Source organism: Bos taurus, chromosome 14 (genome assembly GCF_002263795.3).
Source record: "Bos taurus isolate L1 Dominette 01449 registration number 42190680 breed Hereford chromosome 14, ARS-UCD2.0, whole genome shotgun sequence".
NCBI lineage: Eukaryota > Metazoa > Chordata > Mammalia > Artiodactyla > Bovidae > Bos > Bos taurus.
Genome location: NC_037341.1, coordinates 44,623,830 through 44,695,918, shown reverse-complemented (window position 1 = coordinate 44,695,918; position 72,089 = coordinate 44,623,830). Strand labels below are relative to the sequence as shown.

The window sequence follows — 72,089 nt, the reverse complement described above, 5'->3', positions numbered from 1 at the left end:
TCAGAGTCTTTTCCAACGAGTTGATTCTTTGCATCAGGTGATCAAGGATTGGAGTTTCAGCTTCAGCATCAGTCCTTCCAATGAATATTCAGGACTGATTTCCTTTAGGCTTGACTGGTTTGATCTCTTTGCTGTCCAAGAGATTCTCAAGAGTCTTATCTAGCACCACAGTTCAAAAGCATCAATTCTTTGGTGCTCAGCCTTCTTTATGATCCAACTCTTATATCCGTACATGACTACTGAAAAAACTAAGGCTCTGACTACAGGGCCATTTGTTGGTAAAGTAATGTCTCTGCTTTTTAATATGCTGTCTAGGTTTGTCACAGAGTTTCTTCCAAGGAGTAAGCATCTTTTAATTTCATGACTTCAGTGATTTTGGAGCCCAAGAAAATAAACTCTGTCACTGTTTCTGTTGTTTCCCCATCTATTTGCCATGAAGTGATGGAACTGGATGCCATGATCTTAGCTTTTTGAATGTTGAGTTTTAAGCCAGATTTTTCATTCTCCTCTCTCACCCTCATCAAGAGATGATGAGGTTTAGTTCCTCTTTACTTTCTGCCATAACGGTGGTATCATCTGTTTATCTGAGGCTGTTGATATTTCTACTGGCAATCTTGATTCCAGCTTGTGCTTCATCCAGCCCAGCATTTTTCATGATGCATATAAGTTAAATAAGCAGGGTGACAATGTACAGCCTTGACACACTCCTTTCCTAATTTTAGACCAGTCCAGATAAGGGATCAGTGCTCAAAATTTGCAAACAGCTTATGATGCTTAATAGCATCAAAACAAACAACCCACTCAAAAAATGGGTAGAACGCCTAAATAGATAGACGTTTCTCCAAAGAAAATATACAGATGGCCAATAGGCACATGAAAAGATGTTCAACATCACTAATTATTACAGGAATGAAAACCAAAACTACAATGAGCTATTATCTCACACCAGCCAGAATGGCTATCATCAAAAAATCCACAAGCAATAAATGACGGAGACAATGTGGAGAGAAGGGAACTCTCCTAAACTGTTGGTGGGAATCTAAATTAGTACAACCACTATGGAGAACAGTGTGGAGGGTGGAGGTTTCTTAAAAAAACTAAAAATAGAGTACCATATGACCCTGCATCCCACTCCTGGGCATATATTTGGAGAAGAAAATGATCCGAAAAGATACATGCACCCAAATGTTCGCTGCAGCACTGTTTACAATAGCCAAAACATGGAAGCAACCTAAATATCCGTCTACAAAGGAATGGATAAATAAGATGTGGTAGATATATATGATGGAATATTACTCACCCCTTGAAAAGAAGAAAATAATGCCATTTGCAGCACCATGGATGAACCTAGAGAGTGTCATACTGAGTGAAGTAAGTCAGACAGAGAAGGAGAAATATCATATTCATCCTCATATTCACCCTTTATATGTGGAATCTCAAAAGACATGATACAAATGAACTTACTTACAAAATGGAAACAGACTCAGAGACTTCGAGAATGAACTTAGGGTTGCCAGGAGGAAGAATGGATGGAAGGGGTAGTTAGGGAGTTTGGGACGGACATGTACACACTACTCTATTTAAAATGGATAACCAGCAAAGACCCACTGTACAGCACCTGGCACTCTGCTCAATGTCACGTGGCAGCCTGGATGGGAGAGGAGTTTGGGGGAGAATGGATACGTATATACAGGTATGGCTGAGTCCCTTCACTCTCCACCTGAAACTGTCACAACATTGTTTGTGAACCAACTATACCCAATACAAAATTAAAAGTTTTTTAAAAAGAAATCCTTGACAAAAAATTAATTTTTCAAAGTAATTCATGATTCTTCACGTACGTACTAATGATTAAAACATTTAGAAATAATCAAGGAGTTAATTTTATTTGTGTTAGATGAAACTGCTGCTACATGGAGTTTTTATTTACCAGTATCTGACCCTAGAGGCAGTTTTTAACAGAGTAGCTCAAAGAAGATTTCCAGCATTTATACTCATTAATATGCCTTTGAAGGATGACTGATGCTTTTATGGAGGCAAAACAATTATTCTTGGTAGAATCCTTGTTGTGTGAGATACTAATGATCAGGAGGCAGCTTCCTGGTGTATGCAAGGGAAGGTAATGAAGGGCATAGGGTCCCAAAAGTGCATCCTTGAGCGTGGGGATCAAATTTTAGGAAACACAATCCGTAGTTTCCTGAATTTTAAGTTAGATTTTATGTTAGATTTTTTCTATTTCCATGTTAAAGGAACTCTGTTTTGATGCGCCTTTGATTATTATACATTTATTGCAGATTTACACTTAATTTGATGAGGCTACCTAGTTCCTTGACTGATAAACCCACTTGCACAACAGTCTTTAATCTGTGTAGGGCAATCTTTCATATTTATACATGAAAGGGAATAAGCATTTCAGGAGGATTAGAATCACAGTAAGTCTTTTTATCCTAGAAAATTATGATATTACAAACTTGCTTCCTATACTTACTAACAGATTACCTCCATTGGGAACTATAAAAGCTAATGCTCAACCCCACAAAAGGTACAAAAGAAATAAGCATACTTCATGAAGTCTTGATTGGCCTTAAGAGAATAGTTATGGCCAAAGTACAGCCATTGTGATTTTCCTGTTTCATTATTTGGAAAGCAGTTGAAAAGACACAATTAAAGGATGGGCACTCCACATCTCTCTGACTGGAACTTGAAAAGGTCCCACCATCTCCCCTAAACCTTCTCAAGAGATGTTGCTTCAATGTCTTACACTTTTTTTTTTTAAGCAGAAGACTGTTTGTACATAATATTACTTATTTCTTCATCCATTTCATTTGCATTTCCTAAGTCAGGCCCTCGATGATCATGGCAGATAGCCTCATATTCAAGTTTCTGTTGTCAACGCGTCTTGTACCCATGTTGGCTATTTCAAATGATAAGTTCCATTGAAAGCAAGCCCCATTTTTTGCCAGTTTCATTGAGAAGAATTAGGTAATATCATTCACTATTGGTGGAAGTTGAAAGGGCATAACCTTTTTGGGGGGCAATTCTATAGTATGTATCAATATTTAAAATGTGTGTAAACACTGACCCTTCAAATCTGTCTCTAGGCATTTATTCTATGGAAATAGTAACACAACTAGACAAAGATGCATAGGTACAACAATGTTTGCTAAAGTTTTTTAACAATGAAAAGTGGAAGTATTTGCTAAGATATGGTGCATATGTAAATGGAATACTTGGAAGCAATTTTTTTAAATGAGGTATAGTTACATTCCTTGGCATGAAGAGATGACTATGATATATTACTAAGTGAAGATGAAAGCTATGGGAGACCAAGTGTATATGAAGCCTTAACATATCATCCAATGTCTTTATAAAAATTCATACTCAGATTCCATGTGTTTGTACATGGCTAGACTGAAAGAATACTCATCGAATCACTAAAAGGAATGATCTAGAGAGTAGAACAATTCCTTTCTCCTCTATATCTATATTGCTTGAATTTTTACATCAAGCCTATGTTATTTTTTTAAAAAATATTAAGCTATTTCCATTTGGGGAGGAAAATTTACCCCCGTGAGAGGAAAGAAGGATTAACATGGTATCATGATAATGGCATCACGTTCTTGAGGAAAAAAACTTTCTTGTTCTGAACCATGGATATCAAGAAAACTCTTTTTGAATGTCATTATTCCTATGGTCTCATGACTGGACTTTCACTCTTGAATCATTGTTTGGAGAAAGCTCAATGTTTTGAGAGTTCTAAACCAAAGATGATTGAAAGTAAGACTATTTTGCATTAGAGAACATTTTCTAATTCTTCTCAGTCCGGGACTCATATCCCAAGAATGTGGTTTATCTTCTGGTGATTTATTATTGTTATCATCATTACTACTCCTGTCAGTACTAACTGTCATATGTCGTTAGGTGTATGTGAGGCAACAAGTATAAGTATATGCTGGGAAACATACAAAGTATCTGACATTTAAGATTGCTAATTTAAACACCACCGTAATATAGTTTCTCAGTTTTACAGATGAGAAAGCTGAGTGTCCTAGAAATTAACTAGCTTGCAAAAGGTCACAAGCTAGTGAATAGTAGAAACAGAATTTCAACATGTCTCCAGAGCTCATGATTCCTTCTTTTATATAACACTGCCTATAAGGCAACCAGAAAAATATCACAAATATATTAGTGTTCATTGAATAAAAAATTCAGCATAATGACAAAATTTTAATGAATGGCTGTATCCTTACAACATAAAAATCATTATCAAGAATCTGGTGGAAGGGGTAATAATACCCAGATTTGGAGAATCTTGGCAAACCACTGAATAATACAGGAATGCACATTTCACCCAGTGAGAGAGGATTTTCGTCAAGAGGGAAGTTAACACCCACGCGGCAAACATAGTTTGCAGATGCCTGACATTTGTGCTTTCTTTCTCGATCAGAGTTCACTGGAGGGAAGTCATGGCCACAGCAAAAGGGCCCCACAGAAAGAATACTCAGTGTTTCCTCGTAATCAAAATCGTCCTTGGATGGGCTGCTCCTGTTTTGTCTCTCTATCAGCATCTAGTCATAGTCGATACCTGTTGTGGCATCTGCTGTCTGATATTTTCATTCTAGTATGTGATCCTCATTTTGTCTGCAACCTCAGGGTACCCACGTGTTCATCCCAAGCATGCTCTCTCACTATCCCTTCCTCTCCTCTCCTTTTCTTCATTTTTTTCTTCTTTTTCTATTCCTCCTCCCTGACCTCTTTTTCCTTCTTCTCTCTCTTAAACTATTTTGTTTCCCAAGTGCCTATTATGAACCCAAAACTATGTCAACCATCAGCCAGAAACACTCTGGATGCCTATCCCTTCACAGTCCTCACCTGCCTTCCCTGCTTGTTTTATTCATTCTTGTGCCACAGTATCAAACACAAAGACTGGTACTTATTAAACGTTTAATGAATACATAGCTGAATATCTTCTTCACCTTTAGCTTTATATATCTAATTTAAAACTATATGTGTACAATTTTAAAGCCTATAGAATGTAACTGGGGTGAGAGATGGTGAAAAGCAAGGATATGAATAGAAGTTTGGAAAAGATAGGGTGTGTTCATTATTTGTGGATTGAGAAGAGTTCTTACAAGCACAAGTAACAGTTAGCATGCTACTAAACTTCAGGGCACCAAGCTAGTTCTTTTGTATGGTTTATCCCCAACATATATACCTTAATATGATGAAAGCCCATCTGATTGATTTCCTCTTAATTCAACAATGAACTCTACAGCAGGGATTCCCAACCCTCTTGTCAGGAACTGGGCCATATAGCAGGAGGCGAGTGGCAGATGAGAGCAAGCGAAGCTTCATCTGTATTTACAGCCACTCCCCACCGCTCGCATTACCGCATTCCTGCTCAAGCTCCACCTCCTGTCAGATCAGCGGTGGCACTAGATTGTCATAGGAGCTCGAACCCTACTGTGAACCGCGCATGCAAGGGATCTAGGTTGCATGCTCCTTAGTTTCAGGAAAACAAACACAAGCTCCCACTGATTCTGCATTATGGTGGGTTGTATATTATTATATATGTAAATATTATATTATTCATTATACATATCACAGTGTAATTATAATAGAAATAAAGTGCACAGTAAATGTTATGCATTTGAATCATCCTGAAACCATTTCCCCAACCCTGCCTCCAGTCCATGATTGTCTTCCATGAGACTGGTCTCTGGTGCCAAAAATTTTGGAGACTGGTGATCTACAGAACTACCAAGTCATACAGAGTAAAATCCCTAGCCCTAAAGAGCTCATAGCTAGAAGAGAAAAATCTTGACAGTGTGCATGTGTGTTTCTGTCTTTCTGGACATTTTCTTGGTGATGTCTTCTGGTTCATTTGCACATTTCTTTCTGGTTTTTCTAGTTAATATTTTCACTTTTGCCTACGGTCAGTTCTCCATAATGGTGCTTGCTTTATGACACAAAGAAAATGCAGGACGCACTCTATGTTCAGAAAGTGCTTTGCCAGCTCTTTAGTTGATTCCTACCTGGGCCTACTACACTATGGATAAAGAATCCCTTTTATGAATAAGAGGCCAAGTGAAGAAGTTATGCAACATGCTTGAAGCCACAACACAAGTCTGTAATTAGCCACTACCTTTTTAACTGACTCATAATCTACTGGCTTACTCACTCTTTTCAAAATCATCACCATTCTGAAGTCAGAGTCAACAGTCAGTCACTGGGAACATACGTTCAGTGAATGGTACACAAACTAATACAGGTTACCTTTATGTTGCTTCTTAATTCTAAAATACGTAAAACAATTCTCATATGAAATGATCCAAGTAGTGTGGGGGGAGAGGAAATCAAGTGAAATATGACTAATTTTTTTGCAAAATTTCATCTTAAGACTCTGACAAACTCTAAAACATTGGTAATGATATTGCATTAACACAGCAACTTTGCTTCAATAAAAGGAGAGCCTTGGCATGAACTCTTCTTTAACCTACCACCCACATGCTGTGAAAACACTCCCTCTCATCATGGCTTTGTTTCTGCTCCTTATTATCCAGTGATTAGGTATGTTTCCTTGTCAACTTAAAAATTGTCAGAAAAAAAAAAAAAAATACCCTGATTTCCTCCAAAAGAAATAAGCAGAGACAAAGGTCAGAGGGATACATTCCATGGAAGCTGTCCATCGTAGAGCAAAGTGCAAAGCAGCTGGCCTGAATTAAAAAGTGCCTGTCCCCCCAGCACATACACACAGCCCACCAACAGCTCTGAGAGTCTGGGACCACATCTCCCATCTCCACATTTCCAAAGCAGAGTGAGACTCTGGTTGTTGAATACCCCTTTTCACAATTCTGAGGGAAGAGGCTGGCTTTACATGTGTGTATCAATGCTGTATTTGAATATCTATGAACAAAACCATAGTTTCCCCTTGTGGGAATTCCTTTTCTAAACAAAGTCAAATTTTCTCCCATGTGCCTTGTCTATGGGAACCAGGCTCCTTCAGAAGGAAGGAGCTTCCTGTACCATTTCTCAGCTTGTGCTGTGCTTAGTCATTCAGTTGTGTTGACTCTTTGCGACCCCATGGACTATTGTCCCCCAGACACCTCTGTCCATGGGGATTCTCCAGGCAAGAACACTGGAGTGGGTTGTCATACCTTTCTCCAGGGGATCTTCCCAACCCAGGAATCAAACCCAGGTCTCCCACATTGCAGGCAGGTTCTTTACTGTCTGAGCCACCAGGGAAGCTGGTGGCTCGATTTATCCCACTGCTTACCCACCATCTTGTTGCCATTCTTTTGCTCAGTCTCTCACCATCTCTTAACTCTTGCTTTGTAAATGAATTTATATCTGCTTACTCTCCCCTTTAAAATCTACCCTTCCCAGTGCCATTGTATCTTTGTAAAACACAGATTTGAGCCCATGGCTTTGTTGGTTTAAAACCCATAACAAGCATTAAGGATGATTATGTACCCTAAATCCACACCTCATTTCTTGTGTTAATCAATGTATTAATCCAGAAAATATTTAGTGAAAGAGGTATTAAGAAGTTAAAGTCATGGATAGGATATGGTTTAGGATGGAGAAGGGAGGTAAGGTACAAGGGGAAACCGGGTTTGGAATGAAGATATTGCTTATCTTTTATACTGTATATGCTAATGAAAGATGCTAAAAGCATTTTTAAAACTTTAGGAGATCAGCAAGAGCTTCTTGTGCAAAAAAAATTCATATTAAGATGATTGACAAAGCAAAACATCTAAAAACACTTTATATTGTTTTATTTTGCTCCCAGGCTGATAATGAGAATGGGAAGTTGAATCATTAAGGAGAGGCAAAAGTCACGTGTTATTTATTGTTACACTTCCTCACTACATCTAGGCTAATGTCTTGGACACAGTAGGTTTGAAAAAAAGATTTTGTGCAAACTATTTGCTAGTTTGAGCTTCATACATTGAAACTAGGTTTGAAAATGTAAATAGTATAATTTCTACTAGTTTTCATGGAAGGCTGATCACTAAAATTTAGTTAAATCTGAATTTTTTCATTAATACAAAAGGAAAATATTTTTTTCTTTCCTTCATTCTTTTAAAAAATTTTTAAATTTAATTTGGAGTATGGTTTATTTACAATGTTGTTCTAGTTTCAGGTGTAAAACAAGGTGATTCAGTTATACATATACCTATGTATACAATACACACATGTGTATATGTATATACATATATCTATTCTTTTTCATGTTTTTTCCCATAAATGTTATTATAGAATATTGTGTAGAGTTCTTTGTGCTATACAATAGGTCCTTGTTAGAGAATATTCTTTAAAAAGTGTTGAGTGTAAGGTTGCATGGCATTAACTCTTTTTTTAGTGTGATTCTCCTTATCATAAACCACTTTACTCACATAGCAGTCCATTGGATGCTGTGGTAAAAGATAATTATTTGGTGAGGGAATATTCTATTTTATTTATGTATTTATGTAGCAAGAGTTCATCTTAGGAACTGAGATGAAGATAAATTATGGAGGAACTAGGCAGTTACTTGTATTCCCTGCTGCCCTGTAGAGCAGATACATAAAACAGGAGGTATGAGCCTCTGGTTTAAATTTCTGGACTGCTTACTGCAAGGCAGAAAGAATCTTCTATCTTACCTGATACATAACTTAAAGGACTTGTGCATAGAAAGTATATTAGCATCCCATAGAATGGCCCGTGTGTTTGGAACATAAATAGAGCTGCTTTTATTTATTTCTTTTTAAATTTAAATTTATTTATTTTAATTGGAGGCTAATTACTTTACAATATTGTATTGGTTTTGCCATACATCAACATGAATCCGCCATGGGTGTACACGTGTTCCCCATCCTGAACCCCCCTCCCACCTTCCTCCCCGTACCATCCCTCTGGGTCATCCCAGTGCACCAGCCTCAAGCATCCTGTATCCTGCATTGAACCTGGACTGGTGATTCATTTCTTATATGATATTATACATGTTTCAATGCCATTCTCCCAAATCATCCCCCCTACCTCTCCCACAGAGTCCAAAAGACTGTTCTATACATCTGTGTCTCGCATACAAGAGACAGCAAAATATAAATTACACTAAAAAATACATAAATCACACTAAAAAAATTATCATTACCATCTTTCTAAATTCCATATATATGCATTAGTATGCTGTATCGGAGAAGGCAATGGCACCCCACTCCAGTACTCTTGCCTGGAAAATCCCATGGATGGAGGAGCCTGGTGGGCTGCAGTCCATGGGGTCACTAAGAGTCGGACACGAGGCGACTTTACTTTCACTTTCACGCATTGGAGAAGGAAATGGCAACCCACTCCAGTGTTCTTGCCTGGAGAATCCCAGAGACAGGGGATCCTGGTGGGCTGCCGTCTCTGGGGTCGCACAGAGTCAGACACGACTGAAGCGACTTAGCAGCAGCAGCAGCAGCATGCTGTATTGGTGTTTTTCTTTCTGGATTACTTCACTCTGTATAATAGGCTCCAGTTTCATCCACCTCATTAGAACTGATTCAAATGTATTCTTTTTAATGGCTGAGTAATACTCCATTGTGTATATGTACCACAGCTTTCTTATCCATTCATCTACTGATGGACATCTAGGTTGCTTCCATGTCCTGGCTATTATAAACACTGCTGCGATGAACACTGGGGTACATGTGTCTCTTTCAATTCTGATTTCCTCGGTGTGTATGCCCAGCAGTGGGATTGCTGGGTCATAAGGCAGTTCTATTTCCAGTTTTTTAAGGAACTGAGCTGCTTTTAAAGACATCTCTTCAAGTAAGTAATTCTGTCAAGTAAGTAATTCTGATTTATCTCTTTGCATATTATCTTCTCCAGTACTAGAATATAAGCTCCATGAGAGAAATCAAGTGCCTGGTGTAGCTTGTGCAGTATTGAATCCCCAGTGGCTAGTAAATGGCATATGAGACATGCTGAATATATGAATGAAACTTGGTGTCATGGTACTCTAAAACAGCACTGCTCAATAGAAATGTTATGTGAGCCACATACATAACCTAAATTTTTCTTGCAGCCACACTAAAAAGTAAAAATAAACAGTAAAAATAAAAGTAAAAAATAAATAATAATAATTTAGTGTTTGTTTAAAAAACATTTTTTTTAATTTAGGGCTTTATTGGGTTATATTTTATCTAACCCAATACATCTAAAACGTTGTCATTTTGACATATCATCAATGTAAACATTTTTAATGAGATATTGTACTTTTTTCCATATTGTCCTCAAAACACAGTATGCATTTTATACTAACAGTACACCTCCACTCAGACTCTGAAGTTTATTTTGAAATGGTTGATAGACATTTACATTGCATAAAATTTATGGTTGAAAGTGTAGATTCACATATTCAGGTTCTTTCAGTTCAGTCGCTCAGTCTTATCTGACTCTTTGTGACCCCACGGACTGCAGCACCCTAGGCCTCCCTGTCCATCATGAATTCCCAGAGTTTACCCAAACTCATCTCCATCTGGCATCGATGATGCCATCCAACCATCTCATCCTCTGTCATCCCCTTCTCCTCCTGCCTTCAATCTTTCCCAGCATCAGGAGCTTTTCAAATGAGTCAGCTCTTCACATCAGGTGGCCAAAGTATTGGAGTTTCAGCTTCAGCATCAGTCCTTCCAATGAACACTTAGGACTGATCTCCTTTAGGATGGACTGGTTAGATCTCCTTGCAGTCCAAGGAACTCTCAAGAGTCTTCTCCAACACCACAGTTCAAAAGCATCAATTCTTCAGCACTCAGCTTTCTGCACAGTCCAACTCTCACATCCATACATGACTACTGGAAAAACTATAGCTTTGACTAGACAGACCTTTGTTGGCAAAATAATGAATCTGCTTTTTAAAATATGCTGTCTAGGTTGGTCATAGCTTTTCATATGTTTAAAAGTTTTATAACACGTGAATCAAGACCATTTTTAAAATTTTAATTAAAATTAAGTAAAATAAAAATGTAGTTTCTCGTTCATACTAGCACATTTCAAGTATTCAAGAGCCACATGTGATTACTGTATTAGTCCATCTCTAAAAAAATGTTTAAAATGTAGTGTCACATACACATGATATATGCTCAAATGTGATACTCATTTGAAAATCTATTTGAGACAGTTTGTTACTAGAATAAAATGTCAACATATATTTTGAAAAGTAAACCATTATTTATAGACTGGGAGAAAATATTTGCAAAAACACATTTGATAGACAACTGCTACCCAAATGTACAAAGAACTCTTTAAATAATAAGAAACAAAGAACACAATTTAAAAAATGGGCAAAGACTTTAACAGACACCATACCAAAGAAGATACATGGATGGCAAATATGCATATGAAAGAATGTTCCACATCATACATCATCAGGAAAATGCAAACTATAACAATGATACCCCTGCACCCTATTAAAACAGCCAAATCAAAACACTGACAGTACCAAATGCTGCTGAGAACGTGGAGCAACAGAACTCTCATTCATTGCTGGTGGGAATGCAAAATGGGTGCATTCGCTTTGGAACTCAATGTGGCAGTTTCTTACAGAACTAAACATAGGATTACCCCATCATTTACTCAAAGAGGTTGAAAACTATGTCCACACAAAAACCTGTATATGGATGCTTACAGCAGCTTTATTCATAGTTGCCAAATCTTGGAAACAACCAAGATGTCCTTCAGAAGGTGAATGTATGAATGGACTGTAGTACATCCAGACAACGGAATATTTTTCAGTGCTAAAAAGAAATGAGCTATTAAGCCATGAAAAAATATGGAGGAAACTTAAGTGCACATTACTAAGCGAAAGAAGCCAATCTGACAAGGCACATATTATATTATTCCCGTTATATGACATTGAGGAAAAGCCAGAGCTATGGAGACAGTAAAAATGACAGTGGTTGGCAGGGTTGTGGGACAGTGGTGGGAGCATGGAAGGGAGATGAATAGGCAAAGCACAGAGGGTTTTTAGGGCAGTGAAATACTCTGTATGATGTTATGAGGATGAATATATGTCATTACGGGCTTCCATGGTGGCTCAGTTGCAAAGAATTCCCTTGCCAATGCAGGAGACACAGGTTCAATCCCTGGGTCAGGAAGATCCCCTGGAGGAAAAATGGCAACCCACTCCAGTATTCTTCCCTGGACTATGACATGGACAGAGGAGCCTGGCAGCCTATGGTCCATGGGGCTGCAAAGAGTCAGATATGACATAGTAACAGGTCATGGTGGAGAGGTCTGACAGAATGTGGTCCACTGGAGAAGAGAATGGCAAACCACTTCAGTATTCTTGCCTTGAGAACCCCATGAACAGTATGAAAAGGCAAAATGATAGGATACTGAAAGAGGAACTACCCAGGTCAGTAGGTGCCCAATATTCTACTGGAGATCAGTGGAGAAATAACTCCAGAAAGAATGAAGGGATGGAGCCAAAGCAAAAACAATACCCAGTTGTGGGTGTGACGTGATAGAAGCAAGGTCCGATGCTATAAAGAGCAGTATTGCATAGGAACCTGGAATTCAGGTCCATGAATCAAGGCAAATTGGAAGTGGTCCAACAGGAGATGGCAAGAGTGAAATCGACATTCTAGGAATCAGCGAACTCAAATGGACTGGAATGCATGAATTTAACTCAGATGACCATTATATCTACTACTGCAGGCAGGAATCCCTCAGAAGAAATGGAGTAGCCATCACGGTCAACAAAAGAGTCCGAAATGCAGTACTTGGATGCAATCTCAAAAACGACAGAATGATCTCTGTTCGTTTCCAAGGCAAACCATTCAATATCACAGTAATCCAAGTCTATGCACCAACCAATAACGCTGAAGAAGCTGAAGTTGAACGGTTCTAGGAAGACCTACAAGACCTTTTAGAACTAACACTCAAAAAAGATGTCCTTTTCATTATAGGGGACTGGAATGCAAAAGTAGGAAGTCAAGAAACACCTGGAGTAACAGGCAAATTTGGCCTTGGAATACGGAATGAAGCAGGGCAAAGGCTAATAGAGTTTTGCCAAGAGAATGCACTGGTCATAGCAAACACCCTCTTCGAACAACACAAGAGGTGACTCTACACATGGACATCACCAGATGGTCAACACCGAAGTTAGATTGATTATATTCTTTGCAGCCAAAAATGGAGAAGCTCTATACAGTCAGCAAAAACAAGACTGGGAGCTGACTGTGGCTCAGATCATGAGTTCCTTATTGCCAAATTCAGACTTAAATTGAAGAAAGCAGGGAAAACCACTAGACCATTCAGGCATGACCTAAATCAAAACAACAACAACATGTCATTATATTAATACTTTGTCCAAACACATGGAACATATAATACCAAAAGTGAACCCTAAGGTAATATATGGACTTTGAGTGATTATAATATACCAATATAGGTTCATTCTTAGTAAAAATTACCATTCTGGTGAATGATATTGATAATGGGGGAGGCTATCCATATGCGGGAACAGGGAGTACATGAGAAATCTCTGTACTTTCCTCTCAATTTTGTTATAAACCTGAAACTTCTCTAAAAAATTATCATAAAAGCAAAACAAACTAAAAACAAAAGCCATTTATTAGTTTAGAACATGAAGTTATCCCTGTATGAAACTTGATCATTTTTATTTTCTTGTTCGATGAATTCATAATAGTAAGCCTACCCTGAATGGTACATCACCCACAGTCTATAATATGTCTATGCAACAGTTCAGACTGAATGATCATTATCACTGTGCCGTTAACATATGCAACCATTAAAAGTTACTATTGTAACACAACTTTACCCGTTTTTCTTAGCAAATTTCATGCCTACAGAAAATCTGTCCTTTACGGAATCCTCTTACTCAACCATTTCTGGGAAGCCCTTAGGATTCCTACAAATCAATGATATGCTCAGCAGATACAGTTCAGTGTTATACGCAGTGCAGTGATACGGAACACACCCCATGATGTTTTAATTTTTTTTTTTCTTTCCTAAAATCTAGGTGTGTTCACGGGAGTTTGTTGCCCATATGACCGTCTTCCATCATTCTGGTGGGGCTGCGGGGGGACCGATAAACATGGTTACTTTAGAAAAGCATTCTCATGACGTATTTGCTATGTAAAAGAAGGGAATTAGACCTCAGAAGCTTGTGACTACCCCACTCCAGATTGCATTTAAGTAAAGCAGCACCATTTAGATCTGGATAAATTTAGAGCTTATAATATAGGTCAGGAACAGGACGAATTTTCTCAGTAAGGGGAGTATATTTTGGATCGGTGCCTTTTTTTTAGGAAGTCTGTGGAAATCCACACTATGCTCTTATTTAGGGAATGGAAAGAATGAGGTTAAATGATCATTTGTCAGTTAAAACTGCTGTCTAGATTCCTGGTGGAGAATTAAACTTACTTTTTCTTTTTCATTCATATAAAACATTTGAAATGAGGAAGCTGGGATACTTTAAAATGCCATTACTTATTTTGTTTTAATTTCCAGGTAATTCCTGAGACAGTACTGCCCCCAATAGCCTTTGCAATTACTTAAGAATATCCAAGGTAATTCTTACATTCCTCAATTCAAACGAACCACATAATTACAATTTTAATAGGAACTCTAGAAAAGGGAGTCAGAATTTATCCCAAGATAATTACACTGGGTCCACTCTACACTGGAATAAATATGTATAAAAAAAAATAGGAAATTCAATGCACTGAATTTTAAGCTGTCAAAACAAGATTATTGAAATATTCTGTTAAAGGTTAAAAATAAGTTGTACTCTGAGTCCAGTGACCATTTGCCAAGGAGAGCCAAAGTTGAGAAATTTCTATTAAAAACATGACTCAGAGGGAAAACTGCAGAGGCTGGCAATGAAGGAAATGATCGGATATCATTCCCAATTGGTTATGCCCAAGATCACATGATCTGGGCACCTTTAAAAGGAAGATATCTGGACTCAGAGGGTAATAGCATCTTGCTGAAAGCTGCACTTCTTTCTCACCTTGAAGAATTCTAGAAAGCTCACAAAATGTGTGATGCATTTGTAGGTACCTGGAAACTTGTCTCCAGTGAAAACTTTGATGATTACATGAAAGAAGTGGGTAAGGAAATGCATTGTTGAATGGCTGGGCTTATAACTTTTTCTCTAGGAAAGAGAGGCCTATGGTTCTTTTTCACTCTGGAAGCATTGGTCTGACATGAAATGCTGCTTTCTATACAGAGGTGATAAAAATAACAAGTGAGAATCATTTGTTTCCAGAAACATTCTAGATGGAAGTCACAACTAATACTTCCTAAAGGTGAACTGATATGAAAAAGAGTATAAGTGGCATTGTATAGAAATGACAAGATTTTATTTGATTGCTAAACTTGAGTATCTTTGGTTTACTTGGCTTTCTGCCTCTTTTTCATTCATTCCTTTTGCATATAAAATAAGCAATAACTTGGAAATAAGCCTATATTTATTCCCTAGCATGTGATAATTTCCATTTGAAACTGAAAGCACTGTATTTATCATCTTAACATAATTTTTTGAGTAATGTATGTTAACCAATTATTTTATTGTTTTAAAGTCAATCTGTTAAAATGTGTGGTTGTATTATGGAAGGAAAAAATCTAATTTCTGAAAATGTTTCCTTAAAAGTCTTAGATATTTGTTTGACTTAATATTACAAGGCATGACACAGAATTATTGAGAATAGAGGCTTTCAAGTTTTTGGATTCTGCTAAGACTGCCTGTATGTTCCCCAGATAATTACAAAGGTAAAGCAAAGGAGCAGAGAGGCGGGAATTCAGTCAGACAGCCCTACCCATGCATGATGAAGATGTATCCATGGGTTGCAAATTAAGGAGGGATTTTTTTCACAATATCTTTATTAGAGGTTATAATTTAATCCCTAAATCTCAAGACTTAACCTTCTTCTAAATCTTATAGTTATTTCTTGCTTGTTTATAACTACTGTTTTCCATGTTTATAGACAAGAAGGAAATCAGGAACATCAATATGAGTGAGAACTAGTTTTCCAGACTTCTGACTAGTTGTAACTCAATAAACTAATCAGTATGCACTGATATTGATATTATAGGACTTGAGTCTATTTACCTATTTATTTTTAGAAGCATTTTACACTTTTAGTATTTTATTTAAATTCTTATACCATTGCGTTTGGGCTTCCTATATGGTGCTAGTGGTAAAGAACCCACCTGCCAATTCAGGAGATTTAAGAGACAGAGGGTTCGATTCCTGGGTCAGGAAGATTCCCCTAGAGGAGGGCATGGCAACCTACTTCAGTATTCTTGCCTGGAGAATCCCATGAACAGAGGAGCCTGGTGCACTATGGTTCATAGGGTTGCAAAGAGTCAGACATGACTGAAGAGACTTAGCACACATGCAGGCACCACAGTCTTTTAAAATGATTAAGTATTGATGATAATGAAAGACAATAAGATACATTCTGAAATTAGCTGCTCTATTTGATTACCTTCAGTCAGCAGGTATCATTTTCATCAGTCAAATGAAAACAGAATCAAGCAAGAGGAGAGTGTGATGTTCCTAAGCTTGGAGAATCTGGACCACACCCGATGTCTCATGCACTCACTGTGCTGACTCACTCCATGAATTTGAGGTTACATTTTGTAACAGAGACAAGACTTGATGAAGCAGCATATTATCTTCCCACCTGTCACCACTTTCAGACAGGGGGCTAAATCAGAGCCTTAGCATTGCTTGTTTTGTATGATATATCGCCTCCCCACTATTCTTAAATTTTGGTATCTATACATAGTCAAAGAAGTAGATTTGTACATGTGCATTTAAAAAGTCCAACACACCTATGACTGTCATAAATCTCTATAAAACATGCAGTGATGGTAAGGTACTGTTTTCTATGTTAAGTTGTAAATAATTCAACCCAAAGCTGTAACATCCCCCAAAACACATTCATATTTTTTCTTTTTTTAAAAAAGAGGAGTTTGCCACTTAAGTGATTGGGAAGCAAAGTATTAATTTCTGAACTTACTAAAATAACGATTTCTTAAACTTTGAAATTTTCATTTGATGCCTAAGCCCTCTTTAAATTTTTCTATAATTTATTGGGAATACCATCACCATTCTAAAATGGTATGAATGCAAGAAAAGTTTTGCCTTTCAGAAAAAGTAATCAAGATCTTCATTTCAGAGTAATTATGAAAAGCCAAGAAAACCAGGTGTGGCAGCGAATCCCATTAAATGTGGTTTTTGTACACCCAAATTAAATTTTAACTGAGTGACTCTCTATTGGTCCCCTGAATCCTATTAAAAGTTCTACTTTTGACTATGGATTAGATCATTTTTGTTATTCAAGAAGCAATGGTTGAGATTCCCAAGTATTTCATGAACTGAGTCAAATGAAGCTGGCTGCTCTCATGGTTAAGATGGACAGTTATTTTGGGAGTGCAGTGATTTTTACGATATGTATGTCCCAGAAAATTTAACCTTTTACATATGCTTATAGAAAATTAACAATGGGTCTCCTGAAGAGTCTCATCTGAAACCCAGAGGGGGAAATTTAAAGAACAGACTTAATATCTAATTGTGCCTTGGGTGTTCTTTAAGTATTAGCTGATTTTACTTATTTTCAGGAGATGTTTAAATAAAGACTTTAATAATAAACTCACTGGAGTATTTCTCCTTTAATATACACACTGGACTGTAGATAGGTATATGGGCACACATGCGTCTGTCTAAATACACACACACACACCTGCTCTTTCTTAGATAAATATATGAGAGAAAAACTGTATACTTGACATTTTTCTTTTCCCAACTATAGGCGTGGGCTTTGCTACCAGGAAAGTGGCTGGCATGGCCAAACCCACTTTGATCATCAGTTTGAATGGGGGTGTGGTCACCATTAAATCAGAAAGCACCTTTAAAAATACTGAGATTTCCTTCAAATTGGGCCAGGAATTTGATGAAATCACTCCAGATGACAGGAAAGTCAAGGTGAGAAATAAAGAACTGGAGCAGAGTAAAAAACCTGATTTATAAATGACTGCTGCCTATAGCAAACCATTTTGTAGAAGGAGGAAAGCCATTCCATTATAAGCCAAAAATCTCAGATTGCTAGATCTGAACCATGTTACCTTTGATATTTAGCTGGTGAATTTTCTCCCATTTAATAAAATTGTCCTTATTACTTTAAAAATGTTTAACATAATAATTTACTTGTCATACCATATATATGTGTGTATTTATATATATATATATATATTATTTGAAGTAAATTGAAGTAACATAACAATGTTAGAGAACTTTTAAAAGAGTCGGGGGAAAGGAAAAAAAAAACCCCTATGATGCTATTCCACATAAATTTATTATCTATATTCTTTCACAGTATTTTTTTTTCAAATGCATGTTTGTATAATATTCTGATCATAATATACATGTAATTTTGTATGTTGTTTTTGGCATTCATTGTTTTATTTTGCAACATTTTCTTGTAATTTAGAATTGCTAAGAACCTCAAAATAAGCAAATAAAAGCACTCTATTTTTTTTCCCTCCATCATTGTAATCACTTTTAATTATCCCCACAGAGCATCGTAAACTTAGATGAAGGTGCTCTGGTACAAGTACAAAACTGGGATGGAAAATCAACCACCATAAAGAGAAAACTCGTGGATGATAAGATGGTGCTGGTGAGTATCTTCTCACTACTTAATTCTAGATTTTAGTGCTAGGTCATCCCATAATTGTTATCCTACCTAGAGAAATAGACAATCGCCCTTGTAGAATGAAAAGTTAGTCTATTGGGATTATGGTTTCACTCTGACAATTATCCTTCTAAGCTCCGTCTAGGTATACTGTGCCCCCAGCAGTATTTTCTTATCCCTCTCAATGTGAACCGTATTGTATTGTGCATTTCTAATTATGTTTTTCACTCACCACATAGATGGTAAGATTCCTTGAGGCCAAGTCTTGTATCTTCTTGATCTTTGTGTCTCCCTAGTTTATTACAATATCAGGTATATAAGAAGAGCCAAGAGGGAATATCTTTTGATGAACATTTTTTCCTGCTCAACATTGAAGGAGACAATAAATAAATAAAACATAAGTTGTTTAGTCCTGAGGATTTTACCAATATTTTGCTTTTGTGCCTAGGAATGTGTCATGAATGGTGTCACTGCCACCAGAGTTTATGAGAGAGCATAAGCCAAGGGATATTGAAATGGATGACGTTTGCATCGAACTCCATGACTTTCTGCTGGATACGTTGTCCAAACATATATTGTTATTTTCCACTAATAAGCAAGAAACTGATTTTCTTCCAGACTGATTTTGATATGGTTATGTTGGTTAAATAAAACTTTTTAGATTTATAAGGCTATGTAATCATTTATTCATTATGTTTAACAATTTCTTACTCATAATTTAGTGATGGAAATATAAAATTGTATTATTGCTTTGTTTCCAGTATAATATGATTTGTAAAATAATAATCCAAGGTGAAAAAAATATGAATTTCCCATAGTCTTAGGTAGAAAATGATAAATATATACTATTACTGAATATGAAGTCCTTCTTTACCATAGCTACAGTCAAACAACACCCTCTCAGGGACCTAAGATAGATTTAAGTGTAGTGAAATTGTCCACAGTCGGCTGGCCCGTGTTGTCATTTCACAAAAATCTGTCCTAGAGCATCAAGACATAGAGGTGGAGTAGCAACAAAGAGTGTAGAAAAAGATTTCTGGGCTATAAATTTTAACCTGAAAAATTATTAGTAAACCAAGGTATCCCTGGAATCTGTCTAGAATTAAGTCCAAATCATCACATGTTACATTTATTCCAGAAAAGACATGACAGGCTTGTAATGAGTTATGATGTAAATGTTCTTGTAGTCATTTCCAAATTTTTCTTTTTTTCTTACCAGTGGATTTTTTTTAAAAAAAATAGATATTGAATATGTCCTGGAATTTTTTATGCAAATAAAATTTCCCTGGAATTTCAATATATAAAACAAACAAAAATGATAATAAAGCCCGTAAGGGTGTGTTTTCATTTGTGTGTGAGAGAAAGAGAGAGAAAATTTGTTTCTTCTGCACTCTGTGGAAATTTGAGGCATCTCTATAGATCCTTGGAGTTCCATGTACATAGACTGAAATTTCCCTATCACATACTTAGCTCTTATGGGAAGCCAAAATCTTTTAAAGTGTGTCCTGCAATTGATACATTCTGTTTGTGATGCTTCCTTTAAAAATAAGTTTATTAGAGACTTCCTGGTGGCTCAGATGGTAAAAGAATCCACCTGCAGTGCAGGAGACCCCAGTTTGATCCCTGGGTTGGGAAGATCCCCTGGAGGAGGGCATGGCAACCCACTCCAGTATTCTTGCCTGGAGAATCCTGTGGACAGAGGAGCCTTCTGGGCTACAGTCCGTGGGGTTGCAAAGAGTTAAACACAAGAGAGTGAGTGATTAAGATTCCATGCTTCCACTGCTGGAGGAGTAGTTCAATCTCTGGTCAAGTAACTAAGTTTCCACATTCCACACAGCATGGAAAAAAAGAAAACATTTATTGTTTTCTGAATATAGTCCATAGGGTGGCAAAGAGTTCGAAACAACTGAAGCAGCTTAGCATGCACACATGCACCATATGCATAGGTGGCGTTAGCGATGAAAAACCCCCCTGCCAATGTGGGAGACATAAGAGATGCAGGTTTGATCCCTGGGTCAGGAAGATCCCCTGGAGGAGGGCATGGCAACTCACTCCAGTATCCTTGCCTGGAGAATCCCATGGACAGAGGAGCCTGGTGGCCTATAGTCCATAGGATCACAAAGAGTCAGACACAACTGAAGCGACTTAGCACACACAGACACACACAGACACACACACACACACACTATATGCATAACACCAAGATACAGAGAAGCCAGAAGAGGTAAATTAAGTTTCTGATCATAATAATTTACTTTACAAAAGCAGAGAGTTAAACCCTCACTTTGAAATTACTTAAGAATGGAGAATTCAAAGAGAGGTTTGTAGGAATTGTTTAGAAAAATTCTTGGTAAATCAATATGTATTAAACACTTACCATGGTCCATGCAGAGACATTACTTTACCAACAAAGGTCTGTCTAGTCAAGGCTATGGTTTTTCCTGTGGTCATGTATGGATATGAGAGTTGGACTGTGAAGAAGGCTGAGGGCCAAAGAATTGATGCTTGTGAACTGTGGTGTTGGAGAAGACTCTTGAGAGTCCCTTGGACTGCAAAGAGATCCAACCAGTCCATTCTGAAGGAGATCAGCCCTGGGATTTCTTTGGAGGGAATGATGCTGAAGCTGAAGCTCCAGTACTTTGGCCACCTCATGCAAAGAGTTGACTCATTGGAAAAGACTTTGATGATGGGAGGGATTGGGGGCAGAAGGAGAAGGGGATGACAGAGGATGAGATGGCTGGATGGCATCACTGACTCAATGGACGTGAGCCTAAGTGAACTCCAGGAGTTTGTGATGGACAGGGAGGCCTGGCGCACTGCGATTCATGGGGTCCCAAAGAGTCGGACATGACTGAGCAACTGAATTGAACTGATGGTCCATGCGCTTCATATGCTCTAACTTATTATCAAAATAATCCTATGATGAGGATTTGGTATTCCTGTTTAAAGATGAGAAAACTGAAGTTCAAAGTTTAAGTCTGTAAAAGTAAGTAGGGAATAGACATAGGAATTTGATATTCAAGAGAGCAATCCTAGCTGGGACACAGATCCAGAAACCATCAGTATTCAGTGGGCTTCCCTGGTGGCAAAGTAATAAAGAGTCCACCTGCCAATTCAGGAGATGTAAGAGAAGTGTGTTTGATCCCTGGGCTAGGAAATGACAACCCACCCTAGTATTCTTGTCTGGAAAATTCCATGGACTGAGGAGCCCGGTGGGCTACAATCCATGAAGTTGCAAAGAGCTGGGCACAACTGAGCACGCACCATCAGTGTTCAAGTGGTAGCTTAATTCATAAATGGTGCTGTGATCATTCAAGGATTTTTTTCAAAATCTACTCTTCAAGTTCAATTCTTATTTTTTAGTTGATGTGGAAGCATAGAATAAGAAGATTCAGTTCAATGTAAATTTGCTAGATAAGTCAGTTTCTTGTTTTCTACGTTTTCACCATAAAATTAAAGCTGTAGAAACAAGATATGTCTTCAATGTCAGTTCTCTGATTTATCCTCCCTGGGACCTCTTTGAACCTCACATAATTTTTCATTAACATTGCTTCTATCAACACACACACAGAAATATAGAGACAATTCTACTTTTAAGGAAGAGAGACAGGATCAAATGGATACTTCTCGGACAGAGATGTGTGGATATAGAGCCCATCTATATCTTAAAACAGGTATGAAAAAAAAGCCACTCACTCCCTCCTTGGAAATATTAAGAATTGAGTGAATTACTGGGCCAACTTATACCTTCTTTTATGCAATTCCCATCGCTACTAGCACTGAGCTCCAATTTCTGTGAATTATTGACTTGGAATAGGTAAGCCTCCAAGATGGCCTTTGGGTAGCAATGTTTTTGGTATTTGAGATCTAGCTTCTGAGCAATGTGGTTATAGCACTTCTAACCAGAGTCTATGAGTACCAAGAATTTCTGGATTAGGGAATGAGACATGGCACTTGGATCACTTATCAATGGACATCCCTGTGCTCAGTTATGTGGAAAACACAATTTTAATGTTATATCCGATTATGGATCTATCCATCCATTTGTGCAACCACCCCATCTCAATTTACAAAATGTTAAAATAGTTTATGTGTAGCCAAACAGCCAGAAAATGCTAGGCAACAGGAAAAACTCAGTTACTGAGAGCATCTCAAAGGCAAGGATTGTGTCCTATTTGTAGTCATGTCCCCAGACCCTTGCACAATAAACAGCAGATTTGGAGTTTAGTAAACAGTTTTTGAGTGAGTGAGTGAACACTCTTCCCTGTGCTAGGTGTGGTTTGTAACACAGAAACAGTTCATGATCATGCCCTCAGTGTGGCAGAGAAATAACATGAACGTCATCACACCCCCTGGGAAAAAGTCCTCCTCTTCCCTCACCCTCCATATCTAAGAAGAGTTAAATTCTTCCTCCCATGACCACAGGAAAAATACGTGTTCTTACTATAACATGATATTACCACATTTTAATTTCTCATCTTTTCCATCACTAGGCTGACACAGCCTCAGGACACTTATGTATATATGTAGCATCTAGTACAATGCCTGAAGTATGGTAATCACTCAATAAATTTTAGTGGAATGAAGACAAAATATAGAGGAGGACATGAATTACATGATGAATTGTGTGGTATATTTTATGGATTGGAAGGAAGCGAAAGGCAAGCAGAGTACTCAGTGTGTGCTGGAGGAAGGTTTTCAGCATAGAAGATGTAGTTGAGCTAGGCCATGAAAGATAACTATAAAATTAATTAACTGCTTATTAATTAATTGTACAGTGGAATGATGTAGCAAAAACCATCTTAGTGTTAGTCGCTCGGTCGTGTCAGGCTCTTTGAGACCCTATGTACTGTAGCCCGTCAGGCTCCTCTGTTCTCCAAGCAAAATTACCTGGATTCTCCAGGAAAGAATACTGGAGCGGGTTGCCATTCCGTACTCCAGGAGGTCTTTCCAACCCAGGGATCAAAACCACCTCTCCTGCAGCTCCTGCTTTGCAGGTAGATTCTTTACCACTGAGCTACCTAGGAAGCCTAATGAAGACCCTATCCTCCAAATACCTGGGATATGGGTTCTAATCACTGATTGCTGCTTCTGATCATGGAAGTGCAAAGAAGGAGGTGGTGGCCACTATTGTTGCATTTCCTCCCATTGTTGCAAATACCACCCTCCTCCCGCTCCTCAAGTGATTGTCAGGAAATTTAAAGGGCCAGCACCTTTTCCTTCCCTTCATTTCTTACTTTTTCCTCTTTAAGGAGCCATAATTAAAGACTAGGACATTCAAAAGCAATTTCATATACAGAGGATATTAGAATGTCACTGTGCATTCCAAGGAAAAGGCACAGGGTCAGAAAGGACATGAGAAGACCTTAAGTTTATTCCTTAGGCTGGTCCTTGGCACAGAGCCAGATCCCAGCAATCAGAAAACAAAAACAAAAAGCAGCAAACCCTAGAGAAGGAGGAGAATCTAATTTCCAGACTTAGCACATTATTAAATTCAAATTTTCAGTTTTCAACAGTAAAATCACAGTACATAGAAAGAAATAGGAGAGTTTGGCCCATTCAAAGAAAAAGTTAAACCAACAGAAACTGTCCCTGAGAAAGACCTGAAGTCGGATTCACTAGTCAAAAATCAGTTACATATCTATACATTAACAATGAACAATTCGAAAAGTAAATTAAGAAAACAATTCCATTTACAATAGCACCAAGAAGAATAAAATACTTAAGAATTAACCAAGGAAGTGGAAGTTTTATACTATGAAAACTATAAAAGATGTAAATAAATGGAAAGCTATCCCATAGTCATAGATTGGAAGTTGTCAATACTATACCGTTTGAAGTGATTTACCAATTTAATGGAATCACTGTCTAAAGTCCAATGATGTTTCTTCCAGAAATAGAAACGCCCATTCTAATATCAAGGGACCTGAGAAGCCAAAAAAAAAAAAAAATCCTAAAAATGAACAACAAAAGTTGGAGAATTGATACTTCCTGATTTCAAATTTTATTACAAAGCTACTATAATCAAAGCAGTGTGATACTGGCCTAAAGACTGACATATGGGCTAATGGAATAGAATAGAGAGCTCCAAAATGAACTCTTGCATATTCCCAAGACCATTCAGTGGACAAAATACAATCTTCTCAACAAATGGTGCTTGGAAAACTGGATGCATGCATGCTCTGTCACTTCAGTCATGTCCAACTCTTTGTGACCCTATGGGCTGTAACCTGCCAGGCTCCTCTGTCCGTGGGATTCTCCAGACAAGAATACTGGAGTGGGTTACTGGGCTCTCCTCCAGAGGATCTTCCCTGACCTGAGATTGAACCTGGATCTCCTGCATTTTCTGCATCACAGGTGGATTCTTTACTTCTGAGCCACTGGGAAAGCCCTCAAAAACCTGATATCCACATGCAAAAGAGTGAAACTGATGTCTTTTTTTAACACCACATGCAAAAGTTAACTCAAATGTAAGACCTAAAACTTGAAACTTTTAGAAAAACTTCACAACATTGGACTTGGCAGTGATATCTTGAATATAATACCAAAGGCACAGGCAACAAAAGAGAAAATAGACAAATTTGACTCCAGGAAAATAAAAAATCCTGTGCCTTAGAAGACATCAGCAGCAGAATAAAAATGTTGGTCACAGGACTTCCCTGGTGGTACAGTGGTTAAGAATCCCCCTGCCAATGCAGGGAACATGGGTTTGATCCCTGGCTCAGGAAGATTCTTCATGCCACAGAGCAACTAATCCTGTGGGCCACAGTACTGAGCTCCAGTGCCGCAGTTATTGAAACCCACCTACCTAGAGCCCATGCTCTGCAACAAGAGAAGCCACAGTAATTAGAAGCCCAAGCACTGCAACAAAGAGTTGCCCCTGCTCATCACTAGAGAAACCCCATATCCAGGAACAAAGACCCAGCACAGCCAAAAATAAATACATACATACATACGTAAAAATTTAAGAAGTGACCCACAGAATGGGAGAAAATATTTGCAAGTGATATTTATGATATGGAACTAATATCCAGAATATATAGAGAGCTCCTAAAAACAATAACAAAAAAACTATTTGATTCAAAAATGGGCAAATGTCTCGTATCAAAGAAGATATATAAATGGTCAATAAACACATAAAAGGATGTTCAGTGTTGCTAATTATTAGTGATAATGCAAATCAAGATCATAATGGGATGCATCTCACACACATTAAGATGGAGGCTATAAAAAATAACTTGCTAGTGAGGATGTGGAGAAATTGGACACCTTGTACAATATTGGTGGGAAGGTAAAGCAGTACAATTGCTGTGGAAAACAGCAGGACAATTCCTCAAAAAATTAAAAATAGAATTAACCAGGTGGCATCAGTGGTAAAGAACCTGCCTCCCAATGCAGGAAACTCAAGGGATGTGGATTCGATCTCTAGTTCGGGAAGATCCCCTGGAGTAGGAACTGGCAACCCACTCCAGTGTCCTTGCTGGAGAATCCCACGGACAGAGAAGTCTGTTGGGCTGTAGTCCCTAGGGTTGCAAAGAGTTGGACACATCTGAAGCGACTGAGCATGCACACACCAGCAATTCTACTTCTGGTTATATACCCAAAATAATTGACAGCAGGGTCTCAAAGAGATACATGTATAACCGTGTTGGAAGGACTGATGCTGAAGCTGAAGCTCCAATCCTTTGGGCACCTGATGTAGAGTCAACTCAATGGAAAAGACCCTGATGCTGGCAAAGACTGAAGGCAAAGGGAGAAGAGGGTGGCAAATGATAAGATAAAGTTAGATAGCATCACCGATTCAATGGACATGAATGTGAGCAAACTCCGTGAGACAGTGAAGGACAGAGAAGCCGGGTGAGATACAGTTCTTGGGATCGCAAAGCGTTGGACATGACTTAACAGCTAAAGAACAACAACAAAAGTTCATAACAACATTTTTCATCTATTGCTAAAATGTAGAGGCAATCCAAATGTCCATCAAAGGATGAATGTATAAGCAAAATATAAACAACACATTTTGCTTTATCCAACAGAATCCCATTGTGTTAGAAAGGAAGAAAATTCTGAGATTTCCTACAACATGGGTAAACCTTGAGGACATTGTGCTAAGCGAACTAAGCTGGGCACATACACACAAAAACAAACACTCATGATTCTACTTATACAAGGTACTTATAGAAGTCAAAGTCATGGAGGCAGAAAGTAGAATGGTGGTTACCAGGAGGCAGGGGTGTGGAGAGTGGAGAATTACCATTTAACGGGTAGAGTTTCAGCTTTGCAAGATAACATTTCTAGAGATGGATGATGGTGATGGTTGCACAACAATGTGAATACCACTGAAGCATGTGCTTAGAAATGGTTAAAGATAGTTAATTCTGTGTAATGTCTATTCTACAGCAATAAAAAAATTAGAAAAAAAATCTAGTGTAGCTCCAGCTATTTTATGTACAGCAGTAAAGTAGCAGATGTATTTCTGAATCATTTTGTAGCTTTTAGTACATATTTAACTTTATCAGCATCCCTCACCAATGGAGAATGTAACATCTCAAAATTAAAATTTATTTTAAAAGTGTTTAATAGCTAAATAGTCTCAAGAAAGAAAGCTAATGTAGAAAATGAGATACTGGAAAAGCATAGAAAAATGAGATCATGGAGAAATAAGTACTTAAACTGTCATGAATATAAAATGTGTAACTGTTCTATAACAGAATATTGTATTCTAGCTCCTTTGTTGGGATTAACAATTAAGAACATTTTAATTAAAAAGTTTTTTTACTGGAGGGAATGATAATTTTAAAAACCATTTGTTTATTTACGGCTGCACTGGGTCTGTGTTGCTGTGCTCCACCTTTCTCTAGTTGCAGCTATTGGAGTCTCCTCTTTGCTTGGTGTGTGGGCTTCTCGTCACAGTGGCTTCTCTTGTGGAGCATGGGCTCTAGACCCCAGGCTTCAGTAGTTCAGCAAACAGGCTTAGTTGCTTCATGGCATGTGGAATTTTCCCGGACCAAGGATCAAACCTATGTCCCCTGCATGGGCAGGCAAAATTCTTATCCACTGTACCACCATGGAAATCCGAAATGGTGTATTTTTTTTTTTTTTTAAATAATCAAACAAAGATGCCAAAGCTAGTAGTGATAGCGGCAGGACTAGAAGAGAACTTTCTTGGTTGAGAAGGTAGATGTGTATGATAATAATGAAACACTGAGCAAAGATGAAAGGAGTCTGAGACTCCCTCTACCGTTTGATGACCATAATGAAAGGCGTGTCATATGAGCAGGTCAGGAGAGAGCAATGTATTAAAAGTGAAGTCGCTCAGCCGTGTCTGACTCTTTGCGACCCCGTGGACTGTAGCCCGCCAGGCTCCTCTGTCAGTGGGATTCTCCAGGCAAGAATACTGGAGTGGGTTGCCATTTCCTTCCCCGGGGTATTTTCCTGACCCAGGGATCGAACCCATTGCGGGCAGATGCTTTAACCTCTGAGCCAAAACTCTGTCTTAAATACAATTTGATTCCACTAATATGGGGTACCTAGAATAGTCAAGTTGGTAGAGCTGGAGATTACATTGGTAGATGCCAGGGACCCAGCGGGTGGGGGAGGTGGGGATGGGGGTGGGGAGTTATTGTTTAATGAGGACAGAGTTTCAGTTTAGGAAAGTGAGGAAAATTTCAGAAGATGGATAATGGTGAGAACTGCACAGCAATGTGAATGTACCTAATGCCGCTGAACTGTACAGTTAAATATGATTAAAATAGTATGTCTTATGTGACTTTCACCACAATAAATATTTTTTTTAATTTAAAAAATCTTTGTCTTTACTTGTTAGAGAGATTAATATCAGTGATGAGGGAAACTGTCAGTTAAAACAAAATACACATTTTATTCCTCTTGTCATTCATTCATAAAACATTTATAGAGTACCTACAATATACCGGGCACTATTCCTCAAGGATTCAGAAGTGAATCAGAAATATTTTCTTTACTTGATGTACTCATGAAAGAGATCAGGGGTCAGCTGGAGGAGGACTCGATGCAATACTGTGAGAAAAGTTCCAGAATATACTTCTATTAAGGTATAATCGTATCACATAAACAGGGATCAGCCAGCTTGGAACAAGTTTCACAAAGGACATGATTCTGAGTTGGATCTGGAGACTTGGGAGATACTGTGCATGAAGCCAATATCACATGATACATAGGATTTTCTTTTAATACTTTTTTTTTTTTTTTTTGCCACACCAAATGGCATATGGAATCTAATTCCCTGTTCAGGGATCAAACTTGCACCCCCCACACTGGAAACACAGAAACTTAACCACTGGACAACCAGGGAAGTCCTGGAATTGGTTTTCAAAGTCCAAATTTAGGTGGAGCTATTTACAGAGGTATACCAATTATGAAGGTTTAAACTGCAAGGAACAAAAACTCAGACACACCATTTTTTAAATAATAATGGAATTCATCAATTCTCCTTATAAAGATTCCAGCAACAAAGTGGTCTTGAGTTCTTCCTCCTTTTCCTCTCTCCCATTCTCAGTTTTGGCCTCATTTTTGAGTTGGTAACAGAATGGATGCAGCAGTTCTAAATATCGTGTGTGTGTGTGTGTGTATGTGGTAAGTCGCTTGAGTTATGTCCAGCTCTTTGTGACCCTATGGACTGCAACCTGCCAGGCTCCTCTGTTCATGGGATTCTCCAGGCCAGATTACTGGAGTGGGTTGCCATGCCTTTCTTCGAGGTATCTTCCTGACCCAGGGATCAAACCTGTGTCTCTTGCATCTCCTGAATTGGCAGGCAGGTTCTTTACCACTAACGTCACCTGTGAAGCCCCTAAATATCATACAAGAGAGCAAAAGTTGCCAAGGAGGGGACCGTCCCTCTGGTTCTCTCTTAAGGGTGAGGGAATTTTATAAAAGGCAGAAGTTTGACCTTCTGTTCTGCCTCATGGGCCACAGGATTGATTTCTGAATCAATCAATGGTAGAATACTTGGAACAAAACTGGTTAGACTAAGGGGAGACCTTGGTTATGCTACCCCACCCCGGCAAACATGCATAGTCTTGTTTGCCTGTCATGTTTCAGGCTGAGCACATACAAATCCAGAACCAGGAAAGCAAGATCAAGTCTTTTGCTCTTTACTTGAGCATCACCTCTGAGTGTGCTTTCAACTGCTAAGGCACTTATATTCAGTCCAGTCTCAGTTCCCTAAAACTGACTCTAAGGTTTTTTCTTTCCTTGTTTTGCCCTCCAGATATTTTAACTATTTCCCCCATATTGTATTATAAACAACTTTTTTATATGTTTCCATCAAAATAAATTCTTTATACCACTTAAGATTTAACTTTGTGGTGCCAAAGCATCTGCTTTTGTGTGTGTGTGTATAATTTCCCCACAAGTAGATGGTCTGAATGAAGATTTCTTTGACCTGAAGGAATATTTTGACCTAGGCAGATAATAGTATAAATACTATTCTTCACTCTAATTTTCCAGCCTTCTTTAAAACAACTGGAGTTCAAAGCTGTCATGTAAATCTACAACCTCAGAATCCAGTCCTTCCCGGTAAAGGCCTTACCTGCCTAAAGTTCACTTCCATTACTTGGGTTACAGAAAATGATTTTAGAAGTAATGGCACAGATGTTTAAACTACTTCCTGCCTTCATCTTTCTTTTAGAATGAAGATATCAAAATACCATCAGATCAGATCAGATCAGTCGCTCAGTCATGTCCGACTCTTTGCGACCCCATGAATCGCAGCACGCCAGGCCTCTGTGTCCAACACCAACTCCCAGAGTTCACTGAGACTCACGTCCATCGAGTCAGTGATGCCATCCAGCCATCTCATCCTCTGTCGTCCCCTTCTCCTCCTGCCCTCAATCCCTCCCAGCATCAGAGTCTTTTTCAATGAGTCAACTCTTCGCATGAGGTGGCCAAAGTACTGGAGTTTCAGCTTCAGCATCATTCCCTCCAAAGAAATCCCAGGGCTGATCTCCTTCAGAATGGACTGGTTGGATCTCCTTGCAGTCCAAGGGACTCAAAATACCATATTTCTACCTAAAACTTCCATTCACAACTTCAATATCAATATTTCTTGATATTAATTATCAAGATTAAAGTTTTAATTAATCTTATTTTCACATCAAGATATTCTGATATTTATTATCAATATTAATATTTTAATTACTCTTCTTTTAATATCAAGATTTCTTTGTTATCCTAAAAGATGAATTTTAGTGTTAGCTTCCCCTCATTTTTAGAACTTAAATTATAAAACACCATCAATGATAATTGCTAGTTTTCTTCCCACTCTGCAATTACTCTTAATTAACAGCAATGATACCTTACTCCTCACTCCAATCAACTGTAGACATTTCAGTTACATTAAGTAGTATCAATTCATCAGCCCTGCAAGGAAGGGAGGGGTGCATATTCTTATAATGAAGAGAGTACTCTGGCACTGTGACTTGTCCAAATAAAAAGCAGCTGAGGTACAGCAAGCAAGGATGTCCCTGTATCAAGTAGGAAAACATCTCAGTCAGGTGTTCATTAGACATTTGTTGGGTTATTCCTTCAGAGTTAACTCAGCATTCATAGTTCAAAATGCTTATCTCTACTGAAAATTGTCTCCATTTCACGATATTTATCAGATGACTCTCAGGTTACCAATCTGTTTATTAGAAGCTATAATCATTGACTTAAATGCAATTTAGCATGTTAATTTTCTGTGTCTTTATTTGAAAGTAAATAAAATGAGTCAACACTGGTGCCTAGAATCTTTGGTCTTGCTGCTCCCCGTTGGCCATTTCAGAAGAGTCACGTGATGAAGAAGTCTTTTAAATTAAGATTCTTTTAGCAGTGTGTTGCTTAAGTGTCTTTGGATTTTGGTTGTGAGCACCTCTTCTCTGCAAGCTTTCCATCATGGTTGAGCCCTTCTTGGGAACCTGGAAACTGGTCTCCAGAGAAAACTTTGATGAATATATGAAAGAACTGGGTGAGAAATAGCTTTCCAAGATTTGGAAACTGGCAATGCTTTTTGTGATGTGGTTGGGTTTGCACTTTACAATGAATTTTCCTACAATTATCTTGTTCATTTGGGATCTTAGGGTATATTCATGGGGTTAACAAAGTTTATGTATCTACATTTACTCTTTTATTACTAGTAATAATTATCTCTTTCTGCAATACTAGGCTCACAGATACTTCCTTCTAATTTATTATCTATATTTTTAGACCATATATCCTTTTTGAAAATACTTCATCCTACCCTCATGATAGAGTTTCTTTTTATCTTGGTAATTTCATTAAATAGCTTTTCCCAGCTCCGCATTATAGATAGCAATACCTATCTATAATTAAATTTATTAACTAAATTCATTTCAAGGTTTACTTTAAGTTATAACTCCAAAAGAGTAATAACAACAAGCAAAATTTCTAGTGGGTTAATTTTTAGAGTTCTGATACACATGGGAGATTTTTAAAACCTTATTTTGAAGAGTTTCAAATGTTTTGTTGAAATAGAACACATAGAAATAGAATATTTTTACTCATGAAATTTCCCACTATTGGACATCTCTCAGAATTGTAAGTTCTGCCTACTTTAGCTCTTATTCAAGTTGAAATGAATATCATTTACAATAGCTCAGATAACTAATAATAACTAAACTATTCTTTACTAATGCTAGAAGAATAGTAATTTTTTAACATTTAATTAAGCAATTTTAACATATAAGAGAGACCTCCCTTTTAATAAAAAACTATATATAAAAGTTTTTTGCTTTTATGTAGTCAGAGGCTTCCCATCTGCCCATAATATGAATGTGAAATCGATTTCTATATCAATATTAAGAGATGGGAGTCAGCCCTTCTGCTCAACTATTGCAGGAGACAAGTTCAACAATGGACAATTCCCAACGTGAATAGCAGGGCCAGGCTCTCAGCCAAATTGTCTAATTTGCCTCATTTCAGTTCAGTTCATTTCAGTTGCTCAGTCATGTCCGACTCTTTGCGACCCCATGAATCACAGCAAGCCAGGCCTCCCTGTCCATCACCAACTCCCGGAGTTCACTCAGACTCACGTCCATCGAGTCAGTGATGCCATCCAGCCATCTCATACTCTGTTGTCCCCTTCTCCTCCTGCCCCCAATCCCTCCCAGCATCACAGTCTTTTCCAATGAGTCAGCTCTTCGCATGAGGTGGCCAAAGTACTGGAGTTTCAGCTTTAGTATCATTCCTTCCAAAGAAATCCCAGGGCTGATCTCCTTCAGAATGGACTGGTTGGATCTCCTTGCAATCCAAGGGACTCTCAAGAGTCTTCTCCAACACCACAGTTCAAAAGCATCAATTCTTCGGCGCTCAGCTTTCTTCACAGTCCAACTCTCACATCCATACATGACCACTGGAAAAACCATAGGCTTGACTAGACAGACCTTTGCTGACAAAGTAATGTCTCTGCTTTTCAATATGCTATCTAGGTTGGTCATAACTTTCCTTCCAAGGAGTAAGCATCTTTTAATTTCATGGTATTCAGCCAGATCTGAATTGTACCTACAAATAAGAGAAGCCTGCACTTTATAAGTCATATTCTTTTAGAGTAGATTAGATACTTTGAATTTTTTTTTTAAGGAAAAAAAAGCATGCTAAAGTTTATGGACAATTAGAAAACTTGTGTTTAAATTTCAGTTCTGTTAATTACCAAGCAAATCATCTAGAATAAGCCTTTCTACCTCTCTGGGAGTCAGTATACTCATCTCTAAAATGAGGGTAGTAATACCCCGTGCTACTGAAATACTGTTGTTGAAACACTTCATGAGGTAATGCCCAAGTATACGATTGAAAGTCACCACACAAATATAGATTTTAGATGAAGTACAAGAGTCCCAGCGATTTTAGATGAAGCACAATAGTCTCAGAAAGTGAACTTAGCTTTCAAAGTGTCAAGCATAATTACTAGACATGTCTTCTGATTGGGAGGCTTGGCTCAACCAGCTGATACAGAGAGCACTAAAGAAAACATGGCATACTATCCAAAATGTCAATGGGGAGAGGATGCGTTCTTTTTGAATTGCTTTCCAAAATGATTGCTAGCACTTCCTAAACTTCTTAAGGAGGCATGTTGTTTCCTCTACTCATTGAGTTTTCTTCTCACTCATTCCCACAGGAGTGAGTGTTGCAGTCCAGAACCTTGCAGGATCAGCAAAGCCAAGAATCATTATTAGTGCCGACGGGGATAAGATTAGCATCAAAACTCAAAGTGCTTTCAAGAACTCTGAGATCTCCTTCAAGCTAGGGGAAGAATTTGATGAAACCACCATAGATAACCGGAAAGTGAAGGTAAGAACTAAATCTTCCTGCTTCATAATCAGGAAAAATCTAGAAGGCAGTTAGGCATAGTTTGTTCTAATTCACCCAGTCAGTTTGAGTTTATTTTGTTAATTAATAGAACACATCTCTAAAGTCAATTCTTCGGCAAATGATTTAGGGCCCAAAAACTCAACATGTTTTCACTGCTTCTCTGATCTCTCTTTGTCAGTTTTTGTTTGTTTCTAATGTTATTTATTTATTTATTGGCTGTGCTGGGTCTTTGTTGCTACACGGGCTTTTCTCTGGTTGCAGTGAGTGAGGGCTACTCACTAGTTGTAGTGAACAGGCTTCTTGTTGCAATGGCTTCTCTTGCTGTGGAGCCCAGGCTCTAGGGCTCTAGGGCTTGGGCTTCAATAGTGGTGGCTCCCCGGTCTAGAGCACGGGTTCAATGGTTGTGGTGCACAGGTTTAGCTGCTCAGCGCCATGTCAGATCTTCCCAGATCAGGGGTTGAACCCTTGTCTCCTGCATTGGCAGGTGGATTCTTAACCACTGAACCATCAGAGAAGCCCTTTCTTTGTCATTTTATAAAACAGAATATGGAACAATCATTCACAAATAGTTTAGGTATTGCTTACCTGGGGGAAAAGAGCATCACTTGAATAATCTTTTGAGACTTCCCTAGTTTGAGGGTATTAAATTAGAACAAGAACTGATGTAAGAATTTTGGAGAAAAGAATTTCAAAATGGAAATTAAAAAATAAATATCTAGTCTTGTGTCATTAGGATGTCATGAATTGCTATTTCTGACTGATTCCTTTCTACATTTATAGAGCATCATAACACTAGATGGTGGCTCAATGATTCATGTTCAAAAATGGCTTGGTAAAGAGACAACGATCAAAAGAAAAATTGTAGATGGAAAAATGTTAGTGGTGAGTTTTCTCTAAATTTAAAAATTTTTGATGCTACTATTTGACGCATACCTTTCGAATCATTCAATTGTCTTATGGCCTGAGTAGGCAGCCTGGGGAAAGAGGGACAGAGCAAATTTAACCTATCATGTACCAACTCTAATAGATGCCTCTTTGCTTTTAGGAATATATCATGAATAATGTTGTCAGCACTGGTGTCTGTGAAAAGCTGTGAAGACATTGTATGCATCAGTGAAAACTTGTTCACTAACAGGAAGCTGGGACTTGAAGAAGATGTGCTTCAGGGCCAGTAATTTTTAAAAAATTTCTCAACATAAAATTGCTCAATAAAACCAAACTAAGTGCAGTTACGGAGCTGTTTCATCTTGAGAGTTAGAGATAAACTAAATGGGTGATACAAGAAACTACCTGTCTCTGGCGTGATTGTAAGATCACTAAGTGCCTTTTATTCTTTGCACACTTGACTTCTGCGATCCTTGCTTTTCCTTCAGTGGACCCATTCCAGTTAGGTTAAGGCTTTCTGCCAAAGGGTGGGTGCTCTGTTGAAATTCATGTGACTTCAAAGAGGGATCATAACCACTGGAATCTGCCTGCAAAGCAGGAGGACCGGGTTCGATCCCTGGGTTGGGAAGATCTCCTGGAGAAGGGAATGGCAACCCACTCCAGTATTCTTCCTGGAGAATCACAGAGACAGAGGAGCTTGGTGGGCTATAGTCTATGGGGTTACAAAGAGTCAGACATGACTGAGCAACTAACATCCCCTTTACACAACATAAGTGTTGAAAACCAATGTTGCTTTCTATTTTTGCAGAAGGTTGGCCCTACTTAAAGTCTTGTAGATAGGATAGATAGATGATAGACAGATAGATGATAGATAGATAGATAATGAATAATAGATAGATAGATGAGAGAGACAGGGAGAAGGGAAGAGAGACAGACACAGAGACAAAAAGGCTACAAAATATAGCCTGAACATTCTACCCTGTGCTTGAATTATTATAGAACATTTAAAACAATCATTATCCTACTTCTCCATAAATGTGTTTAACATAATCAGGCTAGTACATCTGTCACCATCACTTACAACTTCGTCTTTGCAGAATGATATTTTATTAAATGCCAGTGCTGGACTTCTAAACACCTAGTGGGAATGTAATTGTTAGAGCTTCATTAAGTCGCTTAATAGTTTCACTGATTACTGTTGCTAGGAAGTACTCTCCGGAGAAGGCAATGGCACCCAACTCCAGTACTCTTGCCTGGAAAATCCCATGGACGGAGGAGCCTGGCGGGCTGCAGTCCATGGGGTCACGAAGAGTCAGACATGACTGAGCGACTTCACTTTCACTTTTCACTTTCATGCATTGGAGAAGGAAATGGCAACCCAATCCAGTGTTCTTGCCTGGAGAATCCCAGGGATGGGGGAGCCTGGTGGGCTGCCGTCTCTGGGGTCGCACAGAGTCGGACATGACTGAAATGACTTAGCAGCCGCAGCAGCAGGAAGTACTCTCAGGGCTTAGAGTGAAACAGAGTAATTACAGATAAGATTTTAAAATTGAGTGTGTTTGTGGCAGTGGGAAGAGGAAAAGGAAAAAGAGGAAGAATTCTGTATATCTCATGCTTCAAATTAAACTTAAACCAGACAGTACTTAGTCAAAAATAACCCCTGAGGATGGTGTTTAAGTTGTGCTAGTTTGTCATCTAAACTGAGTGAGCAGTAAAGAGTGGAAAGAGAGAGGCACTGTCAGTAATCACACCTGGGCCAAAAGCAGAAACTGGGACTGTCCTAGGCAAACTAAGAAGTATGGTTACCTTAATAAGGATGAAATTAAAGAGTAATGAAAAGGACTTAGCACAGGATTGGGACAGTAACTGAATTCTTGTCCAAGGAAAGGAGCTAGGACTGTCATATTAAACCTGAAGACCTCAGCATAAAACTGTGCACTTGAAGTAGCCACACTACTGCCAGACGTGGGCAGTGACAGTCCTTCCCCCATGCTTGTCTCTGTCCTTCCTAAAGGACTCAAGCATGTACAAAATGTACCTTACTCATTCTCCAGAAGTCCAAGAGGGTTTCAAGCCCCAAGGTAGCATCCTGTGCACAAATGGGAGCAGAGGCTGGCGTGGCCTTCATCAGAGTATGGTCTCTGTGATGGGAGCGCAGATGACAGCACTTTAGCAACAACTCAGATCACTGGTTGAAGTGTTTTCTACAAGGATTCAGTTCAGTTCAGTCGCTCAGTCGTGTGCGACTCTTTGCGACCCCATGGATTGCAGCACGCCAGGCCTCCCTGTCCATCACCAACTCCTGGAGTTCACCCAAGCTCACGTCCATCGAGTCGGTGATGCCATCCAGCCATCTCATCCTCTGTCGTCCCCTTCTCCTCCTGCCCCCAATCCCTCCCAGCATCAGAGTCTTTTCCAGTGAGTCAACTCTTTGCATGAGGTGGCCAAAGTACTGGAGTTTCAGCTATAGCATTAGTCTTTCCAAAGAACACCCAAGACTGATCTCCTTTAGAATGGACTGGCTGGATCTCCTTGCAGTCCAAGGGACTCTCAAGAGTCTTCTCCAACACCATAGTTCAAAAGCATCAATTCTTCAAGCTCAGCTTTCTTCACAGTCCAACTCTCACATCCATACATGACCACTGGAAAAACCATAGCCTTGACTAGATGGACCTTTGTTGGCAAAGTAATGTCTCTGCTTTTGAATATGCTATCTAGGTTGGTCATAACTTTCCTTCCAAGGAGTAAGCGTCTTTTAATTTCATGGCTGCAGTCACCATCTGAAGTGATTTTGGAGCCCCCAAAAATAAAGTCAGCCACTGTTTGCACTGTTTCCCCATCTATTTCCCATGAAGTGATGGGACCAGATGCCATGATCTTCGTTTTCTAAATATTGAGCTTTAAGCCAACTTTTTCACTCTCCACTTTCACTTTCATCAAGAGGCTTTTTAGTTCCTTTTCACTTTCTGCCATAAGGATGGTGTCGTCTGCATATCTGAGGTTATTGATATTTCTCCCGGCAATCTTGATTCCAGCTTGTGCTTCTTCCAGCCCAACGTTTCTCATGATGTACTCTGCATATAAGTTAAATAAGCAGGGTGACAATATGCAGCCTTGACGTACTCCTTTTCCTATTTGGAACAAGTCAAGGATTAGGGTATTCTAAAAAGCACTAGGCACTTACTCATTTAAACCTTTGACTTTACAGAGGCAAAATTTTAAAAAGAATAACTTAGTTTTGAATTTTCAAGACTTCTTTCCCTTCTCATAATGTCACAGCTCAAGTTATAGAGAGCCTAAATGAGATAAAAAAAATCTGGTGTGGAGTCTTTAGAAGGTAGAATCAAGCATGCTACTCCTGAGAAAGTCGTTCATTCTGCAAGTTCTTACTCAGTGACGACCATCTGTTCAATGCTCTATTGTTTCAGTCATGTCCGACTCCTTTGACACCCCATGGACTGTGGTTCACCAGGCTCCTTCTGTCCATGTGATTTCCCAGGCAAGAACACTGGAGTGGGTTGCCATTTTCTTCTCCATCAATAATACTCTATTAGGTGATGGCAAATAGAAATGAGTTAAGGATAGAGATCACAACTGCCTTTTATTGTTACAAGTAACAGAGGCGTCTTGAAACCCTACTGATTTTATTTTTCTTCTCAGTCAAATTGTGTTAATATTTCTATAAGAAAAAATTCATTAAAGTTTATACTTAGAATTATCAGTCTTTACTAAGGACATTCACATGATCTGACTTACCTTTAAAAACTGTCACCATTTATCTATAAACAAATAACAACTTGTCAAGTTGCACTGGATTTCTAGAAAAAGGATAATAATGACAATTATTGCTAAGCAATAAAAAGCCATTATTCACTTTCCATAAGGGTTTGAAGTAGAGGAAATGACAGATTTTATAAACTATAAAATAAAATATGTATTTTTGAATATTTTTAGACTAGTTTAGTGATAAACTATTACATTTTAAATTCACACTGAAGTTTACAGAAAAGAATTAATTATCCAAATATCAAGCATACTAAAAACATGATTAATACTATTATCAATGAATAACTCACCAGATTTCTTTTTTTGCTACCCAATACTATTTAGAAAACCGCTGACAAAGATAATTTATTTTGAACATTTTTAGTGTATTTAATTTTCATACATTAGCACAAAAGTGTAATAATCATAAAAGAACATGCTTTGAAAGTGATTAAAAGACAGCTGACTATTTCAAAGGTAGTAACAGAAAATACACAGAAATTTAGGATGAAGAAATCAGGACATAACCTAATCCTTGATTTATTTCTATTTTAAACATTTACAGAAAACTATAATCTGTCCACTTTGAAGGTTGGTATCTAGATCTTGAGTAATTTTTTGAGGGGGTCAGAGCTGGGAGGAACCTTCTAGCAACGAGCCTCATGATAGAACAGGAAGTGACTGCTACCCTCGAAACACATTGCAAGAAATGAAATTTGAGAACCAGACAGAGCAGGACTTGAATCCTGCTTCTGCCGTTGATTGTTTTGTGAGCTTGAATGAGCTGTTCACCCACTTTGGTTTTCTCCTTTGCAAAATGGAGACTGCCTACTTCACAAGTTTGTGATGAGGCTAAATGAGACATTCTTCAATGGGCCAGCACAGGGAATCCCTCATGTCTTCTCATTTTTCCCACATCCCCTTCCCAGATAATAGGGCAATTAGAATGCAAAGAATAGGAACCACAGAATTGAAGGCATGTGCACTAAAACAGTGGGCAGACAAAGTTGGACTGGAAGAGTGTTACAGCAGAGGTAGGCAGGCTCTAGGAGCAACTAATCAGTTAGAAATGGGATTTGGGAGAAATCAATTCTGGTTTACTTTGTAACATAGAGTTCATGTGTCAATACATAAGTTACAAAACAATTTCACAAAGGTTTTCTTTTTTTGGTTCTCAGAACAATCAATATTGTATAGGAGATAAAGCTACAACTCAAATGCTATCCATTTGGTAGGTGGTAAAGCTAGACCAGTATCCCAAGTTCCTTATAACATTCTATCAGAATATAGACTTTAAGATAGTTATTCAGACATAATGTCAGGACTTAGTGTGCCCAGATTTGAATACAGAAGAGACAGTTAATTTCCCTCGAGACATCTGGGCTTGCCAATACAGTATTGGCATTGAGAAGCATCCGCAAGCCAAACATAGCTAAGTACCCACCTGTCTCCTTGGGGTCATGTGACTATTTTCTGCATCAGAGTCTAAGTGGAAGTGACATGTGCCACTTCTAGGTAAAGAGAATAAAGAGGCAAGTGTGTCTTTTTCATCTCCCCCAATCCCTGGCTGCTTGGAGGAGAGGACTCTGAAATCTGAAGGGTGCTATAGGCATGAAATGAATGGATTGAAAGCCTCTGAGCCTTTCTCTATGGAGTAAAGCTAACCATAGATCAGGAGTACCTGCAGTGGAAATACAGGGAGCATGAAATAAACTTCTGGGTTAAATAAAATTCTGGGGTTCATGGCAACAGCTCACATTACTGAGTCAGTGTGTCCATTTAAGATAATGCATTTTCACCAGGTATCCCCAATCATGAGCATGTTATAGGCTAGAATTTAACTACAAAACTAGTTTTCCATTGTTTGAAGGAAGGCATGGTTTGAAATGAATAAATGAAAGTACAGTTTATACATGAATTGATCCTCTGATCTAACTTTATCTTATCTGAAATACATGTTTGTGTGTGTGTGTGTGTGTGTGTGTGTGTATACACATACATATGTATGTGTAAACCACATCGTGTGTTCTCAATCACTCAGTCATGCCTGATTGTTAATTGCCCCATGGACTATAGCCTACCAGGCTGTCCATGGAATTTTCCAGGCAAGAATACTGGAGTGGGGTGCCATTTCCTCCATCTCTTGTGTCTTCTGCGTTGGCAGGTGGATTCTTTACTGCTAAAGCCACCTGGGAAGCCCATAAACCACATTATATCATCTCAATTATTGAAAAATTTTGTAAAACGTAATCAAGGAAATAAAGTAGGCAACCTGGATAACACATGGTTAGAAAATCATCTGAATTTTTGTGAGTTTGTATTTGTTCCTTATGAAATAAAGCTACACACACACACTCACACATATACTCACACACTTTTCACTATGCTTCACAAGTGAATTATTTTGAAGAGATTGCCTCCTCCCATAGACTATAAGGAAGCAGATGGCTGAGTCCTGAAAAGTGTTTCCTACAGCTCTTTGTGCTAATGCCTGAAAAATACTACCTATTTTAATGCTGTTGATATCACTTTCTAAGAAGAAATGCAAATGGAGTAGAAAAAACTGTGACTGGCTCTGTATATTCTGTAATGACTAGAGAAAAACATTGAAATGCAGAAATTCTGTCTTTGGTTACCTCCCCAATGAATAACCAGATCTCAAGTGTTCTATTAGGAATAATGATGTGAAATCTTAGACCAGTCTCCGGAAAAGAGGCCATGTATGTTCAAGCCTAGTAAAAACAAAGCTAATTGCATTGTTTGGAGGAATGACAAACTACTTCTTCCCTCTATTCATTGCCATTCAACAAAAGAAAAGCTATTAACTTCCTTTGGGCAGCGTAATGCAACTGTCACCATAGTAACTAAAAAATCAAATACCCACTGGTGGCTGAGAAAGCTTCAAGAAATGGTTTTCATTAAGAAAACAACTTTAATCTCAGCATTTTTAAGATGAGACAAAAACGCTTACTTGCGACATGAAAGAGGAAGCTATCAAGCCTGAATTGCCATTGTCACATTCTGTCAAATAGCTGTCTGGAGGAGCACCAGATGCCCTAGTGTCTGAGTTCTGACAATAAATAAGACGATTGGTCTCAGGGCATCTGGTGTGTAAGAAATTATGAAAAGTATCTTCCAACATAGAAATGGTTCACTTACTCTTTAGTGTCATTCATTGTCTCCATCTGCAAATGATAAAAAAAAAAAATTGCATATTCTAAAATGTCTCTGAGTGTCCGTTTAATGCATGTCTTCCTAACTGGAGTATAAAGCCCATGAGGGCAAGAAGAGTTGTTTCATTCACCATGTTATTATCTCCAGTGCTACTTCAGTTCAATAAATTCATGTTGAACAATTATTGGTGTGCACACAGTGAGCATATGTACAATGAACCCTGGAATTATTTCACATGCACTTTCCTGTCATGAGATAGTGTCATCCGGAATAGGGAAAGAACCATCTGCTTTACCACTGACCGATGGAGTGACTAAATGAAGGAATGGGTACTACAACTAAGTTTTACACTTAAGTGTAACTCACAGCCTTGCTCTTTCCATGACTCTAGAGTGTATGAAAATGGAAGGAAGAGAAAAAGAAGAAAGGAAGTTTAGAAGAATCATATTATTGATTATAAGCATGAATTTTAGATGCTTTCATATTTGCTATATGATTTAATGCAAAGAAAATCCCTCATAAGTACAAAATTTACATTTCATTTATTCATTCAGGCAGGAAACAAATGATTACCTACTGTATACATGCATGGGGTTAAGTACTTGGACCTTTATGTGAATAGTTGTTTAGTCATTCACTTGTGTCTGACTATTTGAGACCCCATGAATGGCAGCACGTTAGGCTTCCCTGTCCTTCACTATCTCATGGAATTTGCTCAAACTCATTTCCATTGAATTGGTGATGCCATCCAACCATCTCTTCCTCTGTCATCTCCTCCTCCTGCCCTCAATCTTTTCCTGCATCAGGGTCTTTTCCAGTGAGTCGGCTCTTTGCATCAGGTGGCCGAAGTATGGAGTATTGGAGCTTCAGCTTCAGCATCAGTCTTTCCAATGAATATTCAGAGTTGATTTCCTTTAGGATTGACTGCTTTGATCTCCTTACTGTCTGACAGACTCTCAAGAGTCTTCTCCAGCACCACAGTTTGAAAGAATCAATAATTTGGCACTCAGCCTTCTTTATGGCCCAACTCTCATATCCATACATGACTGCTGGAAAAATCACAACTTTGACTATATGGACCTTGGTTAGCAAAGTGATGCCTCTGCTTTTTAATACACTGTCTAGGTTCGTTATAGCTTTTCTTCCAAGGAGCAAACATCTTTTAATTTCATGGCTGTAGTCACTGTCTGAAGTGATTTGGGAGCCCAAAAAAATAAAGTCTGCCACAGTTTCCACTGTTTCGCATCTATTTGCCATGAAGTGATGGGACTAGATGCCATGTTCTTCGTTTTTGAAGGCTGAGCTTTAAGTCAGCTTTTTTACTCTCCTCTTTTACCTTATATTATGTGAATAGAATCACATATTATCCCCACACACATGGAATCAAGACTTCGGTGCATGACATTCATGTTAATGAAGTAATATCTAAAATTAATAAAAGTTAACATGTTAAATGATTAATTGCTTTGAGTGCTAAATGAAGGTATACTAGAAAACGTCAGGAAAGATGATTGAATTGAAATTTAAAGACTGTCACTCCAAAGGTAGAGAAGAATGACTGAGCTGAGAGTTCAGGATTAACCCTATGGGCATGGTTATTTATTGAAGTATAAAGCTGAAACTCCAGTACTTTGGCCACCTCATGCAAAGAGTTGACTCGTTGGAAAAGACTCTGTTGCTGGGAGGGATTGGGGGCAGGAGGAGAAGGGGACGACAGAGGATGAGATGGCTGGATGGCATCACTGACTTGATGGACGGTGAGTCTCAGTGAACTCCGGGAGTTGGTGATGGACAGGGAGGCCTGGCGTGCTGCAATTCATGGGGTCTCAAAGAGTCGGACACGACTGAGCGACTGAACTGAACTGAACTGATAGCTGGTTTACAACATTATGTTAGTTTCAAATGAGCAGCATAATGATTCAGTCACTTTACAGATTATACTCCAAAAAGTTATTAATAGATAATGGCTATACTTCTCTATGCTAAATAATATATCCTTGCTGCTTATCTGTTTTATACAAAGTACTTTGTTAATCCGCACCCCTAACATGCACCTCTGCTTTTCCCCCTCTCCACTTGTAACCACTAACTTGTTTTCTCTGTGAGTCTGTTTCTATTTTTCTATATACATTCATTTGTATTATCTTTTTAGATTCTACATATAGATTTAGGCAAAATACCTAAATGTTTGAAGACACAAATCCTAGCATTATTCATTTTTATTAACTGTTTTAGAAGATAACACATTCTGCTAATTAAAAACCCTTTCTTTCATAACTGTTTCTTCTATCTCAATACAATATACTTCCTCCAGTTACATTCTCCTGGCCTAGGATTGGGTTAGCCAGCTAACAGAGGAATTGTTCTAGTTACTATTTCATTCCCACCTTGAGTTATTCAGGCACAAGTAATTTAAGATGATACTTGGGCCCACTGTGTATGATTTTGCATTTTTTCAACCCAACTTGGACTCTAAACACATAACTGCCATGGTTATGGTACAACTATGGTGTTGGTAACCTGAGACCTAGAGGTCAGTGATTTATCTGTTGTGGGTAAATTGATAATGGGTTGTTTTAATTATTGGGAAGAGTGCCAAACTGTGTAGTAAACATGTAACCTGGTAATATCCACTGTCTCAAGGCCAGGATTCACGTCAGTGTGAAAAACCTGTTAGGAAAGGGCATGGTATCAACTTGGTATTCCCAAGAGCCACACTTATGCTCAAAGTGTTTTCATATTTGCTCCCCTTGGTCTAAGACTGGGAGTCTGATGTATCATATAACCTGGATACTTCATCTTTTGACTTTCACCCCTTCTGTTTTTTTAAATGATTTATTTATTTTCATCTGTGATGGATCTTCATTGCTGTGCAGGCTTTCTTGAGTTGCCGCAAGCAGGGGCTTCTCTTCATTGTGGCGCACGGCCTTCTCATTGCGGCTTTTCTTGTTTTAGAGCACAGCCTCTAGGTATGCGGGTTTCACTAGTTGCAGCACATGGGTTCAGCAGTTGTGGCTCCTGGGTTCAGTTGCTCTGTGGCACTTAGGATCTTCCCACCCCAGGGACTGAACCCATGTCCCCTGCATTGGCAAGTGGATTCCCAACCACTGGACCACCCAGGAAGTCACACTTCTCCTGCTTTCTGAGAGGAGAGTGAATGTCTCTATCCAGTCATGGTGGTGTCAGTGTGTTGCCTGATCTTTGGCCAGGACCTCCAGCATATCTGTTATAGCAGAAGCAGTGTAAAATACTGGTCTGACATCTATGCACTGAGAAACGATACCAGGTTCAAATCATACCTCTCCTTATTCAAGTTCGGACACAAGTTACCTAACCTCCCCAAGTTCCAGTTTTCTCATTGCTAAGATGGATGTAATAATAATGCCTTACTCTTGGAGTTGTTGAAAGGATCATATAAAATAATCCATAAGAAGCACTTAGCATGGTGACTATTGAGCTCTCAATACATATTATTTTTATAGAATACCCTTTCTAAAACTATAGACTTATTTTAAAGGACTTAAGCTTGTTTTATTAACCAAGAACCTGCTTAATTTGAACCTAAAAAGTTTTTTTAAGATTAAAATCTTTGCTATGGTCAAAGAGCGTGTTTTAGTGCTACTTTTTTATTCACCCATGAAAGCAATTTCTGTGCTCTGCTGTAATAAACTGACCGTATTGTCTGCCTACTCTGCCTGCCTTGGATATGCCAACTATTCCAAGCCTCCCTTACCTATGAATACTTCCTCACACTGTTCTCCTGCATTTCTCTCCCACAACATATTTGAGGCAGTTATCACAATACTCATGGACATTTTTCCTCTCTTTCTTCTCTTTCAATAAGAATTCTTAATTGTGCAGACTCAGGATTGAGAGTGAGCAAGATGCCTAAACACACACACACACACACGCACACACACATATTCATTCATTCATGCCCATATAATTTAATACAGCATAGGCCTCAATTTATGGACTCTTTTTCAAAGTGTTAAGGACCGAAGCACTTCTTAAAAAATGTAAGATCAACCAAAATTTTTACAGATTCAAATAGGACTCTCATTGATTTTTATAAACATTTTTGGAGACTGAAGGAGACATTATGTGAGGTTTTCTTTTGTCCCAGTGGATGGTTGAAGAGCCATTCATTGCCCAGTCCTGACACTGCTTTTCCCCATTGGGTCTCTGTGAGAGTCACATGCTTCGGACATCTTTGAAAAGAATCTTCTGAGGCTTCAGCATCTCATTTGAGTCTCCTGAATCTCACCTATCACTGGGTTGAATTCTCATCCATCACAATGAGCAACAAATTCCTAGGCACCTGGAAACTTGTCTCCAGTGAGAACTTTGATGAGTACATGAAAGCTCTGGGTAAGAAATGTTCTTTGTTGTTCTAATTGAGAAGATCCTTTTTGAGAAAAATGCATTGACTATTTCCTTCTAACTCCTTTCCCAGGAGTCTGGGAGTGTCACAGGTTGAAGTACAATCCTCTTCTGGGATTAATCTTCCATTGTGTCAATCAGATAATTTTCACTATGTTTGTGGCAATTTTAATAGACTTTAACTCAAATAAGAGCTGCTTAAATGCATTAGAATGCCTACTGATTTCAAAGGCAGTTTCATATCAATAGGATTTTGGTTCAAACCCAGAGGAAAGAAATCTTAAAAACTTAGTCAACCCATTCTTTGGCTTTTCTGAAAGTTAGTTTTATAACAACTAAATTGCTCATGAAGTAAAGAGTTAAATATACTAAAGTTAATGGAAAACCGCAATTTAAAAGTGCTATTTAGCTAAGCCAGAAATTTTCTTTCTCTACCTCTAGATTGTCTGGTATTACATAAGTATGTGGATAAACTGTTTGTGAAAAGTGAATGTTCATAAAGCAGGATATTCAGTCTAGGAAAGTTTTTGAGGAAAAAAAGAAGTGTGTTGTGACAGTGAATTCAAGTTTGATTACACTAATATCATACTTTCCTGCAGTTGGAGCAGTGGATAGAGACAGAAAGTCTAGTCATGACCACCATCAGCTTTATTTGCAACTATTTCTAGGAAATGTTCCATAGATATGAGCACAAGAGGCATTAATAGTCTTTGGAAATTTCCAGAGCTATATAAATAAGGAGAGAGAGAAGCCATTGACCTCAGGTTTCTATGTTCATCAAAGTACCAGTAATTTTACCTATTCAGAAAGCTTTTAAGACAGCTTCTATTTTTAGATAAAAAAAGCAAAATCATGTTGTGTTGCCTGGAAAACTATGGGAACTTATGGGAATAGATCCATACTCTAAGTTTGGTTAGATCTATGGATTTCACTGTACAGCTGAGGTAGAAGCAAAATATAAGAAAATCTCAATAAAAGACTCCCTAACTGAATCATTGTCAAATTTTAGAGTGCAAAAAGACACTTTGAGGCTTGGTAAAATGTAGATTCTTAGGCTCTATTGAAGAAGTTTAGTTTGAGAAACATAGTCCAAATCACACCAAATAAGAAACAATTAATCAGAATTAGAAAAAAAGAATACAGCTCATAATCCTTTATTGGCTCTAATTCTTCACACTTCTTTATATATGCTACTGCTGCTAAGTTGCTTCAGTCATGTCCGATTCTGTGTGACTCCATAGACGGCAGCTCACCAGGCTCCCCTGTCCCTGGGATTCTCCAGGCAAGAACACTGGAGTGGGTTGCCATTTCCTTCTCCAATGCATGAAAGTGAAAGTGAAGTCGCTCAGTTGTGTCCGACTCCTAGCGACCCCACGGACTGCAGCCTACCAGGCTCCTCTGTCCATGGGATTTTCCAGGCAAGAGTACTGGAATGGGGTGCCATTGCCTTCTCCATCTTTATGTATATATTGCCATAAATACATGTATATTTATATGTAAGTAGTTTTTTCTTTTTGTGTCTCTCTCATTTCACATTTCTATTTTTCTATTTATTTCTATAATCTTGAGTAATACAGTAATGATACTTGAGTCTAATTTTGTTTTGCTATCAAATGGAAAAATATTTTTTTAATTATTTTATTTATCTTTATCATTTGCAGTGGTACAAATACATTTAGAGGCTACAACAAGCTTTCAGAAATGAGTTTCCATCAAGGATGTGGGAGGAATTCTTATCAATATTTATGATATATTACAGAGGGAAAAAATCATAGAAGAGCATATATAAGTCACAGTCTCATTAAAAATATGTATCTACAATATTTATTTGTACAAACTAAAATGTCTGGAATGATCCATACAAAACTATAATTAGTGCTTCTCAAAGGAGCATGGGATTGGATAAGGTAAAAGTAGATGACTTGCACTATTTAGGCTAAATACTTCTGTGTTTAAAATCTTCAGACATTACTTTTGTAATAACAAAATTTTAAATATCCAAGTTGGTGGACATGTGTTTCCATCAGGTGATGAAACATGGGAGGAGATCCTTAGTAGTAAGTGATATTACCTGCCGCCTGTACACAGGAAGCACAGCTGAGTATAGAATATAACCACCCATATAATGCCTTTACGTAGATGCTCTCTTGGTCAACAAAATTCTAACACTATCTTGATTTCAGGTGTGGGATTAGCCACCAGAAAACTGGGAAACTTGGCCAAACCCAGAGTGATCATCAGCAAGAAAGGGGATATTATAACTATAAGAACTGAAAGTCCCTTTAAAAATACAGAGATCTCCTTCAAGCTAGGCCAAGAATTTGAAGAAACCACAGCTGACAATAGAAAAACAAAGGTAAACTTCATTGTTTCTCTTCAAAGTTGGTTCCATCGACTGCTTTGAGACAGATTACTCCTACTAGTGTTCAAAAGGGTAGCCCACTTCATTCTGTTGAAAAATAAATGTGCCTCATGAAACATCTGTTATGAAAATGATTCAATACTGAATGAACCGCTTCTTTAATCAAAGTCCTAGAAATTCAATTATATGAATGTGTCTCTGCAGAGCACTGTAACCTTGGCAAGAGGCTCACTGAATCAAGTACAGAAATGGGATGGCAATGAGACAACAATAAAGAGAAAGTTGGTGGATGGAAAAATGGTGGTGGTGAGTAATTTTACTCTAACTATGGAAATAGAGTTGGCTTCCCTGGTGGCTCAGAGTTAAAGCGTCTGCCTGCAATGTGGGAGACCTGGGTTCGATCCATGGGTCGGGAAGATCCCCTGGAGAAGGAAATGGCAACCCACTCCAGTATTCTTGCCTGGAGAATCCCATGGATGGAGGAACCTGGTGGGCTACAGTCCACAGGGTCGCAAAGAGTCAGATACAACTGAGCGACTTAACTTTCACTTAACTTTCACGGAAATAATTCTATTTAAATAGAGAAAATGGTTATGTTATTTTCAAAATAGTCTTTCTTCTTTGGACTACAAATGGAAAAAATGGTTAAGAATAAAGGCAGAGTTAATGTTTGATATTCAAACTATAGAGTCATCAACAGGTACTTCAGGTTCAGATTCAAGAATTTAGAAATGACAAAACCTATCCGCTATTTTAGAAACAACATCTAAAAATGATTTTTTTTAATGTATGGATAAGTTAGGTTAGACTCACAAAGAGAAAAGCAAAAGCAAATCTAAGTTTTACAAGCAAAGCACATTGCAAAACGGTCAATTGCAGTATATTTGTAGATATCCAAGCATATTGTTTTCAAGAATCCATAGTAACTAAGACTAAAACCTGTCATCAATACAAGCTGAGCTTATTGGAGACCTTTTGTAGATGGCAGGTAAAAATGATGACAAAGGTTATATGAGATGATCTCTAACAATTTTTTTTGTCTGAGGTGCTATTTTCACTAATCAACACATACATTGACTATAAATAGATTCATGCAGTGCTTTGAATGTTTTTTCCTTTAGTACAGAGGGTCTGATCCCTAGCTCCATGGCAGATTTATATAGAAAGTAAATACCAATATGGAAGCCCCGATACAGATCAATTGAAAGCAAATTTCTTAAGGGAGGAGGAGCCATTGGTATTTTTAAATATTCCCCAGATGATGCAAATGTGCAGATTGTCCTGAAAACCACTGTTTTAATAGCTTTCAATCTGTGCAAATAATGCATAAAAACCTGCCACTTAGACAATATAACTCTGTTGTAACTTAGATCAATGTTAAAACTGTTTCCCCTATTTCAACAGCCATGATTCTGAATTCCCAGATATCAACTAACATATTGATATTTTATTTCTGAGTTTAAACTTATGAGATTTCTTATAGTGTCTGTTATTAATACAAATTTGCTGTACCCTAGTTAGAGGTTTAGATATTCAATTAATCTCTTTCTTTTTTTTAAGGAATGTAAGATGAAGGATGTGGTCTGCACCAGAATTTATGAGAAGGTCTGAGAAAAGTTTTGTTACTAAAGTGATATTTGATCATCTGTTATTGGAAATCAGCTGTTTCCATCGGCAAAGGCCTGCCTACACTGCAGTTTGTTTTTGCTCTTGTCTTAATAGATCAGATAAGCAAAGTCTTACACTGAGCATTAATCTAAATTTCAGTATTATTTAAACATTTTCAATTTGTGTGCATGTTTACTATATTAAAGATTAAAGTATGTATATTGGCCAGACCTAAAGAATGGATAATGTCATTTAATTATCTGTCACATTCTAACTTATGCTGTATTTTAAATATTTGCAATGATAGTAAAAGGAAATAATAAGATAGTCAAAGGAAGTGAGTAAATTGATCCGGGTAGCAAGCTCAAGTGCATTCAAAGACCAGGAGAGTGATGGGGGTTAGAAGATCGGAAGTGAGGCAAACTAAAGGATCTGTTTTAAAATGAGGAGTTCTAGCTTCAGCTAAAAATAGCAGCCACTACTCCAACCAATTTAAAAATTGAGCGTTAATTTACAGACAAGACCAGGTGTGTTCAGAGTGGTGTGGTCATAGACAAGGTGGCTAATTTACAGACAGTGAAATGAACAGATATTAAAGATAGAGTTCAAACCATTGTGATGAATGTGTGCACTCATATAATTCACATCCTGACTGAGATATAGCACATTTCCCTAATCCCAGAATGTTTTCTCATGCTTCTTCCCAGTGATTGTCCTGTCCTGTCCCAGCTCCAACAGAAGCAAGTACTGATTTAGTTTCTATCACCATAGATTAGTTTTGCCTGTAATCAAACTTGATACAAATGGAATCATGCATTATGTGTTCTTTTCTATTTGCTTTTTTAAAGTCAGCATAATGATTTAAAAATTCATTCATATTGTTGCATGCAGCAATAATTTGTTCCTTCTTATCATGGAGTAATATTCCATTGTATAAATATATCACAGCTTAGTTACCTGTTCGTCTCTTAAGACAATAAGCTATTTCCAGGTTTTGGCTTCTATGAATAAAGCTGCTATAAACATTCTTGTAAAAGGCTGTTTGTGGAAATATGAGTTCCTTTTCTTTTGAATATTAACTAGGCATGAAATTACTGAGTCCAACTTATTTTTGGCAGGCAAGAATAGGGTAACATTCTGCCCAAGTAATAAAACTATTTCAGATATATTACATGATTGAGCAAATGAGAAGATGTGTTGATGTTGTTAGCAGCTAGAATTTTCCTTCTGGAAGAAGGAACATGCAAATATGACAGAGGGGAGACAAGACAGAACCAGGTACAAATAGATTGGAATAAATGTAAATTCATATGTATGGGTATGTATGCACATGCATATTTTTCTTAGATTTTTCTACCTAAAGAACTCAGAAGCAAAGACAACTCTGTAGGAATGAGTATGCCCAGCGCTCAGATCTTGGTGTCTAATATATTCTCCACTAAAAGGAATGATGGTTCCTTAGAGAAATGGCTAATTAAGATGTGAGAGCAGAGTAGGTACAACATAAGTGTAAAATATCTTTTTATGCCAGAAATTAAGGAAGTTTTCCAAAAAATAATAGAGATATGTCACCAAAATATCAGAGTCAGCTTGAGGGTACTCTCAACTGACCAAAATGGGGACAAGTTGAAAAAATATAAATTAATAAAACATTGGGAGAAAGAGAATAATCCATGAATACACTGAAAAAGAAAAAAAAAAAAAAAGGTGAGAGAGAGGAGAAGAAAGTGTCTTCCTTACAGTAGAATGTCACAGTCTGACTGGTAAATGTGGAAAAAATGCTGGGATTGGAAAAACTGACATTTTTCCAACCATTTCAGTCAAAGCTGGTTCAGATAAGAATTGTCAATGGATGTAAAATTTAGAGGACTTCCCTGGTGGCAAAATCTAGAGCAAAGATTTGATTAGGAATAGGATATTCATTCGGAGAAGGCAATGGCACCCCACTCCAGTACTCTTGCCTGGAAAATCCCATGGACGGAGGAGCCTGGTAGGCTCCAGTCCATGGGGTTGCGAAGAGTCAGACTTGACTGAGCGACTTCACTTTCACTTTTCACTTTCATGAATTGGAGAAGGAATTGGCAACCCACTCCAGTGTTCTTGCCTGGAGAATCCCAGGGACAGGGGAGCCTGGTGGGCTGCCATCTATGGAGTCGCACAGAGTCGGACACGACTGAAGTGACTTAGCAGCAGCAGCAGCAGGATATTCATTTGGTCTTAAAATATCTTCATACAGATTGCTTATAAGTTACAAGGGAAAAAAATAATAACCATGCAGTAGAAGACCTGGACCACCTCTTCTTTAATCAAAATAACCCTCATCAATAAGGGTAAATGAAAACCAAATGCCTTCAAATGTGATATCCTGAGAAGGAAACAACGTGGCTTATGCAGTGTTCTGGCCTGGAATCCTTATCTGGATCTAACCATGAGGAAACAGCAGACAAATTCCAAATGAAGAATGTTCTGTTATAAAAGAGGAGGGGGTGTTGGTGGAATTCCTCAAAAATGTCAGTGTCCCATGAGACAAAGAAAAGCTCTGTTGAAATGTTTCAGATTACATTAAACTAAAAATACCTGATGACTAAATGCAGTAATTTATCCCAGACTGGATCCTGTACTAGAGACAAAATAAATATTCCAAGTGACAGTATTAGGTTAGTTGGTAAATTGGAATATAAGGAGTAAATTACATACTAATAGAAGCTTACTGTGTTTATGCAAGAGAATCTCCCTGTATGCAGTGAACTCTTTTGGAATAGTGAATTATAATGCATATGATTTACTCTCAAAAATTTTAGAAAAAAATATTTTGGTTGTGATTATGTATGTGATACAAATTACATAGAGATACAGAGAGAAAGCAATGGTAAAGCAAATGGAGTAAAATTGAACAATAGATGAATCTCAGTAAGAGCTTTATGTGTTCTCTTTGAAGAAATCTGATTCTTGAAATTTTATACAACTTTGAAGTTATTTCCAAATAATTTTTTTAAAGCTAGACTTGATTCTTCTCTGCCTCTGGGCATTCAGTCAACACATGTCTCGGAGACATCATAACTGAGGTATGTTTTTTTTATTTTTATATTTTGGCTCCAGCCAGATAAACCCATAAAAAAGAGACTTTAAAAACTATGGTGTTATTTGTAGAGGTCTGTGGTAATATGAGTCACCATAAAATGTATTCCTCAATAAATATAATTGCATTACTATACAAAAATCATGGGAACTTTTGCTCTCATAACAGGAAAAGTGGAATTAAGCTGATAATGAGGCAGATGAAGTAATTATTTCAGCAGGTGCTACATATTGTTAGATTTGAAAAAGATCTTCAAACAACCAGAAGAGATAAGGGGAAAAATTAGATTCAAAAATAATTTCAGAAAATAATTTTGATTCTTTAGTAATTTTTTTATGTAAGCTGATTACGAGCAGTCAGACTGCCTAGTTCAAATTCCAATTTGCTACTTTCTAGCTGTGTGTCATTGGGCAAGTTACTTCACCTCTCAGAACTGCATAAAGATTTTATCTTTACCTGTAAAAATGGGGTTAATAACAGAATATACCTCAAGGAGTTGTAAATAAGAAATAAGTTAATACATAAAGTACTTACAACAGTGCATGGCACAAGAAAAGCATTATAGAAGGGTCTTTGTTATTATTATTTACCTAGTAATGCACACGAGGTTCATATAGATGAGAACTTCACAGGATCTCAGAGCTGTAGACATTGATTACTATACCAATTGACTAACTTTATTAAGAATATTATTTACACAAAAGTAAAAACAACCAAAAATCCTACTGAGGTAAATTAAAAGAAAACCCAACAAACATTGCTATATAACTGCTAACCTAAGTAACTTTTTAAAATGTCAATTGATGATTATCTACTCTGAGCTAAACAAAGCCTAAATAAATACATTTAATCCTCAAAGGGTAAATAACTTATCTGATATCAACTTTCCTGGAAGTCATTCTTTTAGCAGAAGTGGTGTGCTGGAGCTGGCTCAAAGTGTTTCACAAGAGCTGATAGATTTTCAAGAATTTGGCAAGCTGGTTGTTAAACCACTGGTAGCTTGAAATCAGCCATGATGGGAATATTTATTTACATCATGCTGCTGCTGCTGTTAAGTCGATTCAGTCGTGTCCGACTCTGTTCGACCCCATAGATGGCAGCCCACTAGGCTCCTCTGTCCCTGGGATTCTCCAGGCAAGAATACTGGAGTGGGTTGCCATTTCCTTCTCCAATGCATGAAAGTGAAAAGTGAAAAGTGAAAGTGAAGTCGTTCAGTCGTGCCCGACTCTTAGCGACCCCATGGACTGGAGCCTACCAGGCTCCTCCGTCCATGGGATTTTCCAGGCAAGAGGAAAGAGGCAAAGCACAACTAATGAGAGCTTTTTTCTTGAGACAGCTTTAAACACTTACTAGTATATCACTACCTAGAAGTAACATAATAGTACTTGGATTTTACTACTGGGAGTCTTAGCTTCATGTTGACCACAATATTTCTAATTCTTGACTAGAGATTTACCTGGTGATTTCTTAAAAAGACATTGCTGCTCAGCTTTTAGGATGATTTCTTCTAAAGCAGGCGGTACCTCGCTAAGTATGGCTGCACATTAGAATCATCTAGAAGTTTTTAAACTTCTAGAAGTTTTAAAACAAGACTCATCACAGACCCATTAAGTCATAATATATGGGTAATGGGTGAGACCCAGGCATCAGTATTTTCTGAAAACACTCCAGGAAATTCCAGTGTGTGGCCAACTTCAGAACCACTGTGCCAAAAAGTCTTCCAAAGTTAGACATTTAATGTAGTCTCTCACATGGTTATCAATTAAAATGGAGTAAAATGTCAAAAAAACCAGGAGTACCAAGTGTCCCCAATTTGACACTAAATAGCCGCACATAGTGAAAATACTACCATAAAACCAACTCAGATATAACCAGGTCCTTCGTAAGCAGGAAGCCAGTGTTTGCCTCTTTGTTATTTTCACCCGAGTGACATAATTGGCTGTTATCCATGACATATGGAAAAGTGAAGGTTTAAAAATAGCTAAATGTAGATCAACAGGGAAAACAAACTAAAACAATGCTAAACCTTCACAGAATATAAATCACCTTTCAGCAGAATTTAGAAAGTTCAAATTACTCGAAAAAAAAAAGTAGTACAGGACTACATTTTGAAATAGCATTTCTCACATTTTACTATTAAAAAAAAAATAGATTAGTGGAATGCAGTGTGCTCAGATCCCAGTTATTGGATTGAAATTCTGGCACTATTATTGAAGTATAAAATCCTGCCCATAGTAACTGACCTGTGCAACAGTTCTAATAGGTCTAGTATAGGGCTTGTATTCCCCTGATGTAATTTGACATCTGAAGAATACTTGCTAAAGTTAAAGTAAAAGTCGCTCAGTCGTGTCCAACTCTTTGTCCGACCCATGGATTATACAATCCATGGAATTCTCCAGGCCAGAATACTGGAGTGGGTAGCCTTTCCCTTTTCCAGGGGATCTTCCCAACCCAGGGATCGAACCCAGGTCTCCCACATTGAAGGTGGATTCTTTACCACCTGAGCTACAAGGGAAGCTCTTGTAGCTTCAATTCAGTTCAGTCACTCAGTCATGTCTGACTCTTTGCGACCCCATGAATCGCAGCACACCAGGCCTCCCTGTCCATCACCAACTCCCAGAGTTCACCCAGACTCCCATCCATCGAGTCAGTGATGCCATCCAGCCATCTCATCCTCTGTTGTCCCCTTCTCCTCCTGCCCCCAATCCCTCCCAGCATCAGAGTCTTTTCCAATGAGTCAGCTCTTCGCATGAGGTGGCCAAAGTACTGGAGTTTTAGCTTCAGCATCATTCCCTCCAAAGAAATCCCAGGGCTGATCTCCTTCAGAATGGACTGCTTGGATCTCCTTGCAGTCCAAGGGACTCTCAAGAGTCTTCCCCAACACCACAGTCCAAAAGCATCAATTCGTCGGTGCTCAGCCTTCCTCACAGTCCAACTTTCACATCCATACATGACCACAGGAAAAACCACAGCCTTGACTAGACGGACCTTCGTTGACAAAGTAATGTCTCTGCTTTTGAATATGCTATCTAAGCTTAAACTTAAACTAAACTTGAAGCTGGTACAAATTTTGATTTGTTTTATTAAAACCTATCTCATATTATGCCTCATTTTATTCAAGTACCATCTTCCTCAACCAGATTGTACACTGTTGAAAATAAGATCCATTCTAAGCTGCTTAGTGTTCATGAAAGCTTCCAGAAAATTGCTAGGTCACAGAGACTGTTAACTAAATACCTGACTGATATGGGAAGGTGCAGGTGTTTACTGAATATTTCAAGTGTTAGAGAAACAATGGGAGTATACTAGCAAGAGTCCTGTAACTCTAGTGGAAAAATATGGATTTGAACCCTGACTTTGCTACTTTGAACCTGTGTGGCATTCTGTCCAAAAGTCTGATTTGCAGTTTCCCAGTGTGTACCATGGAGGCAATAACCGTACCCACACATTTGATACGGGAGGACAGAATAGCGTGATGTGGAAATGCTTCGTAAAGTGTGAAGCATTACTCATACGTGAAATAGTATTATGTCTCTTCTTACCTAACACATAAATATGAATTCCTATATTCATCATATAGGTTCTTTGGGGGTTTTGTTTGTTTCTGTATAAGAATAATCCAAATAATGTCTGTATATAAGACCTTTTCTATTTATCATGTTTCTAAATGATTAGTTGTTAAAGAAAAGTGAATAAAGTCAAATATGTTACACTCTTCATACATTCCACTAATAAAGGGAAACTAAATAGATAAAATGCTTCAGCATCTGAAATTATGGGCTAGGATCCTGGTTCTACAGCCTCACAGCTGGGTGACCTTGTGTAAATCATTTACCATTGCATGGTCCAGTTTTTCTATCTTTAAAAGGGCATCTGGGACTTTCCTCGTGGTCCAAGGCTAAGACTCCATGCTCCCAAGGCAGAGGGCCAGAGTTTGATTCCTGGTCAGGGAACTAGATTCAACATACTGCAACTAAGACTCAGTGCAGCCAAATAAATAAATAAATATTAAAAAAATAAAAGAGCATCTTATCTGGATGATCTTTAAGACCCTAATTATTTCTAAATTTTATTCATTGTATCAATATAATTGGCTATTTACTATTCAAATAACCTTATTATGTTTGCAAATGTTTCAGCTATTTTAATAGCTGCCTGCTTCCCAAACTTCTGAAAGTTCTATGGAAAGAGAAATAAGCATTTTATATTTTTTCACTTTCCCATCTCACCCTGTTTCCCATCCAATAGATTCCTCATCATTTTTCAAGAACTTTCAATCCCATGCTGACTTCTCTATCCTGTCTCAAAGGAGGAGAATTTAATAACTCCCTCCACTGTGTTTCACTGCAATATAGCAATGTATTCACATCTACAATTCCAGATTGAGAGAGCAATTGAAGAAATTTTTCGTTTAAAACATTCTGATTTAAAAAATTTCCAGGCCACAGGGTTTAACTCCCAGAAGAGGTTTTTGCAAATATTTGCTGAATAGATAAATGCATGGTTGAGTACAACTTCACCCCTTCTGACCACAGTCTCCTGAACACAGAAGCTCTCTCCATACTGAGTTTGAAAACAGATGGTTAGATGTCTACACAGATTAGTCAAGGTAAATCCTTTCCCAGGAGTTTTACAGACAATAAAAAGCAACCAGATGCCACTATAATGTGCTGTCACATCTAACTTTCCCTTCTTTCCTCTTGAAATGACTGGTCTGGAGTGCTACACTATAAACAGGAAATCTGTCTGCTTCTGTTTCTCTGGGAAGTCACATGCATAACACAGAGAGAGTTAAAAACGTGACTTAACAGATTTCCTGTTACATTCCTGATTCCACAGGAAAGCCAAGGGATTTTCTTGTTCAGAAGTCACAAAAGCCAGGGAATCCACGAATTAGTAATATGATGAAGATCTATTTCCACTTGTAACATGGAGTAGAGATTAGAACTACCATTTCCAGCTGCATCCTCAGTACTTATCATGTAGAAAATTCACGTTGATTTTAGATTTTGGAATTGTTGATGTGACTATGAAAACATTTGTGAGGAAAGGACACAGGGAATAGTCAGAAAAGCACAGAAGAATAAACTCCTTTCAGTTTTCCATGTATTTGGGAACTGTACTTATAGCTCATTGAATCTAGAATTCCTGCCAGTTTCAACAGAGATCCATTCAGTCTTCCTGCTGATTTGTATCTGTTTTGCTGAGTCATCTGGGAGCTGTGTGAGGGCTCTTTTAGCCAGCACATTCTACAGCCAGCAAATGTCTAAACTGAAGCATCTTTGCCTCCTTTGGGTCAAAACCCTCCGGTCATCAATAGGTCAGCAGTGAGAAACGGAGTGAAGGTATTTGAAATAACTCCCAGGTAAGCACTGAAAAAACATACAAGTGAACAAAAAGGAACACACACCTATTTTTAGAGAGTACAAAGAAGTAGAAAAAAGCAATATCACCAAACATTCAATTGAGCCTATCACTATTTTCAGTATTTACTCAGAAACTAAATGTATGATTCATACTTAAACAATAGAAATACTAAATTATTTTCCCCACTCAGTTTTCTTGATCCCAATGAATATAGTAAAATAATTATAGAAAAACTCTTTGTACACAGCAATCATTAACAACAACAATATGTTAGACACCACATTCTACAAGGAAATCACAATCTAATCTAAATTCAAGTGGCAGAGTCATTCATTCAACAAACATTACTTCTGAAGAAAGATGAATGATCGAAGGTCCAGCCTTCAGGTAACAACTCAGTGAGCAAGAGCCAGGTGAGAAGGGGAGAAGGGATACCTGTTGAGGGAGGTCAATTAAGAAAAATAAATAAAATGTTCATGAGTTTTATGTTGTTTGAATGAATGCTCGCTCGGTCATGTCTGACTCTTTGCAACCCCATGGACTGTGGCCCACCAGGCTCCTCCATCCATGGAATTTCCTAGGCAAGCATACAGGAGTGGGTTGCCATTTCCTTCTCCAGGGGATCTTCCCGACCCAAGGATAGAACCCAGATCTCCTGCATTGAGGGCAGACTCTTTACCATATGAGCCACCAGGGAATCCCTATGTTGTTTGAGGATAGGTCTAAAGAAGGTAGTTGACATGATCTTCTTATGCATGAATGTTGAGTGGTCCTCTGCTCTTCCATTCTCCTTCATTAAGAATTAAACCTGAAGGGCAAAGAAGATGCCTTAGCAGTTATATCATTCTATTTCTTTAGCCTGGGCATTCACAACACAAATCAACATTTCCCCTAGGGCTGCTCAGTGATGACTGCTGTATAGCCCAGCAGGGCCCAATGTGCAGGGGGACTGCCTGCCTTGTGGTCACAGACAGGATGCCCAGGGTTTTACCCTGCTTTTTCATCACAGTCTCATCACCAACCACAACCAAGCAGATCTGCCAAGAACAGGGCTGTTCAAGGGAGATCTTCCTGTGCTAAAAGAAGACATCAAGTAGTTCCCATCTGGGGGGTAAAGCAGAAACACTTACAACTCTTGGTAGCAGGCTTTTCTGTTTTTACCAAGTTATCTTGGTCAGGGAAGCCCCTTTAATATGAAAGCCAAATTCTACTTTTTATTCTTTAAGTAGTCTACATCATTAGTAAAAGATACTAACTGAAAGAGCCTGAAGAAGGCCGAACCAACATCAATATATATTTTTAATTAAAAAAAATTAATTAAAATGTAGGCCTGCAACCTCACCTTAAGTACATTAATAGCCTAGGTCCTGGAAACGAAAACATATCCTATTTAAAGAACAATGCAAAGTAAGCTCTTTTAGCTGGTACTTCCAGTGTTCTTAAAATATTATTTTCTTTTATGTCTGTTGCCAAGCATCAACTGGAGCAAAGGAAAAATTTCGTGCTATTCATGCCTTAGAGTTTAAAGCAGCATGCAAATAGCTTGACAGAACTTAGCACTCTGTGAGGACCAGGTCCTGAGTGGTTTAGCTCAGATGATTTGGTCTCTATTGCCCAACAAATCAAAGTACTTCCTCCAGTGATGCTATATCAACATTATTAAAAGATAAACTGAGGCATATTAAAATTTTTATGAGTTTGAGCAAAAATAGATTCTAACTGGGTAGCAACAAACCGAAAGTGGTTAGGAGCCTTCCACCAACAGGAGCTTAAAGAGACCTGGAAGCAAAGCAAGAAAGTACTCAATTGCTGTAGCTTAAGCGTTTGCCTTCTTGAGAGAAGCCCAGTTGTCTCTTTGTTATGGGTTGTCCTCTCGTTCCAGTTTCTTAATCTTGAGGTGTTTACAGGCTTAGCTTTTGGTTTACTTACATGGGCTGCCAAGGCATTAGAACCACCCCAGTTAGTTAACTTAACAACCTTCACGGAATGAAAAAGTGAAAGTGTTAGTTGCTCAGTCGAGTCTGACTCTTCGGGACCCCATGGACTGTAGCTTCCCAGGCTCCTCTGTCCATGGGATTCTCCAGGAAGAATACTGGAGTGGGTTGCTGTTCCTTTCTCCAGAGGATCTTCCCAATCCAGGGGTCGAACCCAGGTCTCCTGCATTGCAAGCAGGCTCTTCACTGTCTGAGCCACCGGGAGAGAAAAAAAATTTTTAATGAATTAAGTGCTTTTTAATAGTTCTCTGAGGACAAGTTCTGAAAATTTGTATTACTTCTCCTAAGTTACATAAAGAATAATTTCAGTAGACAATTACTCCCTTTTCTATTTTACTCTATGCAACAAAAATAAGTTCAATAATATTTTTTGAACTTCTACTATGAACTTGGCACTATTCTTAGAGCATTGATTACAGAGCCCTCTTTTATTCTTACATAACCTAACCCCAATCTTAACTCTAATCCCAACTCTAACCCTAAAAAATTCCTCCTTTACAATAGGGCCACTGAGGCACAGAGTGATTGAGACCTTGTTCAAGGTCGTGCAACTAGGTCAGTTAGCTTCCTCAAAGTCAGTGCCTACAACCACAATGCATACAGCCACTTACCAGGTTTCTCTCATTTTCCTATCAGATAAGATGATTAAATTGCATTTTTAAGCCAATTTTAGCTAAGCTGAGCTATAAGAATTTAAAATTACTTAAGCTGAACTATTAAAAACATTTGCTTTTTAAAAGTGTGTATTATTTGACACTTTTCGCTTCTAGGAACTTAGTTTGAGAAAATTGGCAAAGATTTGCCAGTGAGGAAGATCAAGGAAAGACTAGATTTTTAAAACATTTGACTGCATTTGTGTAACATAATATTATACAACAATTTAAAATAATAGGTATAGGTCTATAGTTACTGATATGGAAAGTTGGCCTCATCATATTTCTGAGTAAAGAAAGATTACAACATAGCAAAGTTTTATCCCATTTTTGGAAATAATATGCATATGTACTAGCTGTAAATGTGTATATACAGTGATTATATTAGTAAATATTTATTAATTGTTTATATCATGCACTAAATTATATGTTTTATAGGTAATAATGCACACAAATCTCAAAACAACCCTAGGGGATAGGTATTGTTTTTGTTCCCATTTTCTAGATGAGAGAAAAGTGAAATATTGAATAACTTGCCAAGAATATGAAGAAGGTATGAGTGTTCACAGAAAATGTTAGCTATTTTATTTCTGAATGATGAAATTATGGGAGGGGGGTGTAAGCACAGTTTTCTGTGTTTTAATTTTCCCCAAGTCATTATTAATTATTGATTTTAAAATATTTCTATTTTGAGGGAAAAAATTTGTTGTCTAATTTGATTACTCTTCCAATTTGATTACTCTTACAGATATCATAGGAAAGTTATTAATACCAGATGATCTCTGGTAAACAGAGAGCTGGTCACAATAACCCATTTCCTCTATTGGGTCTCACACTATGGCCTCGCTGAATCATGGCCATGACATAAAAACCACTCTTCAGGCAGCCTGGTTTGGAGGAGAATGGATACATGTATATGTATGGTTGAGTCCCTTTGCTGTCTACCTGAAACTATTATAGTATTGTTAATCAGTTATACCCCAATACAAAGTAAACAGTTTATTAAAAAAAATAAAAATAAAAAGACTTCATGGGTAGGTCAAGGGAGATGTCTAATAAGTTTACCTTGAGACTTTGTATTTTACAGCAGTTCTTCAACTTGTGATCAGTTTGGAAGTTGCTCTTTCCACCCCACGGGGAGGCATAGCAAAGTCACTGACCCCTGCAGTCAGATGAAGTGTTGAAATGAAGAGACCATCCCAGCAAGGAAACAACTGTTGGCCCATATCCCTCAATATGTTTTTGGAGGCTTGGGGAACCTCTTTCAGTTCTGTACAGTTAAGAACAGAGATAGTAAAGCTACTTGGTGAAGACTCAGTACTAGAACTCTGAGTGATTACAGATTGAGAATTTTCCATGTGTAAAAATATCATTCTAGGGCAATAAAGCCTAATACTGAGCTTGAAACAGATTTGGGCACCAGCAACAGCTACCAGGTTGGATATAGACTGCACCATCACACAGACCACACACTCAGCTGAGAGCCTCAAGGAGACTTCTTAAAGAAAATAGAAAATAAATGATAAAACCAAACTATTGAGCAATTTTGGTTTCTTATATTTTCCACATTAATGATTTTTAAAACTTTACAGTGGACAAAACCCAGGGTAGAGTTCTCTCTATACAGTTGAGATTCACTCACAAAGCGAGTGTGTTTGGGATTTTCTTTTTAAAATATAAAACAGCAAGTTAAAGGATCCCGTGTTATTTGTGTAAGTAGATAATTCACTATATGTTTCCATATAGGTAATGTCAACAGAAGTCCTGGTTATCCAATTGGACTGACTAGGTAAGCAGCAAATATTAGAGAATGATGCCTGAACAAAGCTTATGCCTGTTTAACTTTATTACAGATCACAACAGCACATTTTCAGGAGAGATTATTTTGGTAGCCAACCAGGAGCTGAGATAGCACTTTGCCTCAAAATAAAAATGTGCAACAGTAGCACATTTCAATCAGTTCAGTAACAGCTACATACCATCAGCCTATATCTTTATAGAATTATTACAGTATTTCAAGAGTTTCCCCATCTGCTCCTTGTTTGGAGTCATTTATTGTAAAGTTATTTTCTTCTTGACTTTTCTACCCCTTTTGTGAGCCAGCTTTTACAAATAGCTATAAATCAGGGGAATTGACCTCAGTAACGAAAAATTATTCTGAACAATACATAATATCATGGCAGATGACCAAATTACTGTGCAAATGCCAGAAGGAAGTTATTTGGTTCTAAATGTGAACGACAAGGATGTTTAGTTCACAATGTCCAATCAAGACATGTTATTCTAGGGTCCCAAGAGAATACTCCTTGAATATGGCTAAGGTCACAAGAACTAATGATCTTATCACCACTGGATCAGTTCCCAGTTGACAGAATACAGAGTGGCTTTTTACATTTTCCTAGTTTGTGTAGGTAAAAGATCATGAGGCAGATATGTTCCAAGTTAGACCACAATTTCTTCTATGTACCTCTTGCGCTAGATTTACTCCCCAGGAAATAGACTCAATTAAGAACAAGAAACCATGTTTGGATACTTAACAGTATTCGCAGAAAGATTTCTTATGTTACTATTTTTAAGCCATTTCACCAATATGGTACCAAGATGTAAGGATGAGAGACAGAAAGGCTCTTCCTTCATCACGTACCTCACCTGTGTTAACCTCCTTCCATTTCCTCATTTTCTTTGATTCGTTGCTACTCAACATGCAGTCTAGGGACCAGAAGAATGAGCATGTCCTGGGAACTTTGAGAAATGCAGGATCTTAGGCCCCAACCAGATCTACTGAATCCGAACTTGCATTTAATTAGACCTTCCCAGGTGAGTTCTGTGCACACGAAAGTATCTAGGACATCCTCCTAAAGATACACTTTGGGCTACTGACAGGGGAGCTCAGGACATTAATCCCTTTTGATACTTTTATTTCTACTTTTCCTCTATCATCCAAGAAATTAGCAATCTAAAATCAATCCTCTTCCCTCAAGCCAAAAATAACACAAATACATAACAACCAACATTTGTTTAAGCCTCTACAATCTACAAAATCCTTTCATAACCAATACCCACTTGATGCTTGCTTCATCCTTGAGAGAGAGGCAAGAGTTACAATTTTCATTTTACAGAGTTTAAACAGTCTTATGGACTCTGTGGGAGAGGGAGAGGGTGGGAAGATTTGGAAGAATGGCATTGAAACATGTAAAATATCATGTATGAAACGGGATGCCAGCCCAGGTTCAATGCACGATACTGGATGCTTGGGGCTAGTGCACTGGGACGACCTAGAGGGATGGTATGGGGAGGGAGGAGGGAGCAGGGTTCAGGATGGGGAGCACATGTATACCTGTGATGGATTCATTTTGATATTTGGCAAAACTAATACAATTATGGAAAGTTTAAAAATAAAATAAAATTTAAAAAAAAAAAAAAGAAAATCCTCATTTTACAGAGTTTAGGAGCTTATGATGGTTTGATGTTCAGCAACACTCTCCAAGTCACAAACAACTGGTTTTCTGACTTCAAATTAGTGCTTCTTTTGCTAGTATACCATGATGAATGGACAGAAAACTAAAGCAGAAGGGCACAGGAGTAGACCAAATCTAGAACTTAAAGTATGTATGGGAGTCACTGGAGTAACCTGGGGGTTAATTGATCCCATAATTTGTAGCCACCTAGAGAAGATTTCACCGCCCCCCCATGATGGGGACAGATAAACAAATCTTTTAGACTTTCTTAATGATATTCAACCTCTTCCTGATTAGAAGCTAAACATAATCACAAACAAGGGGAGACAGGAAAACAAGCTGTGCTTGTGTTAAGAGCTTTCCCTGTGAGCAATTCTCACCACGCACATCAGCAGGAACTGGGTGGGAGGCAAGCTGTCAATTCCTCTAGGAATTTTCAGCGCACAGTCCATGTCAGTTTCACATCAGTCAGTCAGATACCATTTCACATCGGTCAGTCAAATACCATGTTTTCTGAAGATATTTCCTTCCAGGCTAACATCATCTTTGATTTATCGATAGTTCTGCCTTTATCCAAATTTTTCCAAACATATATTACCTTTCCAAAACAGGAAGCTTGCAGCTTCACTTTATGGAATTTCTCCATTAGGAAAAGACAAGTCCGTTTGTCCAGGAAGAGTTTCTCTGCGAAAGCCACTGCCAGGCCTCGCCACCAGCCTTCACATACTGAAGACACATGTCCTGCCAGGTAAGAGCTGCACACTGTTCCCAAGGAAAGGTCAAATGCTTTCTTGGAAGCCGTAACCTTTTTGCCTAAGTGTTCTGTTTCAAACTGCATGTACATCTTGGGCAGATGACCCATGAAAGGACAAAAGGATTAGAACATCTTTGAAATAACAAACTTCATCACCAAGTATCTTCACATTCTCCCCTACCCCGAGTTTCAGGGTGAAAGGTGAATTTGGCAGATTTCAGCAGTTGTCTAATAAGTTTGAGAATCAGACTGTCTTGATACAATTTTCAAAATGTTTTCCTCAATATTTGAAGAAAGGGTCAGTACACAAAAGGGATGGTCAAGATTCCAATCGTATCTTAAGCAACTGTTCTGTAAGGAGGTGATGCATTGAAAGCACGGAAGCACGGCCAATGAAATTTCCAGATACAGTCCTACAGAACTCCCTGGGGGTTAAAGCTGGAAGAACGCCCTATACTTGAGATGGAGAAAACAATCCTGCTTCCAGTCCAGCAGAACTAGAAATAGATAATTCTTCCAATTATAACGTAAACATATACCCAGATAAATATGGGAGAGAGAGCATGTCCATTAAATTAAAGTGAGATCTGTTTTAGGAACACAATTAAAAACTGGCTACAACCATGATTACCTGAAAATACCGCTAAAATGAATCATCTTTAGTACTTTTGCTCTTTACATTTCAGCAATTTGATCTGTACATTTCTGAAATACATTGTTACTGGGACTTCTATGTATTTATTTTTCTCCCTCAGCCATCAAATTTTAATGCATCGTATGGCAGAAACCAACAAAATATTGTAAACCAATTATTCTCCAATTAAAATAATTTTTTTTTAAATGGAAGCTAAGAGAACAAGAGGCAGCTTGGGTAAAAATTCTAAAGCATGGAGACTTTTCAAACAATCATGCAGCAAACAAAATATACTGATTTTTACTGGTAAACTTACTATGCATGCTGCACATATTCTCCGCCCCAATCTTTTGTTTCTTCTATTTGGCATTCTGTTTTCCCTCCTCTTTCCAAGTCCTGTGTCTTCCCCAGGTCTCTGCCTTAATGTTATCCAGTCGAGAGACCTTCCTGGACTGCCTTATAGAAAGTCAATGCCCCTTTGTTATTCTTCATCACAATATACCCTATATTTATCTTATGGCATTTGTCTTTATCAGTTATTATATATTTTGTTTACTGGTTTATTGCCCACCTCCCTCAGCAGAGTGCAGAATCTTGAGAACAGTAATCTTATCAGCCTTTATCATCCTTGAATATATAGTTTCCAGTCCAGAACAGAGTTGGTGCTCAAGAAATATATGTTGAATGAATAACTAAATACTTTGCTTTTTCTAATCTGTTTACTCCTACTATTGAGGCTTTAAAGATTTTCTAGCTCCATTCTCTTTATCAAAAGAAAAGCAATGCCAAAGAATGCTCAAACTACCACACAGTTGCAGTCCTCTCACAGGCTAGTAAGGTAATGCTCAAAATTCTCCAAGCCAGGCTTCAATACTACGTGAACCGTGAACTTCCAGATGTTCAAAGTGGATTTAGAAAGGAAGAGAAATTCAGTTCAGTTCAGTCACTCAGTCCTGTCCAACTCTTTGCTACCCATGAACTGCAGCACACCAGGCCTCCCTGTCCATCACCAACTCCTGGAGTCCACTTAAAACCATGTCCATTGAGTCAGTGATGCCATCCAACCATCTCATCCTCTGTCGTCCCCTTCTCCTTCTGCCTTCAATCTTTCACAGATCAGGGTCTTTTCAAATGAGTCACCTCTTCACAGCAGGCCAAAGTATTGGAGTTTCAGCTTCAGCATCAGACCTACCAATGAACACCCAGGACTGATCTCCTTTAGGATGGACTGGTTGGATCTCCTTGTAGTCCAAGGGATGCTCAAGAGTCTTCTCCAACACCACAGTTCAAAACCATCAATGCTTCAAGCTCAGCTTTCTTTATAGTCTAATTCTCACATCCATACATGACCACTGGAAAAACCATAGCCTTGACTAGATGGAGCTTTGTTGGCAAAGTAACGACTCTGCTTTTTAATATGCTGTCTAGGTTGGTCATAACTTTTCTTCCAAGGAGTAAGCGTCTTTTAATTTCATGCCTGCAATCACCATCTGCAGTGATTTTGGAACCCAGAAAAAGAGTCAGCCACTGTTTCCACTGTTTCCCCATCTATTTGCCATGAAGTGATGGGACCAGATGCCATGATCTTCGTTTTCTGAATGTTGAGCTTTAAGCCAACTTTTTCACTCTCCTCTTTCACTTTCATCAAGAGGCTCTTTAGTTCTTCTTCGCATTCTGCCATAAGGGTGATGTCATCTGTATATCTAAGGTTATTGATATTTCTCCCGGCAATCTTGATTCTAGCTTGTGCTTCATCTAGCCCGTTTCTCATGATGTACTCTGCATATAAATTAAATAAGCAGGGTGACAATATACAGCCTTGACGTACTCCTTTTCCTATTTGGAACCAGTCTGTTGTTCCATGTCCAGTTCTGTTGCTTCCTGACCTGCATACAGGTTTCTCAAGAGGCAGGTCAGGTGGTCTGGTATTCCCATCTCTTTCAGAATTTTCCACAGTTTATTGTGATCCACACAGTCAAAGGCCTTGGCATAGTCAATAAAGCAGAAATAGATGTTTTTCTGGAACTCGCTTGCTTTTTAAATGATCCAGCAGATGTTGGCAATTTGATCTCTGGTTCCTCTGCCTTTTCTAAAGCCAGCTTGAACATGTGGAAATTCATGGTTCACATATTGCTGAAGCCTGGCTTGGAGAATTTTGAGCATTACTTTACTAGCATGTGAGATGAGTGCATCTGTGTGGTAGTGTGAGCATTCTTTGGCATTGCCTTTCTTTGGGATTGGAATGAAAAGTGACATTTTCCAGTCCTGTGGCCACTGCTGAGTTTTCCAAATTTGCTGGCATATTGAGTGCAGCCCTTTCACAGCATCATCTTTCAGGATTTGGAATAGCTCAAGTAGAATGCCATCACCTCCACTAGCTTTGTTCATAGTGATGCTTCCTAAGGCCCACTTGACTTCACATTCCAGGATGTCTGGCTCTAGGTCAGTGATCACACCATCGTGATTATCTGGGTCATGAAGATCTTTTTTGTACAATTCTTCTGTGTATTGTTGCCACCTCTTCTTAATATCTTCTGCTTCTGTTAGGTCCATACCATTTCTGTCCTTTATTGAGAAACCAGAGATCAAATTGCCAACATCTGGATCATCGAAAAAGCAAGAGAGTTCCAGAAAAACATCTATTTCTGCTTTATTGACTATGCCAAAGCCTTTGACTGTGTGGATCACAATAAACTGTGGAAAATTCTGAAAGAGATGGGAATACCGGACCACCTGACCTGCCTCTTGAGAAACCTGTATGAAGGTCAGGAAGCAATAGTTAGAACTGAACATGGAACAACAGACTGGTTCCAAATAGGAAAAGGAGTACGTCAAGGCTGTATATTGTCACTCTGCTTATTTAACTTCTATGCAGAGTACATCATGAGAAATGCTGGGCTGGATGTAGCACAAGCTGGAATCAAGATTGCCAGGAGAAATATCAATAACCTCAGATATGCAGATGACACCACCCTTATGGCAGAAAGCAAAGAACTAAAGAGACTCTTGATGAAAGTGAAAGAGGAAAGTGAAAAAGTTGGCTTACACAGTCATCAAGAGAGTATGGTACTGGCACAAAGACAGAAATATAGATCAATGGAACAAAATAGAAAGCCCAGAGATAAATCCACGCACCTATGGACACCTTACTTTGACAAAGAGGCAAGACTATACAATGGAGAAAAGACAATCTCTTTAACAAGTGGTGCTGAGAAAACTGGTCAACCACTTGTAAAAGAATGAAACTAGAATACTTTCTAACACCATACACAAAAATAAACTCAAAATGGATTAAATATCTAAATGTAAGACCAGAAACTATACAATTCCTAGAGGAGAACATAGGCAAAACACTCTCCAACATAAATCACAGCAGGGTCCTCTATGACCCACTGCCCAGAATATTGGAAATAAAAGCAAAAATAAACAAATGGGACCTAATTAAAATTAAAAGCTTCTGCACAGCAAAGGACGGAGAAGGCAATGGCACCCCACTCCAGTACTCTTGCCTCACAAATCCCATGGACGGAGGAGCCTGGTAGGCTACAGTCCATGGGGTCGCTAGGATTCGGACATGACTGAGCGACTTCCCTTTCACTTTTAATTTTCATGCATGGAGAAGGAAATGGCAACCCACTCCAGTGTTCTTGCCTGGAGAATCCCAGAGACGGGGGAACCTGGCGGGCTGCCATCTCTGGGGTCGCACAGAGTCAGACACGACTGAAGCGTCTTAGCAGCAGCAGCAGCAACACAACGAAGGAAACTATAAGCAAGGTGAAAAGACAACCTTCACAATGGGAGAAAATAATAGTAAATGAAACAACTGACAAACAACTAATCTCAAAAATATACAAGCAACTCCTGCAGCTCAATTCCAGAAAAATAAATGACCCAATCAAAAAATGGGCCAAAGAACTAAACAGACATTTCTCCAAAGAAGACATACAGATGGCTAACAAACAAATGAAAAGATACTCAACATCACTCATTATCAGAGAAATGCAAATCAAAACCACAGTGAGGTACCATTTCACACCAGTCAGAATGGCTGCTATCCAAAAGTCTACAAGCAATAAAGTAGACTTTATTGCTACAGTAAAAAATACTGGAGAGGGTGTGGAGAAAAGGGAACCCTCTTACACTGTTGGTGGGAATGCAAACTAGTACAGCCACTATGGAGAACAGTGTGGAGATTCCTTAAAAAACTGGAAATAGAACTGCCATATGACCCAGCAATCCCACTGCTGGGCATACACACCGAGGAAATCAGAATTGAAAGAGACACGTGTACCCCAATGTTCATCGCAGCACTGTTTATAATAGCCTGGACATGGAAGCAACCTAGATGTCCATCAGCAGATGAATGGATAAGAAAGCTGTGGTACATATACACAATGGAGTATTACTCAGCCATTAAAAAGAATACATTTGAATCAGTTCTAATGAGGTGGATGAAACTGGAGCCTATTATACAGAGTGAAGTAATCCAGAAAGAAAAACATCAATACAGTATACTAATGCATATATATGGAATTTAGAAAGATGATAACGATAACCATGTAGGCGAGACACCAAGAGACACAGATGTATAGAACAGTCTTTTGGACTCTGTGGGAGAGGGAGAGGGTGGGATGATTTGGGAGAATGGCATTGAAACATGTATAATATCATATATGAAACGAATCACCAGTCCAGGTTCGATGCATGATACAGGATGCTTGGGGCTAGTGCACTGGGTTGATCCAGAGGATTGGTACGGGGAGGGAGGTGGGAGGGGGGTTCAGGATGGGTAACACGTGTACACCTGTGGCGGATTCATGTTGATGTATGGCAAAACCAGTACAATATTGTAATTAGCCCCCAATTAAATAAATAATTTTTTTTTTAAAAGGGTACACCAAGAAAAAAAAAAAGTTGGCTTAAAGCTCAACATTCAGAAAACTAAGATCATGGCATCTGGTCCCATCACTTCATGGCAAATAGATGGGGAAACAGTGGAAACAATGGCAGACTTTATTTTGGGGGGCTCCAAAATTACTGTAGATGGTGACTGCAGCCATGAAATTAAGAGATGCTTGCTCCTTGGAAGAAAAGTTATGACCAACCTAGATAGCATATTAAAAGCAGAGATATTACTTTGCCAACAAAGGTTCATCTAGTCAAGGCTATGGTTTTTCCAGTGGTCATGTATGGATGTGAGAGTTGGACTATGAAGAAAGCTGAGCACCGAAGCATTGATGGTTTTGAACTGTGGTGTTGGGGAAGACTCTTGAGCATCCCTTGGACTACAAGGAGATCCAACCAGTCCATTCTAAAGGAAATCAGTCCTGGGTGTTCATTGGAAGGACTGATGTTGAAGCTGAAACTCCGATACTTTGGCCACCTGATGCGAAGAGCTGACTCATTTGAAAAGACCCAGATGCTGGGAATGATTGAGGGCAGGAGGAGAAGGGGACGACAGAGGTTGAGATGATTGGATGACATCACCGACTCAATGGACATGAGTTTGAGTGAACTCGGGAGTTGGTGACGGACAGGGAAGCCTGGAGTGCTGGGATTCTTGGGGTCACAACAAGTTGGACACAACTGAGCGACTGAACTGACTGACTGAACTGATGATCAATGACAAAAACTCAACTATTTTTAAACTGTTAATACAATGGTAGAGTTTATTTTAAAGAATATTTCACTGATTTTAAGACTCTGATCCAAAATTCATCAACTTATTTTGATTAAAACATTATGAGAAATTGTTTTAATGTTGAGGGCAACTCTTTTGTAAGAAAAAATTCTTTTCTACTGAAGGGGTTTAAGAAGAATAAATTGAGTTGAGTATTTGAAATATGACTTTTCATGTTCCAGAATACACTAGCATCCAGGGAATTTTGAACTTGACTCTTTATGAACAAGTTCAGAACACAGAAGCACTTGGT

At 38.3% G+C, this 72,089-nt stretch overlaps 3 protein-coding genes across 3 annotated transcripts; all 3 read left to right on the top strand.

The window, feature by feature from the left end:
• The first annotated feature begins 14,971 nt into the window (after positions 1–14,971).
• On the top strand, positions 14,972–19,360 carry FABP4 (fatty acid binding protein 4, adipocyte). Its single transcript, NM_174314.2, is given in 4 exon segments — positions 14,972–15,104; positions 17,814–17,986; positions 18,579–18,680; positions 19,144–19,360. Coding segments are annotated over 4 exon segments (399 nt in total). The 5' UTR covers positions 14,972–15,031; the 3' UTR covers positions 19,195–19,360.
• A 12,221-nt stretch (positions 19,361–31,581) lies between these two features.
• On the top strand, positions 31,582–35,268 carry FABP9 (fatty acid binding protein 9). The gene is made up of 4 exons (NM_001192410.1): positions 31,582–31,680; positions 33,847–34,019; positions 34,821–34,922; positions 35,086–35,268. The coding sequence occupies exons 1-4, from the start codon at positions 31,608–31,610 to the stop codon at positions 35,134–35,136; spliced, it is 399 nt and encodes a 132-aa protein (NP_001179339.1). The 5' UTR covers positions 31,582–31,607; the 3' UTR covers positions 35,137–35,268.
• A 10,841-nt stretch (positions 35,269–46,109) lies between these two features.
• On the top strand, positions 46,110–51,253 carry PMP2 (peripheral myelin protein 2). Its single transcript, NM_001075239.2, has 4 exons — positions 46,110–46,235; positions 48,431–48,603; positions 48,814–48,915; positions 50,170–51,253. Exons 1-4 carry the CDS (start codon positions 46,163–46,165, stop codon positions 50,218–50,220), a joined length of 399 nt encoding a protein of 132 aa, NP_001068707.1. The 5' UTR covers positions 46,110–46,162; the 3' UTR covers positions 50,221–51,253.
• Positions 51,254–72,089: the final 20,836 nt, after the last annotated feature.

Bases quoted from the DNA above. Each gene is read 5' to 3' on its own strand.
- FABP9 (NM_001192410.1), top strand. From the start codon at position 31,608: ATGGTTGAGCCCTTCTTGGGAACCTGGAAACTGGTCTCCAGAGAAAAC. The intron at 31,681-33,846 runs GTGAGAAATAGC...TCATTCCCACAG, and splicing joins TGAATATATGAAAGAACTGG to GAGTGAGTGTTGCAGTCCAG. The intron at 34,923-35,085 runs GTGAGTTTTCTC...CTTTGCTTTTAG, and splicing joins TAGATGGAAAAATGTTAGTG to GAATATATCATGAATAATGT.
- PMP2 (NM_001075239.2), top strand. From the start codon at position 46,163: ATGAGCAACAAATTCCTAGGCACCTGGAAACTTGTCTCCAGTGAGAAC. The intron at 46,236-48,430 runs GTAAGAAATGTT...TCTTGATTTCAG, and splicing joins TGAGTACATGAAAGCTCTGG to GTGTGGGATTAGCCACCAGA. The intron at 48,604-48,813 runs GTAAACTTCATT...GTGTCTCTGCAG, and splicing joins CTGACAATAGAAAAACAAAG to AGCACTGTAACCTTGGCAAG.